Source organism: Monopterus albus, unplaced genomic scaffold, assembly GCF_001952655.1.
Source record: "Monopterus albus unplaced genomic scaffold, M_albus_1.0 scaffold67.1, whole genome shotgun sequence".
NCBI classification, from domain to species: Eukaryota; Metazoa; Chordata; class Actinopteri; order Synbranchiformes; family Synbranchidae; genus Monopterus; species Monopterus albus.
The window spans coordinates 1936806-2007878 of NW_018127947.1; the positions used below are offsets into that span (position 1 = coordinate 1936806).

At 42.9% G+C, this 71073-nt stretch overlaps 4 protein-coding genes and 1 long non-coding RNA gene across 10 annotated transcripts in view; 3 read left to right on the forward strand and 2 right to left on the reverse strand.

Annotated features, from left to right (window-relative positions):
- Nucleotides 1-2134: 2134 nt before the first annotated feature.
- Nucleotides 2135-27656, reverse strand: plekha1b (pleckstrin homology domain containing, family A (phosphoinositide binding specific) member 1b). Of its 5 annotated transcripts, none has more exons than XM_020604760.1 (13): nt 27342-27656; nt 15976-16161; nt 14447-14503; nt 14133-14178; nt 12898-12995; nt 12238-12354; nt 11318-11455; nt 11071-11139; nt 9735-9799; nt 9585-9648; nt 9357-9446; nt 7156-7229; nt 3809-4157 (listed from the first exon to the last, which is right to left on the reverse strand). In XM_020604760.1, the coding sequence occupies exons 1-13, from the start codon at nt 27348-27350 to the stop codon at nt 3902-3904; spliced, it is 1269 nt and encodes a 422-aa protein (XP_020460416.1). In that variant the 5' UTR covers nt 27351-27656; the 3' UTR covers nt 3809-3901. The 5 variants fall into 5 exon arrangements, 3 of the variants coding, with proteins under 3 accessions (XP_020460414.1, XP_020460415.1, XP_020460416.1); XR_002275311.1 differs by lacking the exon at nt 7156-7229 and adding an exon at nt 6093-6270 and having other exon boundaries at nt 4069-4157; nt 27342-27653; XR_002275312.1 differs by lacking the exon at nt 7156-7229 and adding an exon at nt 6097-6270 and having other exon boundaries at nt 4070-4157; nt 27342-27653.
- On the forward strand, nt 24076-25676 carry LOC109962798 (nuclear factor 7, ovary-like). The gene is given in 2 exon segments (XM_020604819.1): nt 24076-25080; nt 25082-25676. Coding segments are annotated over 2 exon segments (1386 nt in total). The 5' UTR covers nt 24076-24289.
- On the forward strand, nt 26699-50974 carry LOC109962762 (wings apart-like protein homolog). The gene is made up of 20 exons (XM_020604757.1): nt 26699-27044; nt 27858-28357; nt 31855-32593; nt 33613-33983; nt 35580-35704; nt 40191-40286; nt 40460-40630; nt 40754-40890; nt 41048-41159; nt 42459-42728; nt 43309-43420; nt 43526-43623; nt 43842-43918; nt 46525-46661; nt 46863-46978; nt 47106-47279; nt 48392-48608; nt 48702-48790; nt 49275-49370; nt 50056-50974. Exons 2-20 carry the CDS (start codon nt 27880-27882, stop codon nt 50119-50121), a joined length of 3681 nt encoding a protein of 1226 aa, XP_020460413.1. The 5' UTR covers nt 26699-27044; nt 27858-27879; the 3' UTR covers nt 50122-50974.
- Nucleotides 50975-53182: 2208 nt separating this feature from the next.
- Nucleotides 53183-54487, reverse strand: atoh1c (atonal bHLH transcription factor 1c). The gene has a single exon (XM_020604776.1). It carries the CDS (start codon nt 54006-54008, stop codon nt 53355-53357), a length of 654 nt encoding a protein of 217 aa, XP_020460432.1. The 5' UTR covers nt 54009-54487; the 3' UTR covers nt 53183-53354.
- Nucleotides 54488-59186: 4699 nt separating this feature from the next.
- Nucleotides 59187-71073, forward strand: part of LOC109962696 (uncharacterized) — a 14770-nt gene continuing 2883 nt past the window's right edge. For both annotated transcript variants that reach the window (XR_002275301.1, XR_002275302.1), the window contains exons 1-2: nt 59187-59487; nt 68715-68849. This is a non-coding gene — a long non-coding RNA (uncharacterized LOC109962696). The remainder of the gene's footprint in view (nt 59488-68714; nt 68850-71073) is intronic.

Consider the following 71073-nt stretch of genomic DNA (forward strand, 5'->3'; position numbering starts at 1 on the left):
CAGATGTGAAGGCAAATGAGTGATCGCAGAAATATCAGATCCACATCAGATGATGTGTTGTCACTGTGCTAACCCCTTGGATCCTCTCGGCCTCGTGTCCAGTTGCTGCTAGGTCTTTTGGAGTTTAGGTCAGTGTGATATGAATTTTCCAGGATTTCCAGGTGTCTGGAAAATGTCTGCTGAGGTTTAGGTGCATCAAGCATAAAGGAATAATCACTGTTTACTACACCCATGTTGCTGGGTTCTTTCCTCTAGAGTCTATTAGGAGGGGCCCACTTGAAATAGTGACAGCAGTCTGCTGGTCAGGGCGCCCATCTTGTATCCAAGCATAATTTTTGGAAGCTTTCAGAGCCTTTTGTACAAGCAGAACAGGTGGATCATGTGACCAGAGCAACCAATATGGAGGCTGCTCACTCCAAATGAGCCTCTGAACATCCTGTTCTTTGGTTCTGGATTAAGCTGGTCTTTGGTTGAGCCATGAGGCCGACATGGAGTGAACCTCTGTCAGAGCTCTAGACAGGAGCTTTCTGATTATACAATGAATCATGGGAAATACACCGTTCCTTTTTAAGATCAGGGTTCTCAAAACCGAGTTTACATGTTTCTTGATTTAATGTACAATCCAAATACTCTGCATTCAACAACAACATAAAAGGTGGAGAAACCTACAAATCCACTTGGAGATGAATCACAGTGAAATACTTGAGAGTCTGTAAACAACACAGACATAAATGCAGATTACATGTTTGCTGGACATACAAGTGAGGATTAGGTTCTTACAGGAGCTTCAACAAAACATTTTCACTTTTAAGAGGTTAACCTACAATCAAAATAGAAGTGTAAAATGGAAGAAATACCTCAGATGTTTTTTTGATATTACACTCTGCTGGAAACATCTGGACGAGACGCGTCTGTGTCTCCGTTTGGCCAGCTATTCTCAGGAACAAATAACTGAGGGTCATTTAAGGGAGTTCCTGTTTAAGGCAGCAGGACTCCACCTAAACTGAACCTGATGTGGAAATATTTTAAACGGACTGTAACAGCTGGAGAAGGACAGATGTTACGTAACAAAGTGAATGCAGTGTATGCATCCTGGTGAGGCTCACATTTGCATCTTAATTCAGTTTTGGCATATTAACCTAAATAACACCCATATCCATTACACTTGTACTTAACATTTATATTGTATCTGTTTTGCTTTGGGTCTTTTATCATTGTCTGTTTTTCTTGTATATTGGTTTGTTTTCATAGATTTAATTTGTCAAAGCATGGTGTTACTAACGATATCAGCTCCCAGTGAGCCATGTCATGTTGGAAGTTGTAGCAATAACTTCTCCAGGAGGCTGCACCAATTCAAACTGGACTGCTCAGTGTACCCAACAGAGATGGAGCACTATGTTTTTCATCACATTCTGCCTCGATGATGTTCATCTTGTGCAGCTATTCACTGTGTGGGACATGACTGATGCTCTTGATGCTCTGCAGCCTTCGTCCAGATATTATGACCTAATAACCAAGAACCGCCTCTGAAGAGTTTATCTGGGAGCCTCCACCCAATGAGATGATAGCATGAAGAATGGAGGCTTCCATCCACCACAAATCAGGGCAAACTGCCTGAAATGAGGGAAAAACAGTATCGGAAATTTACAGTATTTGGAAACATTGACACCTAGTGGATGCACACTCACATGGGCTGTTTTTATTCATGAGGACTGATAGTTTCAGTAATTTCTCAACACTTCTTCAAAGCAGGGCTTTTACTTATCCTTGTATTATTATAGCATTTCTAATCCTACGTGAAGATCTGAATACTTCCTCTACAACCAAATATATATTAATCCCCTGCTGAAAATAGTTGCCAACAAATTTCCTCCTGTTTAAGAAACACTGCTTGCAAAGTATAGTGTCCAGATGTTCTAGGAAATTCTCTCTGGAAAAAAATGTGAAACTCAAAGGAGTTAGGTTTCCAGGAGGTAGTGGCGAAGCCACAGACGGAGGAGGGAGGTCTGTGAGTATTAACTGTTTTTAAACTGCAAGATGTTACTTTCTTCCGTGAACCCAAACTCTGACATAAGAAGCAACATTTGCTCTTAGATCAGTGCACCTCTTCAAGCCACAAGGCACCAGAGTCCAGTTAAAATGACTTTCAAATTTCTTTTAATAAATAGAGCACATGGCCTTAGAATCAAGTTCACACTAAAAGGGTCAAAACAGGTTGTCATGTTTTTCTTATCATCTGTTCAGAAAGAACAATGCAGGCACTTTACCCAGCTTATGTTGAACAGGGAAAAGGGTTGGGGGTGGGGTGAGGGTGTGTGTGTGTGTGTGTGTGTGTGTGTGTGTGTGCATGCAGTCATGCACACGTGTTTAGAAAAGTCAGTAAACAACACATGTATGTAGATTTTCTTTTCCCTCAAAAGCATCTTGTTGCTGTCAAAAATAAAATCATCAAAACTAAAAGCACATTAGAACAAAACAAACAAAAACTACCCACAACCAGTCTCAACACAGAGCGAGCAGCACTCGCAGCTGGAAACAAACAGGAACATGGATTTTTTTTTAATCTCCATTCCAGCTTGAGCACTGAGGTCCAACATTTACAGATCTAAAAACAACAACAATGGTTAGATTTGGTGCCTCCCTACCACTAAAAACAAACACATTGCCATCTGACTGAGTTTAACAAGGAGCGGTAACAGGAGTGTGTCGTGCAGGAGGTGAGCAACGCTGGTGAGCACAATGAAAATCATCTCTTCTACACATCAGTCCACAACAGTGAATGCTTTGTATTTATACCATATAAGTTGTCTTAAACACCTAAAGCCTTTAAATGCTTACTTAAGCCCAGATTCTCTGCAGGTTTGGAGAGCACACAGTGTCATGTCCCTTCTCAAAGTCATGCTGCTGATTTTGCCTTTGTAAAATATCATGTTTTTGCTTTTTTTAAAAAAAATGTTTCTCCCTAAAAACAAATCTAATTTGTAGCCCTAATAATGATAAAATCCTATAAGGTAATGGCTTACGAGTTAGTTTTAAAATCCATTAATCAACCTCAAAAAGACAATGACATTGGGAACAAGTTGTTTCCCTCTTATTTTGTAACAGTAGTTGGCAAATACAATATTTCTTAGTCATTAAGTTAAAAACCAGACACTGTGCGGACCTCTGTTGAAATGCAGCTTCACTGAATCTGGACTTTAGAGTTCTAAAGCAATAAAACAACATCTGACTGACAGGAGGACCATTCTCTACTCAAGGCCAGGTTCTCTGGTGGAAATCCAGGATAAGACAGTCAAGTCTTGACAGACAAACCGAGTAGCTGGATTAGTCACTCTGTTAGCAGCATCTGACGGCCTCTAACGTCTGAGCTGCTGCTGCTGCTGCACAAAAACCATGTGACTGCAAACTTTGGTTAGTCTGTTCTGACATGAATCACGAAACCTGCTCATCACTCTGAGGTGAGTGGGCTTCGTAGCTCTTGTTCTGCTGAAACGTGTCAAAACGTCACTGTACAGTGCTGAAGGTTTTGCATTGCAGCAATATCTTGTAAATAATAATAATAGTAGTAATAATACATAGGAAGACAAAAGTGAAGAGAAAACAAACAGCAGAGGAAGAAAGTCCTATCCCACGTGTGCACATACAAAAAGCTGGTCCTAGGACACTTTGCAGGAGGATCATGTGGCCAATCGGCACACAGAGCAGTCTCAGCACATGGAGCTTGTGTATATGTTTGTGTGTCCTTTAGAGATTGTCAGACATCATCCTCATCAAACTAGGGTAATCTGCTGGTCAGAATTCTCAGTGGGGCAACAACTGTGCCCCTCCCCACCATCTCTGCCAACAAACCCCAGTTTGCCAGTTTTGCTGCGGCGTTTCCACAGCGACTCGTCCTTCTTTGTTACTTTGAGGACTGCACCGTCTCCTGCAGCGACAGACGGGAACGCGCCGAAGGGAGGGGCATCATCACAGACTGGACGCCGCTCAACCTCCACGGCAGCAGGCCCAGGAAGTTGTCCTGGTGCGAGTCCAGTGTGAGGCTGAGCGCCCGCTGAGGGAGAGCTGATGGAGGGTTGTGGGTGGTGTAGTTCCTGGTCAAGGGAGTAGTAGAAGATGGAGGAGGACACTGGGGAGGGAAGGGAGTGGTCACTGTGCTCCTGAAGTGATAGAGAGAAGAAGAGACTGTGAGAAGCAGAAGAGGTGGTTGTGCATGATGCATGGATGGAGTAGGGTGATGACTCAATGGATGGATAAGCAACGTGTGATGGAGAAGAGAAGAGGTAAAACAGGAAACACTGTCAGGTTTCTTCCCTTCATTCAGACAAGAGTGTGTTATCGAGCTGCATGTGAGAAGTTTAACATCACCTTGTCACCAGTAAACTCATTAAACTGACGACTTTTTGTCACAAGAGGGTTGACACAGATTTTTCTCATGTACCTTTCACTTGTCAAGTCACAAAGTCTGAAGGAAAAAGTTGTTTTACTGACAAGGCAGGATTTTAGAGCTTTTAAAAGAAGCTGCATTGGCTTATTCATTCATCTGCTGTATTTATTTAGGACTAGAGCCTGCTGTGTTGTATTTATTAATTTACATATCCCACATTTTTCTTGGGCAAATATAAAGAATATAGGTATGCACTTAACTGGACTTCACATCCCCAAATTCATACAGAGGGTACGACTCAGTCGTAGCTACAGTGTGAAAACGTCCTAAAATAAAACCCATCTTCAGATAAGAAAAGTTTTGTCAGGTACGTCCTGGACGGAAAAACTGACAAATTTTCAGACATTAATTATTCAACAATCTGTGCACTAAACCATCGGCATATGCACTGTTCAAAGCTATTTATGAGAGTATCAATTAGCTTTTGTCACTGATGACTGTCAGATTAGCTTACGTTCTGTTTGCTGATGATCAAGGAAACGTTTAACTAGCGTTTAACTTGCATTTGCAGGGAAAGTGGACACAGCAGCCAGACACACATGTACTGTATGGCCACCAGAAGCCTCTCAGTTTGTCAACAGAATTACTTCCTAACAGCACTGAGAACTCAGCACCTACACAGAATCTAACAATATTAGGCAATATAGCTGTTTGGCCAATACGCTTTCAGATAATGGGGACTTCCTAAAAAGGCAAATAAAGCAAGGTTCAGTGCTAGCATCTGTAGCAGCTTAGTGCTGCTAGCTGAATGGAGGATCCTGGTGGTCACAGAGCACATACCATTATACTTTCATCTGCATAATTTATGTTTCAGCCACAGTATGATAACAAGGAATACACCCACACATCTGTTAGGGCACAATGAGGAGGAAAAAGGTTTACACTGTTAGCCTGATAACTAAGCTAGCTAACACTAAAGCTTTTTGAAACACTTTAACCATCTTAATTAACACTTATAGCCCAGCTAAGCTAAACCGCCGATATCATCAATGAAAACGGCCGTTAACGAAGAGGAAAGCTGTGTGACACCATATCTACAGCTGCATCAATGCTTTTAATAAAAGGTTTGTTGGGAAAGAAGACATACAGTTTAAATGTTGTCTTGTAAAGATTTCCTCAGTGTTCCTCAATATTCAAACAGGATTATTTAATAATACTCTAGGTTTCGGTTACAGCCATCGGTTTTAATTATTTCTGCTTAGTTTCTGAGAAAGTAGGGGGATGGCTCTAAATACTGCAGACTGGATGTTTTGTTTTGGAGTCATACTTGAGCCATGCTTAAGTTTTAATGTACACAGCCTTGTACTGTTGACTTTTTTTTGTCAAAGAGCTTTTGCTGATGATTGGGCAAAGAGAGCTTCTGGTGCATCAAAGACTTGAAGGGCTCCAGCCTATCAGACATTTACTTCCAGATTTCAGGCCCCAATTTGCATTTTGATAGCATAAAGTAACAGTAAAGGTAAAGATCATAGATGTAATCTGGACTTTTTGACTGGTACAGTTTACTGTTTACATCACAACCTTGGTCATGATTCCAGTTATAATAACAATAAGCTAAGATATGGGGTCACACAGTACTGGTTCCAAAGAAATGCTGTGAATTGTGACCATAACAACAAGGGTTCATGCAGTTACAAGCAAGACGTACGAACAAGTGATGCTGCAGCTGCCAAGGAGCAGGACAGGATCGAGCAGCAGTTGCTAAGGAAGCGGAGAGGCAGTAGCAGGGCTTGGTGATTGGACGATGAGCAGCAGTGGGAAGGACAGGAAGTAGGCAGCAGGGCTCATTTGGGGAAGGTTAGTACATCACTGTCACACCTCACTCTCTGAAAAGCAGACACACACACAAACATGCAGAAGAAAAACAGGAAGACCACATGAAGGAGGGTTAGCGGGAAAAAACTCATGATGAATTTGGTTTTGCGAAGTTCTGCTTGGAGTCAGTAACACTGTAAATATTATTAAGGCGTGAATAATGGCAGCAGGAAAAAGCCACCTAAGACAGGAAGGAAGAGGGTGACATAAAAAGATGACTGGTCATGTTATGAGAATGAAAAAGGAAAGCACACGTTGACTCAACTGATGAGGATGGATGGCCGCATGTCGATGGACGTACATGTTTAGGTCGTTTCAGAAATTAAAAACGATGAGAAGCTGGGATGTCTTAGTCAATGGAACATCAATAAGAAATCAATGATGCCTGTGTGGGATGAGTTAAGATGGTGGACGCTGCCAACAAACGGCATTCCGGCATGAAACGTTCAGGAGTGTTGAGGAAGCACATCAGCCAACAAGTCTGGGTCATTTTTATTCTATCTACATGATAGTTCCCAAACCACTGAAGCACCTATTTCCACCTGTATACAACTGTGTCCCGGCTGATTAGATTGTGACTGGATGCATCACCATGCATCAAATCCAACCAAAACAACAACAAAAACTGTTTTGTAAGGTTGACCTGTTTTAATTTATGCAATGACACTCAAACTATCGACCTGCTGTTACTACAAACCCCTGCTTGGATTTTAAGCATCAGGTGGAACACATCATACAACCAGGAGCAGCTCTAGGATGGATGGATGCTACAGGGTTCACTCTGGTAGCTAACAATAACAGACCTCAGCTGGACAGAGAACACCTGTGGTGTGCAGGTGAGGCTGGTGGCTGGGGTGGGGGGATGGGGTTCAAAGGAAAGGGGCGAGGTCACATACGTGCTGCATTCACCACTGCAGAAGGGTGTATACCTCTGTATACAAGGGCTGGACAGCCTTCTGGCCTGACGAATCTGAAAACAACAGTTCACAGCACAGCTCAGTTATAGTCATGTGAAGAGCTCACACATCCACCATCCATCCACAGGGGCCATCATGTCCAGAAGAGAACCGAGAGAGGAAGAGCAGTTACAACACTGTGCTTTTTAACCAACTAACATTCCTATGCAACTGTTTTGCATTAGCTTCAGTTTTGCATTCAGCCCAGGCTGTGTTTTTGTTCTTTAGCACACTGAACATTCATATCGCATAGGTCTGTCACATTCTGCCTGTTTACACTGTTCAGTTTTCTTTCCACTTATATAATGGTGCCAGACAAGTCAGCTGTTACTAGTCTACACCTGACAAGAGTTGGGATGAAAATAAAATTAAATTCCCACATGTTAAGCAGCCCTTTAAAATGTCCTGGGTCCAAGTATAAAATGTTACAAGAACAAGAAACCTTCAAATAAATTTCATTTATGTACATCTGTCTATGAGGGAGGCAGTATGAGTTAACAGCTGACTGCTGTCAGATAATATCTTAAAAAGCCTTTACTGATTAACAACAAACTCAATGAGCATTTGTTAACAGGTCCATGAGATATCCTGCTAACAGGCCCAAAGATTCACCTGCCTTGGTGTAGTTCAATCTCTTCAATTTGATATCTTATATGTATTTTAACTTTGTTCACCTCTTTGCTTTTGATGAATAATTATGTGGGCATGAAAGCAAAGGGAGAAAAGAGACTGAGGAACAGAGAAGGAAGTAAGAACAGAGAAAGATAGGGTGTGTGTGAAAATCCATTTCAGTCATCATCATCACCCCTGAAAATGTGAATTACTAAACATCTATTGACTCTGTACAAAATTGAAAGTACCACAAGCATTATACTGAAATAACAACCATAGATATTCCTATTTTACTATGATTTTATTCTTAAATACGGGCAACAGATAAGGTGAGACTGAAGCTGAGTCTAAAGGTCATCCATTTTTTTTTCTGGATAAATTAAAGCAATCTAAATAAAAAGTTTGATGTTTTATCCCAGTAAGCTGTCTGTTGTGACTCTGCCACAAGGGGGCGCCATCTCACCTGATTCAACATAAACAACATGGAGCTCCTTCTGGGTGCAGAGTGAAGGGATCAGAACGTTCAGAGTGACATCTCAGACCAAAACCAAAAACCTAAATGCATTATTTATCTTAATCGTTGTGGCTGCTGGTGTGTGTACCAACTGTGTATGTGTGTTGCCGTTGGCTCTTTTTATATGTTCTTGTGCGTAGGTTCAGTTGGTAAAGTGAAAAGAATAAACCTAAATTATGTAAAGTGTTCATGTTCAACCAGGACTACTAGTACTACTACTCAGTGGCAGGCCGTCAGGGCCAGTAAGGCCTGCTCTGCTGGCCTAAAACTATTAGAAGCACTGATCTACATTTACAACCGAAGTTCTAATATTTGTTCCATGAAATTGTATTAATTTATTCCCAACAGTCTGTTCTCTTCATTTCGTAGTATTTCTCTTGGCTGCACCGCTTCCAGTACGTGTATGTAGATGTTAGATTTTTTGTCCAATCAGATTTCAGCCTCTATGTGTTGCCATGTCAATCTAATCTGCCCAGGGCCTTCAGAATCAGAAGTGCTGGCCCATGTAACTTAAACTATATTAGCAATGGGACTGTTTCTTTAACCAATCAGATTTCAAATTCGCCTCACAGGGCCAGCTAGCTGGCCCACAATGATGTCAGCATTTTTCCGTCCTCTGATTGGTTGGTCAGAGCAAAACTAGAAAAGGGCTTACGATGGAACTGAAACGCAGAGATCACAGTTGCGGTTGTAGTGTAGAGGTTTGGAGTTGTCTTAACTGGGTTTCTTTTTCGTTTAGTAAAAACGGTATTCACCCTCAATACGCGAAATACCTCTCTCTCTGTAATGCCACACTTTATTATATTGCGTCTTTGTATAGTATTGATGGTGTCTATAATTGCGACGTACGGTGGTGGTATTAAGAGGTGAATTAAGTCGGGTGAGTCTCCACTGAAGGCCCAGGTACCAAATGCACGGCCCGCCACTGCTACTACTAGTATCGATACTTACAGTTCCTTGAGAACTGTGTGTCTTTTGGCAACATTGTCTCAACAGGAGTCTGGCAGGTACCTACAGTGTTAGCTGAGCGTCCAGGGCCGCGCTGAGCCACAATTGCCCCTGAGATGGCCTTAATCCAGCTGTGCATGTCCTGTGGACTGTCAGCCTGACAGACAGAAAAAGAGAGTGAGTGAGTCCTTGGTGTTTTATGGGTGGACAAAGCGATTCAGCCAGCAATAAGGCAACAGACACCCTCATCAGTACATTCAGTTGATGTTGTTTCAATCATCTTCATGTGTGTTACCTGTACAAAGAAGGTTCTGGAGCTCGTGACCACCTCGAACAGGTTGTCCCTCATCATCAGCTCACTGCAGAACACAGGGACAGAGCAGCTGCAGATTTAAAAGCCTGGACAGCAGCAGGTTTTCATCTGCACAGAGCAAAGTTTACTCACCTGTACTTGCACTCCTGAACTTTGTGAATCTCCTTCAGCGGTATGACTTTCAGTGCCTCTCTCTCCTGTGAGGAGGAAGAGAGAAAACAATACCACATCTCACATCACAAAACATAAAACAGCCATAACCGCCAAATGACCCATCTAATATTCTTTTTTTTTGTTTTACTAAGCTTGTCCTGATTCCATTCAGGTGAACTGCATTGTGAGGGGTTAGTGTGGGTGGTTAAGGCTGAAGGAGAAAAAGTCTTGTTCAGTGTTTGGAGCACTTAGGTGGACATCAGTACAAAATGTGTTAGAAACCACCTGGTTTTTTTAAACAGGGAGTCACAGATACAAACCTGTGTAAAAACAAAACTTCCCAGGTGCAATTTTAGTGAGAAACCTCTGATCATAGACCCTAAAATTCTGCAAAAATCTAAAAAATGACCTTTATAGAACACTGATAACACATTCGGAAGTTGAAACTGGTTCATTTTTTAGATTTTCAGTCGGTTGCATTTAGCTGCTATGGTGTGGTGAATTGGCTCAGAGGTGCTGTAGTGATGGAGCCAACCCCCTACGGATCTTACAGAATAAAGATGATTTCTCAGAAGTAACACTGAATCTGGCAGAGAGAAGAGAAAGGGTTTCAAATTGGAATTTACAGTGGGGAGAAACCAGCCGTCCCTCCCACTTCACACCTTTATTCTCCATCTGTCTCCCTCAGTAAGGCATGTACGAACTTTCTCTGTGCAGTACACACACACACACACACACACACACACACACACACACACAGGGTGTGTCCATACATTTGCTTCACTAATCTGTCTCCATGTGGATCAAATGAGGAGGTATGCAGGATGCTTGTTGTTACGTGCAGAGACACACAACCCCTTGAAGGCAAAACAAGCACTGCTGCTCACACACGCAAACACACACACACAGTTCTATTACTCTGTCTCATATCTCCAACATTTGTACAGTTACACTGCTGTACTAACTTCTGTTAAACTGTGTGTGTGTGGGGGGGTGTACATCTTTCTATAATTGTGTGCACAGTTTTGGTGAGGACATTTTGGTCCATACAATTTTAGAGAGCTGTTTGAGGGGTTAAGGTTAGATTTTTGTCTTTAAGGTTAGAATTATGTTTGGGTAAAGGGCAGTCATTCAGTTGTGATGGGTAAGTGTCTTCACAACGACAGAAAGACAAACATGGGCATGCACTCATGACTAAGTCTGTGTAAAGTAAACCACAGCCAGTGTGTTTACATGCACATCTGTAACCTGGATACGCTCAGCTTTCTGCTGTAACATGTTTCAGTGTATTTCACTGAAATACCAGGTTTCTCACCAGTGCAGATTTGTAGTAGCTGAGGGCATTTTCATCCAGCATGAAGTACCTCCTCTTCCAGTTCTTCATCTGAGGAAGAGGAAGACAAGCTGTTAACATGGAGACAAAAGTTGTGGACAAACCAAATACAAAAAAATAAGCCACAGATCAATCACAAACATTTATCCCCTGTGATGAGACAGACTAACCCTGTGTGTGTGTGTGTGTGTGTGTGTGTGTGTGTGTGTGTGTCTTTGTGTGTTCTAACCACAGCTCCCTGTTTGACACAGTATCCAGCCTTGATGACAGACTGGTCCTGCACTTCTCTGGACAGGAAGTAGGGCAGCTGATTCTGAGGCTGCTTCAAGCCTCCACGCTCGGCCCCGTTCTGCCCCTCCCCCTGCTCCTAAAACACACCCACACACAAATGTATGTTCAGAAAACCAAACATTTGACATGGTGAACACCTTATTTACACGTTGGTAAATACAGCGAAACATTAGCATTCATCTGGAGTCGTCTTCCTGTCCAACAGCCGCTCTCTTCTAGCTCACTTCAATTAGGAAAGCAGTTTTACTACAGCATGGTAAACAGCTCAGTACACAGTGTCAACAGCAGATAAATAATACTCATTATATTTTTAGGCTGGCAGAGAACGGTGCCTGTAGCACAATGCAGCTGTGAATCACCCCTTCCTGTTGTTGATTTCAAACTAAAATTTATTCTCTAAAATTACAAATGTGTGCTCAGGATACTTTTGTTCCCTCAGTTCAGTAACTGTATCATCAGATTATATCCTTTGTTGCCCGTAATCCACCAGTTTAGCATCATACTCCTATAACACTGGCAGTCAGAACAGAGAGCTGCTGTAAAAACACGTCATCTTTTTCATTCCAACACAGCTGCTAATGGTTTGGTTTGGATGTTCTGTTGTGCTGTGCTAGTAGTGGCTAACAGTTTCTGTAGCCTGTAGCACAGATGAGGTGCAGCTCCACAACATTTCTGTTTTTAGGTTTCCAGTTTCCAGTAGCTGAGTGTAGGTGCTAATTTCAATGGACATTTTTCACTCATGAAATTCAAACCAGCCGTCACTCGTTGGGTCACGTGCTTGCATACCGCCACAGACAAGACTGAACCCGCTGAGCTGCTGCCGCCAACGCAACACACTCGACTTGTGTGTGTTGTTACCTGTGTAGCGGTGATGATAGGGACTCCTCCTATGATCTCGGTCTTGTAGGAGATCTGTTTCATGGCTCCATGTACTTCCTGGGGAGTCTCTGTGTGGCCCTCGCCTGGCTTTGGCACCTAAAAACACAACAGGACATGAACCACAGTCCTGTCTGTTATTATTATTACACTGCATCTTTTCACAGTATTAAAATTATTACATATTATCAGCACTAGCCTTTAAAATCACGTGACTGAAAAAACACACTAGTTTATTTTGTCACTGCCAGACACTCACTAAAGGACCAAAGGTGGAACGCACTGCGAACTAACACATTTGTGATGAGTTTCTCTTAAGATCTCTGCAGAAACCAGCAGAATCCACAACAGATGAAGCATCCACCAGATACCTGTGCTTCTCTGTTGATGTACAACAATGTCATCAGTGAAAGAAAACTTTGAATTGTGATTTACAGTTTGAAATAAAACTTCCAGGACCAGAGATTGGTGCCTGCCAGTCCTCCACTGCAGCTGCAGGTGAATATGAAAGCCTCACTTTTCAGTTTTCTTTCCCTTCACACTGTTATAAACCTGAACCTTCTCTCTCTGGCCCCATGGGTGATTGCCGCTCTGCTACCACCTGAGGCAGCAGATGGTGTGCGTTGTTGGTGTGAGCCTCACCGTAATCTTGGTGGCGTTGTTGAGGACACTGATCCATTCCACCAAATCCTGCTGGTCATTGGCTTGCAGATAAAACTTTCTCATTCCTGCATTTATAACTATGGAGAGAGAGAAATGTGTGGTTTGTTATCATCTCCTAAATGTGAAACATCAGACAAGCAGAAGAGAAATACGCCGAACTTCATGCATTTTATGATCTAAATATATCAGTTTGCTTCTGGTTTCTCAGAGGTCGAGGACGTGTGTGTTTGTGTGTATGTTACAACCCAGCCACATCTGGATACACGCACACACACACACATACAGAGATCAGGTCAAGGTCAGTGTACAGTTTCCTCCTATTGAGTGACAAAAGGCTACTGTTGGCCACCAGAGGAACAACAAGCAGTAGCAAGGAAAAACAGAGAGGAAATAAATGTAACAGGAGTGGAAAAGAGGGAGGGAGAGAGACATGGACAGAGGGGGAGAACAAAAGGAGTGGGAAGGAGGGAGACTGGGAAGGAAGCAAGGAAGAGGAAGGGGTAGAGGCACATGGTCATGAAGGTGGGGGTAAAAAAGGATGGGAAAGCATGACCAAAGCTGAGGCCGTGGGTATTAATCTGCTTGCAGACACTAACCGCTCACTACTGTCTCCCAAAGCACTGTAACCTGTAGCTTGAAGGCTACGTTCAAATCACAGGCCTTAACGCAGACAGAGTTGATGTTTCACATCCGTGTGTGTAAGTGACGTGAGCCGGGTACACGTCAAAGCTTTAGCTTTTCCTCCACTGGAACTAAAGGCCATTCGTTCTAAAACTTCATTTTACTTAACATTTTCAATGCAGGACTTTACTCGTAACACCGTAGGCTATTTTACAGTGTGACGGTAGTACTTCTACTGAAGTAAAAGATGTGAATACTTCCTCTACTACTGGTGCCAATATGCAAACTAACATGCTTTAGTTATATGTTATACTTACATGCTATATTTAAAACTCTGTTTATTCTTTAGGGTCAATCTAGTTGCAGTCCAGCTCAATCAACTGGCACAGGCAATAGTTGTGTCCATCCTGTTTTCATTCTTTTGAGGGTCATTTTAGCTGATAATAATAGTAATTGTGTATTACCATATACCAAAATACCATGAAACTTGGATATTTTCTGAGACAGTTATCACACCGTGAAAATGTTATACTGTTGCAACCCCTAGTACAAACACACCAAAAGACCGGAGAAGACAAAGAAGGTGAATTTACCAAAACAGAACTCCGCCTTTGGTCTGAGTTTGGTAGCATCACTGACCTGAAGCAGAGAAAAAAGTAAGGTTTTTAATATCCCAGAGAGGCTTACAAACTGCAGTCAATAATAATAAATACAGAAAAATTAGCACTAATTGCCAAAGATAACACAAAACACAGATTAATGTCACTGCTGTCACCAAAAACAAACTGCCACAGCTGATAACAAACCAGCACTAGTCTTGGTTTCACATTGCAACAGTGGCTAATCAGCGTTAAATGATTAACGTGAGGGGCACACTAAAGGCTTGTGAGAGAGAGAAAGGACTGACCTTGGAGATGTAGGTGAGTTTGAGAGAGCCCACCTTCTCCGCACCTTTAGGCAGATTCTAAACAAAGTACAAAATTAGAATCATTAGCTTTATTATTGTTAGGATTTGTTGTAATGGCGGTAGTCCAAGTAGAAGAATCAGCAGTGGTGGGGGTACTACTATGGAGAACAAGGAACACCAACACTGGACAGATTTTATTCAAATCTAAAAGGTGTAGTTTCCGTGGGAGATGCTGGTCCACAGGCTGCTCCAGAGAACTCTCCACTCTCACAAGGAAACACACCTGGAGAGAGATGTCAGCACTTGAGGTGTACATGCATGAACATGGTCTTCCTATCAGTAAATATAATATCAACACCAGCAGCTGACATTCATTATCACACCGTCAGATGAACGTTCGTGCACTGGCAGCGTGCTCGACATGCTGCACTGTCTGAGGAATTCCCCACTGGATGAAATAGTGCTACTCACTTTCGGTTTCTCCCCAGTTCCTGTTTGTCCACTGGGTTTGACACAGAGACTCTGTCAAACCATTCCGATGTGTCTGATAAGGGTTGACCCACCTTGTCCCACACAAGTGGAATGTGTTTTTCATTTTCCAGCTAACGACAGATTGTATTCATTACAGTTCTGTTCTATACACCCACAACTTCCTCTTAAATCCTTTTCTTCCAGATTGCTCTGGACTTTCCTCATTGTTAAGGCCTTGTATACATCCTGTTGTTAACACCTCACCGTCCTAAGATTACATATCTTCATTGGTTTATTCTTTTTATTGTGAAAGGTTCTGAAACCTATGTGACTATGCACTTTAAATAAATGTTCCATTTTTGTTAAGTACTGGTAATATCCTGCTGAGAACTTTTCAGGTTTTGGAAAATACATATCTGTAACCTGTTTGTAAAGATTTATGCCTTAAGGAAACAATAAGCTTAGAGCTGAGACAGACATTTGAGAGTTGGCAGTTAAAATTGAAGCCTTGTACCCTTTGTAATAATAATAGAGAGCATGTTTGCCCATTGTTTGTCCTAGGCATTGGCTTTTCTGATATAGTAGATCGCAAATGTAATGATGCGTTTCAGCGGCCAGCTATCATTTGTTAGTCAGGAGTGTCCATGAAAGCACCACTGAGGAGACTTTAAAGCTGTCCCTGCTTCTAACCACCTTACCAATAACAACATTTACCAAAGAAAGGTATCTACATATGACTGATTATCTCCTCGAAACAAGCTTCAAATACCTCACAACTGAACTGTTACAATGAACTGAAACTGAAGGCAGGAAACCAGTCTGTCAGTGCAACTGAGAGACAAACATCTGCTGAACTTCAACAAAGAACCAAGCTCACCTCCTCATTAAAGGCACACACACACACACACACACACACACACACACACACAGGCACCAAAATCCTTTCAAATGACACCAAACTCTACATAACACACATGTACAGACAGAGCAGTGCACTCAGATGGTTGAGAAGCTTTCAGCGATGACACACACACACACACACACACACAGAGCCTCACCTGTGGGTTGTCCATGTACCACAGCAGGCCGCCCTGCTGAGTGTCCAGGATGAAGTATCGGCGCAGGAACCTGCCACTGTTCTCATTCTCCTCGATATCCAGGAAGCCGCAGATGCGATTCTGTCGGTCCACGTAAGGCATCACAACCCCGAGCAGCTCAGCCCGCCCTGGGGCATCACAGAAACGCTGCCAGGAGAGACAGGCCGACGGTTATCAGCTGAGGCACTCAACCAGAGCAACATTCGGACGATGTTGCCTCGGTTACATGCGTTATGGGCACAGTTTTCAAGATGCAGTGAGGCTGTGTGTTGGTAAAAGAATGGAAGCACGGGAACAGCTGGTATGTCAAACGTCCCCAGACCTGACAGTGACTTTGGTGACGGTCACAGGGAAAACACAAGTTGATAAAGTGCAGTTTTCTGATAAGGGATATTTTGTGCTTTTGGGAAATGTTGGGTTGTTTAATCATCCCCGATTCTAGAACAATACTGACACTTTGAGAGGACGGTGCATGTCTGACAATTGCTGTAACAGTTTACATCATCACTACAGAGCAGTTTTATCAGGTGTCGTCATCCAGTGTGTTTCCTCTTTCACTCTGAACAGGTATGATGGTATTCAACATCTAACTCACAATCAGGTTTGTGTAACACTGCACATGGTTTTGATCAAGGCATGAATGTGCAGCCAATCAGAGCGCTGGCCGATGAGTAATGACACTTCTGTTAATGAGGCCCCTGACAGAGACAGGAACTGGAGGAGAAGAAACCAGCAGGACTCGACCCACCGGACCTGATGTGTGTCGGCTCATTACTCATGGGAAAAAAGACAACAATGGAGGAAAGGAAGATCTAGACATTTTAAAACGTCATTGTTGTGACTTCTGCATCTGTTTCCCTCGTTGGCCAGGCTCTCTCTCATTGACCGTTTACTCACACACACACACACTCTCTCTCTCTCTCTCTCTACAGGACACACAGTCATTTGATCTAACAGATCTTTTGCAGCCCAATGAAACAGCCTGAAACATATTATGAAATTCCACATCATGTTTTTTGTTTGTTTCAGTTAAACATTGTGTAACCTGTATCCCCAACATATGTATTTCTATACACTGCTGGATAATAACAACTCCTTTTAATTGGAGCTTATCTGCCACACTGCCACATCAATCAGATGTTTCCTTTTATTTAACTCAAAGCATCACGCCTCAGAAAGGTGAGAGAAAAGATGTTTCAGCTTTGTCTTCACTACACAATAATCTTTCACTTTCATGGTGGACACCTGTTTACGAGCGTCAGTCACCATATTGCAACAGATGTACCAGGTTACCTGGAATCAGAGGTGTCCTCAGATCTGGAAAGCTCACAACATTCAGTCCATAACCTTTAACCACCAAAGACTAAATCATACACACATTCACAGAACTGTACGGAAGTTACACAAACAAAGACAATTCTAATTATACAAGCAGACAATTAATGTGACTCAAAAACATCATCTCTACCTCAGTATACTACAAAAAGCTACATAATAACTGAACTTACCAGGTCAGCCTCCAAAAGTCACGGTAGCACAAACCTCAGTGTGGAGACAAGTCAGATCCCTCCTCTGAATGTCCACCAGGTTTCATGTTCTACTAACTGTCTTTCTAAATCAGCATCTCTACACACTTGCATCACTTTTCCTATAACAACACACTGACATTGGGAAACAACGTTTGCATTCTAATGGCATCTGAACTTCTTGTTCTAAACGCATGAGACGTTGTTCCTCCGTAGATTCTGTACGGCAGGTCCAGCATGACCTGATGTGAACACTGAATTTATGAAGCTCCCTGTTTTCATGATAGTGTCAAAACATTTAGACTAAAAATGACCCGAATGGCCTAAAAACCTGTGTAACTGTAAAATGTAAACTCCTTTTGATTTCATGTCAAATTCCCAAAATGAATTCCCAAGCACATGACCCCACAATATCTGCCCATCACTCCTCTGATGCTGGGGAACACAGCGCCGCCTCAGGAGGACTGGATTGCAAGGGCCTGCCGAGGACAGGACCAGTGAGTTTTGGTTTCTCACAATCCAAAACTACACGAGTCCAACAACAAGTCCAAATTGTCACACAGCCGCTGAAGAAATCCCCACAATGACAGAGAAACCACAGTGTATGAAAGCTGGGCTGCGACCATTTGTTATTCTTGTTCTCCATTATTCTGCAGGGAAACAACATTCATCCAAGGTTCTCAGAAGTCTTCAGGTGTTATGTTGCTCCCAACCAACAATCCAAAACCTACAGCTGTTTCTTTTTCTATGTTAGGTGACAGGAGAGGAGCAGTTTGCCATGTCTGAGAACCTGGATCAAACTAATCGATTAATAGTTTCAGCTCTATAAAGTCTGTAACATAACTGTCTATACTGTTATCAATCCCAGCACCCAGTCAGCTTCTATGGGGATATTAGAGCAGATCTGAAATGTCTTTAAAGATGAAACTCACAAGTGAGGGCAACAGACACCCATTAAAGAAAACATCATAGCAATAATGAAAACCAACACCGTATTAACCCTAACGTTACTGGTTTCATTTAATTGCAGTCTTTTTAATAACACGACTGACGCCATAGTTTTCATCAGACCTCACACGGTCCATACAGCCGTGGGTATGAACACATCCAGTCCTCCCTGTGGGGATCAAACTGTCGCAGGCCTACAAACACCGACCACATTTCCTCTCCCGCCACCTTCAGCCGCTTCATGTTTACGAAATGTTCTTTTCTGGGAGAATGTTTGTCTGTGTACAAACAGACTCAGGCCGTTTGGCTGCACACGGGGAGTAAAAGCGGCGGATTGCGGGTTTTACTTACACAGTTCGGCTCCGTCCGAGTCCAGTGTAGCTGCTGTGCGACTCCGGCGTCAAGTCACCCCCACAAAACACACAACTTCCGGTTTCGGCTTCACAATGCAGGCATTTGGTTTGGTATTTCCTGTGCACTTCAAAGTAAAATACCTGGCTGCACAGGACTGTTTATCCATGCTACAAACACCACCTCTTCTCTTCTCTTCTCTTCTCTTCTCTTCTCTTCTCTTCTCTTCTCTTCTCTTCTCTTCTCTTCTCCTCTCCTCTCCTCTCCTCTCCTCTCCTCTCTTCACTTCCTGCACCGGAGTGTGCAACATCATTCCTCTATGAGCGGATTACATTCTACACTTAAGGCCTCTCTCCTTTAGATATTTACATATTTCCCTCTGTACCACCAGTTGGTCATCTCTGTCTCCAGCAGGCCCTTAAAAGTCTATTCCCTACCCAAACCTCCTACACTATTCTTCATACATTCTCTTTCAAGAGCATATCTCCTACACTCAAACAATATATGTTCTACTGTTTCTTTGCAATTACAAGTACTACTATTGGAAACTGCTTTTCCCATAATGACTAGTGTTGATTTAAGGCCTGTATGTCCTAATCTCAGTCTACTTCTTTCCATCTATCCAGTAACTCAAGATTAGTTTGTGGTTCAGGAAAAAGCCACAGAGAAATGTTACTCAGAACAACAGCTGGGCTAAACTTAATATTATCCACTCTATACTGCTTTGCTTTCTTATGTACTGTCCAACTGTCCAACTTTGTACCAGAGAATGTGGCATATTCCCAGCATTTCTGTAGAACAACGGATGCTACATTTCCAGCGTCCTCTCTCTGAATCCTTAGCCAGTAGGCTAATGATAACTTGAGCCTGCTCTACCACGTCTGATCAATTTGTATCCTGTCATAACGAACTCTGACTGTGGCTTCAGCCAAGACTCTTGGATGCATAGTACATCTGGTTATCTTTCATATCTGTAATAACTTTTTAAAGTTCTCATCCATTGGCTATTAAGCTTCCAGCATTCCAGTTTAAGTTGATCATACTTCCCACTACTTTGAGTCCAACTGAAATATCTCAGTAAATACACTGGTGGAAAGTAACGAAGTAGGCTACGTTTACCTACTTAATACTGCAGTTAAATACAGTTTTGAAGTATCTGTACTTGAGTAGTTCCATTTTCTGATACTTCATACTTGGGCTTCACCACAGTTCAGAGACAAACATTGTACTTTTTACTGCACTATGTGTTTTTGATAACTTTAGTTCCTCTTCAGAATCAGATGAACAAAAGAAAATTCAGTAACTACTGACACTTTACTGATCCCCGGTGGGAAATTCATCAGCTACCCAGCAGTATGTAAAATACTTCATATCATAGGTATGGCAGTTAACTTGATGTCCACCTTTACCAGGTGCAACACTGAAGTGATGAACACGATAATGCATCAGTCACTATGATCCAACTTTCATAATGAATATTTTTACCTCAGTGACATTAATATGTTTATAATCATGTTTGGGTTTGACAGTCTCTTGATTTTTATTGTTATTTTGTATAAATGTGATGTTATAATTATAACATAATCAGCTAATTCTAGGTCTTGATTTTCACTCTTATACTGAAAATCTCTCTTCTTTTCCAGTGGTAAATTGTTGCTTTTATTTTGAAGGCACAAAAATGTCCTCACATCTTACTGCTGGCAGCTTGATGCAGAAGATTTTCAACCAGAGATGAACTCTCCCTCCCCACACATTTGCAAAGGATGATGGGTAATGCAGTCTCACAAAAAGAATGTCAGCAGCCAAGTGAAGGGCAGAGTAGAGATCCTATGTTTTGCCTAAAGGCACTCTGGTAGGATATTCATGTTCATTCAGGCCTATGTGCACAGTGAAGTGGTTCACGTCAGTCTGCATGCGTCAACACACACACACACAGTACTGTTTCCATCACTTCAGGGAACATTACAGATGATGTTTGTTGTGATTTGGTGCTGTACAAATGAAGCTGAATTGAACTGAACTACACTGACCTTCCTGCAGAAAAACTCTCACCACTGTTTCATTAACTAATAATCGTAATCTGAGTCTAACCTGATCCTAAGTGATATCAGCACACACACACACACACACACACACACACACACACACACACACTTCAGCAAATTAAACTGAAACAGCCTGAGAGAGGGAAATAACATCTGTTATAACACTTCATACAGAACTAGGAGACTTCCTGCAGGGCGTAACTGTCCTTAAGTGTGTGTGTGTGTGTGTGTGTGTGTGTGTGTGTGTGTGTGTGTGTGTGTGTCTAAATTCATTTAAGCGGAAAGGCATTTCTGTGTGTGTATAGAGGTGTTTAGTGAGGAAGATGGTGGAGAGAATAACAAACAGTGAACAAACAGGTGAACTACCACACTGGAGGTAATAAGGCCATCTGATCGTTCATTTTTGTGGGTTGTGGGTGTTTCCATTTCTGTCTAGATAAGATCATTTTCTGAAATTACCAGGTAAGAGATTCTGGGAAATATTTCAATATAAAGACAGACAGTCCCTCATGTTACACACAGTGCTCTAAAGTACAAGTTACTGGAGCCTTGGAAAAACAATCTTGTCTTCTTGTCAGTCCCCTCTTATTTTCACATTCTGGTTCAAAGCAGTACAAACTTGGCCTGAAATTATGGGAGATAAATACTTGTGGTTTGACTTACTGCTGTGCTGATGTCCTGCACCATCTTTGTGACATGGGCAAAATGCCAGTAACATCAGTTCCTTTGGAACAGAGTTTTAATTGTTTCACCAGACCAAGAATGTAAAATGTCAGTTTGTTGTCCTAAACTCTGACGTTTGCACTGTGCTTCATACCCACCTCTTCAGCACACAATTCCCCTCGCAGGTTTTTATACAAAACAAAAATCTGCACTTATGCAAAAGTTTCAGATATATTATCTATCAGCATAATTTCACCTGCAGTAGCTGTTTATACAACCTGTTCATACATGCATCCATACACAAATCAGATGACCATCTTTAATTCAAAGCCACACACACACACACACACACACACACACACACACACACACACACACTTCTGCATTGTAAAGGTGAAGTTCAGTAAATCCTCCCTCCCTCTGTGTCTTCTAATATACATACAGTATGTTCTTTCATACTGCTGTGAATCAATAATAAATAAAGAAAGAAGTTAAAGACCACTTCACTTGGAATACAGTAGGGCTGCAGAAGAAAAGAAGTGAGAGGAGAAAAGAGGAAAGACACCAGAGGACATGAAAGGAGAGAGAAACCAGGAAACAACAAACCAAGGATGAACTGAGGAGAAGAGAAAAGAGATGGGAGACGGGAGAAAATGAGAGAAAAGAGGACGAGATAAATGTGAAACTTCTGACACCTAGTGGTGACAGGCAACAATCACAGCAGGAAATACTGAAACTCTTCTCATTTGCCGAGATGCACAGTTCTATTCTAAAACCACAAAAGTTGTGATAAAATGTCATTCTCATCAAGTTCTTAATGAAGAATAGTCAGTAGTAAATCACATGTAAAAGGACAGGCAGGGTCAGATGGTGTTTAAAGGAAGAAACAGCAAAGGGAAGTGGATAACGTGTGGTTCCATCAGACACTGTGCAGCAGTTTAGGAGAGCTGACCAGATTCTGTCTGCCTCAGTGAAGCCGAGAATTTGTTCAGTGATGCATTTGGAAATGTTATAAAATCTCATCAGTAGACCACTTTGACTGATGCTGGATCTCTCACAAGACTGTGGTCGTCTATGGTACCTGACAACCTAGAATATTACAGTGGAAATTAGTGTTTGTGAAGTTGCATGGTTGTCCACCAGTTAGGAGTTTTTATAAAACTGACCGATAGCAGTGTGGCTGTTTAGCAGTAGAGTTGGATACATTAGTTTGCCATCAATCCGTTCTACCTCACTATGAAGGGAGGTGGAATGGATTGATGGCATGAGCCATCATGTCCAAAAAGACACCTGAGGCGATAGGTCATTTGGCTTCATTCCTCTTTGCCTTTGCCAGGGTCAATCCTATACGACCGCTATCTGCTGAATGTCAAAGGCCCGGTTGTTTTTCAGGGAGGCATGGCAGCACTGATGCAGCCCCGGTGCCAATCTATTCTTCAAAACTGTGTGATGCCTGAACACTCCAGGTGCCACCATGAAGATCTGCCAGATCCTGAACAGCCAACGCCTGCTCAGGGAGCTACTGGCATCCCTGTGAAAAGCTCAGAGCTGTTCTCTATTGTCAGAACTTTGGACCCCTCTCATGGTTCAGTAACATCAGTCAACTGCCTGGCAGGAAGGCCGGTGCTGGCACGGGCGCCTCAGAAAGCCATGCAGGGATTTCAGCCAGGCTTAATAGCAACTTTTGGAGAGGTTTTGTGGTTTGAAGAATCAAGGCTTGATGCCAAGATGATCTGATTGCTCTGAAGAATCAGACAGCCACAACAGGGTGTATGTCAATGAGAACTGCAGGTCTTATGTCAAATGGCAAAGACCAGCTACCCAGTTCTGGTGTCTCTCTCCTTAAAAACAAAACACAGACACAGTTTGCAGTTTGAATGCACCTCAAAGACAAAGTGACACTGCAGTTAGAGCACTGTAGCTTCTGTATTTGACTTATTTCCAAGTAAAACAAAAACATTAAGATAGGTACGGTATAATTCCAGCACTTGGCTATGGTTAAGGAATTAATAAAAAAGTCCAAAGTGAGGCAACCACCAGGCGTGACCATAATCTCCCTTTCCTCAACCAAAGTGGTTTCTGTTCAGTAAATGAATGTAGTATATTCCTGATTTGAAAAAATGTTGCCATGGAACATAACACAGGGAGCCATTAGAATTCCATTCAAACATAACTGGAAAAACAAGTAGCAGCAGTGTGGGTGTGTGTGTGTGTGTGTGTGTGTGAGAGAGACAGACAGTAGTGGTAATGTGGCCAGTAGCTGAAGAGATATTCTGGACCACACACACATGCACCCAACTGTTTCAGCAGGCTCACAACAATGTTAAGAAAGAGATTTATTTGTTACTATAGTTGCCAGTATTAATAACTCCTAAAACAGCTGACTGCTAAACAAGTAATATGTTCCGTATGTTAATAAAATGACTAAGAAGCAACCCACAGCTCCACCCATTCTAAAACAAACCAGGAAATGCAGCCTGTTGACAATTCAAAGCAGCTTTCGTCACCTTCAGGCTAATACCAAAGTTCCACTGACAAAGAAGAACTGCTACTAAGGAATACTGGGAGTACTGGTATGTCTGGAATACTGTCGCTTATATCAGCAGCTGACTCCACAAACCGAATAAGGGTTTTAGGAAACAAAATCCTAGCTTAAAGTAAAAGTATTGTTAAGGCTTTCTAGAGGAGGAGTGACACCACCTCTCATCTGCCTGTTTTTTTTTTAGCTTTGCTCAAAGGAAAATGGCTTCTTTTCCAGCAGAGGATTTTAGTTGTCCCATCTGCAGTGGATTTTTTAAAGAGCCCGTTCTCCTGTTGTGCAGCCACAGCTTCTGTAAAGTCTGTCTGCAGAGCTGGTGGAAAGGGAAGAAAATCCGAGAGTGTCCAGTTTGTAGGGTAGAATCTCAGTGGAGTGATCCACCTCTTAACCTGGCGTTAAAAAACCTGTGTGAGGCTTTTTTACAAGAGAGAGTTCAGATGGCTTCATTACGAGGTGAGACGCTCTGCCATCTGCACTCTGAGAAACTCAAACTATTCTGTCTGGACCATCAGCAGCCAGTGTGTATCATCTGTCGGGATGCAAAAATACACGTTGACCACAAGTTCAGACCCATCAACGAAGCTGTACAGGATCACAGAGAGGAGCTTGAGAAATCCCTGAAGCCGTTACAGGAGAAGTTAAATGCTTTTAATGAAGTTAAAATCAACTTTAATCAGACAGCAGAACACATTAAGGTCCAGACTCGACACACAGAGAGGCAGATTAGGGAGCAGTTTAAGAAGCTTCACCGGTTTTTACAAGAGGAAGAGAAAGCCAGGATTAATGCTCTAAGGGAGGAAGAGGAGCAGAAGAGTCAGATGATGACAGAGAAGATGGAGGCTCTGAGCAGAGAGATAGCAGCTCTATCGGACACAGTCAGAGCCACAGAGAAGCAGCTGAGTGCTGAGGCTGTGTCATTTCTGCCCAACTACAAGGCTACAATGAACAGTGTCCAACAGTGCCCCCTGCTGGATGAGCCACAGCTGGGCTCAGGGTGTAGGGAAACACCTGGGCAACCTGACCTTCAACATCTGGAACAAGATGAAGGACATGGTCTCCTACACTCCTGTGATTCTGGATCCAAACACTGCCAATTCAGAACTCATCCTGTCTGAGGATCTGACCAGTGTGAGACATGGAAAGAGACGACAACACCTTCCTGATAACCCAGAGAGGTTTGAGTACTGGGATTCTGTCCTGGGCTCAGGCTTTCAGTCAGGGACTCACAGCTGGGATGTCAAGATTGGAGACAACAAAGAGTGGGAACTGGGGGTGTTAGCAGAGTCTGTCTCTAGGCAAGAATTTGTGGGCTCTACAGCATGGAGTGTACAATGCACTGATGTAGGATACAGGGCATACTCCCCAACAAATAAATACACTGCTCTCCCAGTCACAGAGAAGCTCAGCAAGATCAGAGTCCATCTGGACTGGAAAAAACAAGTGCTGTCCTTCTCTGAGCCAGACACAAACACACACATACACACCTTCATACACGCTTTCACTGAGAAACTGTACCCATACCTCTGCACCAGGGATGCACACGCTCTGAAAATATTGCCTGTAAATGTCTTTGTAACCATGGGGAGGTAGGGATTAGTTAAAGAATATCATGTAAATTTTATATATATTTCTTTCTGTTTTCATGTCTGGAGCCTTCACAATATATCTATGTGTGTATAAAAATAGCACCATAAATAATATATTGTAACTTTGCAAACTGTATTTATAAAACACTGACTGACAATTGAAGTATGATATTAAAATGCATCATAATGTTTAGTGCCCTGTCATTTCCATGCAGACTCTAAAGATATTCCACAAAATGAAGGATCTGTTGCAAGTTACAAACAGCTGGGTGAGAATTTCTGGATTTCTCATACAATTGAAACATTAGTGTAAAGTTGAATCAGCCCCTTTTTCAATAGAAACTGAACATTATAACCTTCAGAAAGGTATGGTTAATTGCAGGGCTGGTGTTTTAGACTACAATAGTTTGAGCTTGGTGTAACTAATAAACTGGCTTCTGATTCTGTGCTTTGGACAGTTTGACACTAAACACCTTCTAAACAAAAGAACCACATCAGAAAGCAATGGCTTTACCCTCAGTGTTATTTACTTTGACATTAAACATTAATAGCATTTACTACCATGTCACATTTGGTTTATAGCACTCACACTTGTAGCATGTGGACAATCTAGTGCTGGAGTGTTTATGTACAAAGTTTTGTCTGACTCTGGGAGCTGTACAATTATCTGTGCTACCTTGTCTGGTTGTAATTTCAGATGTACTTTTTGCGCTATTTAAAAGAAGCCCATGAACGCAGCATTTTTAATGATAACATTGATAAAGCTAGCAAGGTAAAGTTGAGATTATTATATACAAGCAATTCCTGTTAGAATTTTACAAATAAAACTAAACAGATATCATACAAGAGAAACTGGCAAAATTATGTTTAATGTGTATGTTCTGCATCCTTGAAAATATGTAAGATAAAGGGCGTTTAGTTAATTTAAAAAAAATCGGTAAATATTTCTTTGGTTAGCGTTATGCTTCACTGCCTTAGCTACATGGTCTTTCCGTTTGTTCAATTGATACGTTTATTTTTAAGGATGATTAACCAGATTCCGGCCACGTTCAGCTATCTCCGGTTAGCTTGACGCAGCAGGGGAGTCCAATGGAAGCCTTCGTCGCAGCCCGGAGGAGACAATCGAGTGCGATTTAGCTTAAAAATCAAAGCCAATTTTGTTAGATAGCTTTATAAAACGTGTCTTTTCTCTACGCCCTGGTTTTGCTGCTCTCCTACCTTTGTTTCAAACTCGCTAATTTGTCGTTGCCGGCGCCTCTAAGGCCTTGTTTATACTGTGCGGGGCAGCTTGAATCGGGGAAGCAGGCCCGGTCCTGTGAGTTTAACGGCCGTTGGAGTGTGTTCTGTGCGGATCAGCCCTTTAGCTCACCAAGTAGGTGGAAATATTAGATAACAATCAATATTCGTTTGCCAGTAGGAAATGGGCTCTGTCTGGATGTTTGGTTGTGGCACGACACGATGTCAGTTTGTAGTTATTGTTAGCTGTTAGCTTCAAGCTAGCAGTTTACTGGAGTGATGGCTCCCGTCTTGTCTGTTGAGCTTTTTGCCAATGCTATCAGTGCTATCAGCTAAAACTCGTGCTAACGTTAATAGTTTGGTACGTGATATATTTTTACATAATACATATGTCGCCACAGAAAAACACAGTTATACGCTCTGGATTTCTTACCTCTACCATTGTTTTGTTGTGGTTCCATTAATTCTTCTGCTGGCATCCTAATTGCACCGATAGCAGCAAGTTAGCATATTAACTCGCTAGCAAGCTAACGTTAGCCGTGTTTTGTCAAACCAGCTGGCTGAGAAGTACGAGCTGTTAACTAGTAATTCTAGCATCCAGCTACGCATGCATATATTAATAATATTGTTAATTAAAGTACCTTAAAACAATAGTTAAATTAACCGATTTTACGCTTTACTTGCAAACAAAAATTTTAGAAGCCCGATCTTATGTGAATGTTATTTATTATTGCCATGGCTCTGTTTGTATTTAATCGTTTCATAAGTGGACATGTCAGGCACTGACTAATGCTGTTCAATTTGTAAACAAAACAAAAATAAATCTAGGGTACTTGACTAAAACTGTAAAAAAAAAAAATGGTTTGTGTGGGGCAGTCACATCCATTATCAATGAAATATGTTGTCATCCACTCCTAAATGGTTCTGCTCCTTCGTCTCCTTGTCTTAGAGAATATGACCCAGATGCAACAATGACATCCAGATTTGGTAAAACCTACAGCCGCAAGGGAGGAGAGGGCTCGTCCAAGTTTGATGAAGTTCTGTCCACCAAGAGAGGCACCCTCAGTACCAAATGGGGTGCCACTACCTACAAGGCCAAGGTTTCGAAGCGTGTTGGCGCTCCCAAGAGTGACTCTGTCCTGGAGGTGTATAAAAGGCCCCGTCTGTGTGGTGATGGCTCAGAGGATCCATTTGGCTTTGACAGTGATGAGGAATCCAAGCCGGTGTCATCTCGGAGCAGCAGCAAGTCATCCCCCGCCAAGCCGGCCTCAGCAGAGCCTCCTCAGGCAGAAAGACCGGGTGCTTCTTTGGACACGGGGAGCAGGTCAAATCTCCAGGAGTCATCCCACATCTTGGCATCCACTCAGGAGGTGTCATGGCATGACAGGAGCCAGCCCAGTGTGATGGAGGACACAGCATGGTTCTTCAACAGCAGCAGTGCTACCCTAGGTAAAACCAAGTTTCAGACCTTTAAGCCTGGGGGATTTGGATTGGGACTGCATCTGTGCTAACAGCAGTTGTTACTGATTAATCTGTTGATTAGTTTATTGTTAAGTCTGTAAAATGTCAAAATAATAATAGATGCCAATAATAGTTTACCAGACTTTAAAGTGGTGATATCAGCAGTGGTATTAATTTAATACTGCTGACAGTAAAACTCTTATATTCACTTTAAATTTTTTTTGTTCTAATAACTTTTTATTTTGTAATGACATCAGAATGAAACATGAAACAGTTCGGTTGCATTGCCTGTCCCTGAATGGACAACGGTGATGTTTTAACAATCCCTTAGGCTGATTTTGAATTTCTTTGATACAATGATGACAGTAAAATGGTTTCTGTCAGCTATAAAAGGTTTAGCTTCTGTTTTTTATCTGTTAAAATGGAAGAACATCTGACCAGGATTAGCACATCACAAGTCCTGATTTTCAGTCGAGAGTAACTGAAAACAAACAGGCTGACAGATATAACTCACCCTGGAGATATCTTCAGGAGTATGTTAACCACACACTTTAATTTTGGCACAAAACAATTGCTGCTGGTTTCCATAATTATTTTATTACAGAAGCTTCAGATTCAGATTTCAGTCATTTCATTTGTTGTCTTGTTTGTCCTCTCATAGCCGGCACTGTCAGTACGGTGCTTTCAGCTTCACTGGCCCTCAGCCTTCCGTGACTGCTGCTGGCCACCTGCTAGCACGGTGAGCCGTCCGAACTGAATCCAACAACAAGCTCTGCCTGAGTGATCACCTCGGCTCAGAGTGGTGGTTGCACAGTGTTAGGACACTGAGACATATTGAGGAGAAGCGAGTGCAACACTGAAGTTTAGCTGAAACACTGTTGTCTTATCTGCTGACGATGTTGGCTCAGTAACTATGACGGAGTCCTTGACCAAAATCTCTTTTAATGAAGCGCACCAGTAGAATTTAAGATTCAGAATTGTATTCAAGATGATTGAAAGGCAGCGTTTGCTTTACTCAGCTAAGTCACCCAGTTGTCTGCTTAGTTTATCAGATTCAACTCTGAGAGACTTTACACTCAGTCACCCAGGGACAGTGTACACATCAGCTTATGGAAAGCATGTGTCGGTGTTAAGGACGGGACTCTGGGCTCATGTCAGTTGCCATTTGTTGTTACTTTTGATATTTATTTGGCTAATCAATTTTTAAGGAAGTACTGTGGGGCTGATTATGAACAATGCTGTTAGCTGTAACCATGGGACGTTATGGTTGTCTGCTCAGCAAAGACCATGTTGATGTATGATAGTTGGCAGCCAGTGAAGTGGGCGGGTCTTCCTGAGTCATTTAACAGAGATCAGCCTTACTGGTGTTTTGTTCTTGGTAGTGTTCAGTTTGTTCACCCCTGTACTCCTTTTTTTTTATGTGCAGGTTTTTTGCAGACTCAGTCTTTTCTGACATGCTTACACACAGGAGCTGTGACAGACACTGACATCAAGCTCCATTTTGTTTTCAATGCCACACACCAAGCTATCATCTCTGCAGGTTACTGAGGTGTCACTGCTCCAGTCATTTCTTTTTATCTGCCCATTTACATTGACACAGCAGCCATACGCTGTGGAGTAATTCACAATACAGAAAGGTTTGTTTATTGAATTGTTTGAATACGGTCAGTATGGATTGGATTAACAAATGGCTTCAAATCACTTGAATCGTCTTTTAGTGAGTGGTGGCTAGTTTTCTTGTGGACAGGCTCCTTGTGTCATCCAGGATGCTGCCATCTGCTGAAAAAGTGGAAGGAAATCAGCCACAGGCACATTTTTAATAGTATCAACATGACATGGCACATTATTAAACAAACAGTCTTGGGCTTTTTGATTTCTTAAAATTTTAAGATTTTCTTAAAATAAGAGCTTATATTTCTTTCATTAGGACATGATATTTCTATGTGCAAGTGCAAATGGGACACTCCAAAAATCCATCCTGTGACCTCTTTTTACAGACAGGTCTGTAGCTGTTGAGAAATCAGTTTGGCAGAGCTAAGCCCAAATTATTCCTCCAGTGTCTGGGTGGGGTAAATTGTGTTATCTGCTCATGTCTGTCAGGGTTTCCCCCTGCTGTCTGTGGCTGATATGGAGTATATTAAGGATCAGACTGATTCTCCAAGGAAGGCCCGTTGAAGCTCGTTGCAGCCTGCGTGTCCGTGAGCAGGACTTGAAAACCTCTTTCTGCTGTCGCTAAAACCTCGACATGTAGTACAACAGTTGATCAGGATTCAGTGTCTGAGACTTTAAATTCCTACCACAGCTATTTTTGTAAAAAGCTCAGGTGGATGCAAACCTGAGACCAGATAACAAATGAGTAGAGTAGAGAAAGTTGGATGTTGAGACCAATAGGACCAATGGGTCTTATATTTACCACGTCAGTGAATTGCTGTATGCCTGTACCTAGAGTATGTTAATAAGAGAATTCGGCTAAAAGCCCATTGTTTTATGGCTGCTGATACTTGTTTGTTAAATAAGGTTTGAAGAGAGTGAAGTAGTGAAATGGCCCAGTTTCTAGCGTTGCTGCACTTATGCTCAGACAACCCAGCCTTGAATAAAAAAACCACAGCTCCTGTACGAAGCAGACACAGTTACCCTTTGATGTTGCACTGTGGAGCAATTTCCTGTGTTTGCTCCGAGTGACAAGCCAGTATTGTCAGCCGATGGGTATCTGCAGGCAAAGCTGGCCAGGGGTGCTAATAACCAGAGAGGGCCTGTTGTCCTGGCAGGTGGGGCCAGACCCTTTTGATTTTCTTGAAGACATATGCCAGCTGGCAGATGAGAGTTAGCAGTTAGATGTTTGCAGCTGTGTGTGCGTGTGACCTGTTTTCAGTGTGTAAAGGTGCTTTTTGAAATGATGCAATCAATATTTGTCTTTCTGCAGAGCAGCTCTTAAAGCCAAACTGCAGCACAGTGTTATTTCACTGACGTACTAGATACAGCTCAGCACTATTTAGCTAGTTTTTAAAAATGCCTTTTCTACTTCTTAATTATGAAATGATCAGCCCTTTAGTTCAGACCAGTTGCTATCACAGTTGGTCAAGTTCAGAGAATACAGTATTGGCCAATAAGTAATTGCTGACATTAGTGATCAATCAATCAACTAGTTGTTGTTTGATAAATCCTTTGGTTCCTGTTTCTCAAATGAGAATGTCACTTTAATGTCAGTAACTGAATACCTTTGAGTTTTCACTTTTGATTGGACAAGACAAAAAGGTAAGTTGGAGGTATCACTCTGGAATCTCTCTGACTGCTGGATGCTTTGAGATCCCATGTGACAACCTAAATTCCAATTCAGGGATCTTAGGAAGGTCAGCATGGCTGTAATGTTGCTTTTTTTTTTTTTACAAGAAATGAGATCTTAGAGAGTGTGAAGTTAAATGTACAAACATTAATGTCAGTTTATGGTATTTGTCAGTACTGATTCTGAGCCTGTCTTTCCACAGGAAAGTCCCAGCAGAGCTCCTCACTGTCATCAGAAAACCACCACAGCTACTCTTGGTACCAAAATGCTTCTGAGAGTGACAAGAAGCCCCTGGCACAGACCATCACCCTGAAGACAGGGTCTAAGGCAGAGTCCACTTATGACTCATGGGATGCTATCATGGGCTTCCGTCCGCCCTCACCCAGCCAGGAGCCCCGCAACCCTGCCCCCACGCTCTCTTGGGCTTCAACAGGTGTTACTGTAGGCAGCTGTGACCTGGGCCAGACCCGGCATGAGAAGCCCCCCTCTTCCCTACAGCTGCAAAGGCTCAGTGATAGCAAGGACCTAGGGGGCGACTCTGACTTACTTCTCGAGATGTCAGACTACTCCCACACATCTTCCTCTTCATCGCTTGTAAGGAACTCTAACTGTCGGACTTACAGGAGGCCTAACAAACTGGGCTCTGACAAAGCGTTGGACTCCAGCACTGTTTTTGGTGTGGATATTCCCAAATCCTCTACTGACAGCAGTAATAAGGCAGCAGGTGGTGGAGGGGGGCGGGGAAGGGCAAGAGACTACACAGTGCTGCATCCCTCTTCAATGTCAATGTGTAACGTCACAATCCAAGACCATGGGGTGGAGGAGTTTAGCAGTGATGTAGCACCCTCTAGTGGTGGTAGTAATACTGCAGGTTCTGGCAGTACGGCAGAACTGGGAGAGGCGGGATGGCAGCGGAAGAAGATGGAACAACAGAGCACCAGGTAGGACAACACAGGGAAGCCAGGCTGGGCCGTGTCTGACGGGCTTTGTGGGGTCACTGGGAAACTGTTTCCACATGCTTGAGATATTATACATTATATTTAGAGGTGTGTCTATAGTTTTGCCCTCAGCTAGCTACATACATGAGAGAGTCAGAATATTAGGAACACCTCTGAATGTAATGTAGTCCAGTACAACACCACCTTTAACTATGATCTCGGTAACAAACATATAATTGAATTTATACATTTTTGCAATTAATGATTTGACTAATTGACTTTCATGGAAGCCCTACAAAAGACATTTTAGGGTTCATGCTGTCTGAGGTCAGATTTTCAGAACTTCTCATCTTCTTTCTGAATTGTTGAGTTGAGAAACTAGATGGAAAGAGTAAAATTATTTAAGCAAATGGCACAAATATTATTCGTATCAGACGCAGGCTGTTATCACATGTGAAAACCCTGGTTTATCTTTTCATTTGTCACATTTTCTTTTTTGTATTTTTACCCCACAGCACGAAACCCCACGTTAAAGCAGCGTTTCATTTTGCTCCCACTTCAGTGCTCACACCTTCATGCATATTCCCTCCACTGTAATATATCTTCTTCTTACACTTGCTGGACAATAAATGCACTTTAGTTTTGTTTGGGTGCAGCTGCCAAAGCCACGGGTGGAAGTGACACATTCGTAAGAACTTCGCAATTTTTGAAATGCTGCAAGAAACAACATTTTTAATTCAGTTTGCCTTGATTAACTGAGCTGAAATTGGTAGATTAGTTTTCCCCACCAGGAAAGAGCCTTTTGAAAGTATTAATTAAAATCTGGCAGTTTACTGAAGCCTGAGGTTAGAAACCAACTCAGGTATAAACAGTCACTCTAGGAAGGCAGCTGAGAGCACATTTTTAGGAGAAAATTAAATTCTGTTAGCGGTTAAAATTCATAAAGTCTGACTTGTTTTTGTTTTTTTTCCTTCTTAATAGCAGGAAGTGAGCAGAGTTTTTCTTGGTGTTCTTGCCCTCAGGTTCAGGCAGACCCAGACTAAGTCAAAGAAGGACAGGAAGCTGGACCAGTTTGGTTTTGAAGACGCAGACGCCCACCAGGAGGAGAACAGTGGTGACAGTGCAGACGGCAGATCCAGCTACAAAATCAAATACTTTGGCTTTGACGACATGAGCGACAGTGAAGGCGCTGACGACGACAACAGCAGCAATTCTAACGAGAGGAGGAGGGCCGAGAAGGCCGCTGTTGCCAAGGCGCCCCCAGTGGTTACCGTGGAAGAAACACTGGCTGATGACCTGTTGGAGCCATTTGAGAGTGTGGAAAGTCGGGAAAGAGAGAAACCTAAGGAGAAAAAGAAGAACTCTGAGAGGCAGGAGAGCCGGATACGAGCAGGTTAAAGCACACATTAGTTTTATGGATAAGCATTCATGGCTAATGTAAGAACCAGGGAGCAGGCTCCAGGGAGGGTTTGGTTACGTCTGAGTAAATGACATTGTGTCATGCAGGTCTGCTGTAGCACTCATCTCCTGCTGTTTTGAAGACAGGAGATGACTTCCACTCTAAGGAGTTTGTGTTCAGCTGCTCATAGGGTGATTCAAATAATGATAAGAACTAGGGTTGCAGAGGTAGACCACTTTCACAGTATACCATGGTCTGAAAATTGATGGTTATCATACTATGCACATTTGCTTATTACTGGTATTGAAGTTAAAAAAAAAAGCACTGTGTGTGCACCTGTCTTCCCTGACTGCCTGTCAGACAGGCAGCATGCTCAGGGAAAAACTCGCCAAACTCCATCCAGCGAAAAAGAAATGAAAATCAGCAGCACAGGATTACATCGGATATCTCAAAAAGGAACACCTTCGAGAACACCAATTCTCCGTACAGGTCAAAGTACCATTTATAACTTTAATCCCAAGCGATAAAGCATGAGTGTATAAATGTCAGTCAGTCTCTGACTTACAAAAGGACTCACTGATCCTGATCTGAGGCCAGAAACACACACCTAGATTTTACCGGTTCACATAAGTGAGTGTGTGTGTGTGTGTGTGTGTGTGTGTGTGTGAGGGGTTAGGGTACAGGCAGGATCAGTCTGACTGTGCTGTCACACACCTACAATAAACATAAAGCCTATTTTATGATCGTTTAGAACATTGTGACAGCATTGGTTTTACAAACCAGTCAAGCTACTTTTACTTAAATAAAGGATGGAAATACTTCTTCTGCTCCTGGTGCCAACAGGCTTTAGTTATATGCTTTAGTTATATGTTTATAACAGTTTATTCGTCAGGGTCAATCTAGTGCTGCAGTCCAGCTCAATCAACTGGCACAGTTACTTGCTATAAAAAAACACCTTCTGTTTTCATTCCTTTGGGGCTCGTCGCTGATAATAATAGTAACAGTTTGATTCTGTACACCACATTACCGTGAAGCCATAACATTTTCTGAGATGGTTATCATACCGTGAAAACCTCATACTGTTGCAACCATAATAACTGAATAGGAAATGATATTAGTTCCTTAAGGAGCTTACGGTCATGTGTGGAGGATTGGCAGTCAGAAGTGGAGAGTACAATACAAACCGTAACACATGTATGGCAGTGAGCATTAGGTTTAGATAACTGTTTTTATTTTTGATATCAAGACTGCGTTTGAAACCATATCCAGACTACCTGGATTCATTGGCATCTGACCTGCAAACAGATCTCATATTCAGTTTCTTTTTTAAATTTTTTAATTAGTAGACAGGAATGTACAGAACACTGGGGTAACATGAGCAGACTCATCTTTTATAGCTGGTGCAGGCCAACACTGTCACTGGTTTAAATGACAATTATCATTGGAGACAGATTATATCAGCTGTTGTGAATGAATGTCTGTAATGGCCAGAATTAAACCTTTGAAAGAAAAATAGCAGTACAACTTGATAGAGACACAGTCTTTGCTTTGATTTTAATCTCTCTAATGGCGACTGTCTTTTGTCTGCAGAAGTCCTGGACTTCTCAGAGGAGGGCCTCAGGGTGGTCACCGGGGCTCTGAGGAGGCCGCCTCAGGGCAAACCAGCTGAGAAGAACCCAGACACCCTGCGAAGGATCTTCAGTGCACACAAGAAGGTCAGACACCCCGCTAGCTTCCATTTATTTATGGCTGTAAGAGTAACACTTGATGAAGGCGTTAATCTCTTCAGTGTTAGATGGTGTTTGTGGTGGTCACCTCTGCTCTGTCATCAACCACAGAAATATGAAACAAATTGCACCTTTACAAAACAGTATGAACAGCAGGAAATGTCCCCTATGAATGAACCAAATTCCTTGACTAAATTTGGTTAAAACTTCAAACTTAAGCTCTGGCATCATCCCATCGAAGCATGAGCCTCAAAATCAGCTGCATTTGACTTTTCAAAAATAAACTAAGTAGGAACATTCTTAGTATAGACCACGTTTGAGTTCTTGTGCATGTGAATCACTCGGGTGAAATATTTTAGTCTCAAATTGTAAAACCTTGTTACATTTGAAAAAGAACTACATGTACCTTTGAGGATGACACTGTCCACCTACACCCCGTATGACTCACTTTGTGTGTGTGGGTGTGGGGGGAGCAGAGCAGAGGAGTCTGGCTCTGGTTTATTCAGTCGGATGAGATCGAGTGAAGGCTTGAGTCATCTCTAAACTGCTTCTGTTTCATTTATCTGCATTCTAATGGCCTGTCGCTCTCGGACCGAGCTGACTGGGTATCACACTCTATTGATTTTATAAGAGCCTTGTGTTTCGTAAGAGCCCTTTTTTATAGTAGAGATGGAGCAATGTCATGAATCGGTAGCTGTTAACATTCACGCCTTAAGTGTCAGCATTTCATATTTGTGACTATATATAGGTGCTGTATGAAACTCTCCTACAGGTAAAACCTTTCATCAATTGGGAAACGGAACAGATCATTTTATTGTACTTTTGTTATGCTGGAGGAGAGTTGTTAATTAGACTCTGTAGAGTTTGTGTACCTTGCTAAATTTGCCTTTAACAAGCTCTGCAAAGCCTCTTTTCCTCACAGCTGCTTGTTCAGCATGTCCTTTTTAGTTTACAGCATTTTAACTTTGTTGGGAAAAGTGATGCATGATTATAGTTGTCAGACTAATTTCTGAATTTAAATTAGTTTGGTTGAAGGGGTTCAGGAGTAGCTGGAGTATGGTACTTTAGACACACGAGTCTGCTTCCGGTGGTTATGTTATAGTTTGTAACAGTATTTATTTATTTTTCTCCAAATGATGTTTGCCTCAGGATGAAAATTCAATTATGGGTAAATAAGTGCCTGTTTGTTTAGAGGGTTTTCATAGAATCAAACTGAGTTTCTAACCTAATATAAGACTTGTTGGTTAATTTTGTAAATAATTTTTTCTGAAAGGCTGTCATCTGTAGCCTACCTCCTTAATTCAGCCAAAAGGACCCATGTCACAGCTAAACCAGGTGTGTCCTTTTGTGTGCGACACACAAGGGAGTTGATGTGTCATAGGTGCATAAACACCAAAGAAATAACAGGTCAAGTTTCTGGTGCAGATCTTTAAGACCTGATGCAGAATAACGAAGCCTTGTCAGTCACATGGGTATTGACAGAGGGATGTGTCAGACAACAGTCTAACACGTCTAGTACGTACCTGTAGACAGGACGTCTATTTATAATGTCATAGGAGACGCGTATTTTCTCTGCTTTCCAGTTTTACCCTACAAATTATTGAAACTGCTGCTACATAATAAAGACGCCAATAGAAATATTATTGCTGTTTTTTTAGTGCAAAGAGTGAGAACTTCACTGAGGATGGAGACTCGTGCAAGGGTGTGTGTTTAAAAAGACAGTTGTTGTTGAGCTAAATGTGACAATGAATTGTGATGTCGATTTCTGGGTCTATTGCCAAGTCCTAATAATGACACAGAGAACTTTATGCCTGTTAGCCCTTCATCTGTTGCAAGCGCCATGTTCACAGATAGATCATGAATGCATTACACAGTGACAAAGCCTTTGCTCTGCCCAGTTATGATGCTTCATCTCAGACTATCTCATCTCATGTCTGTTGATTCTCAGTACTGACCAAATGCCTCCATTTCCAGCCTTTAAAGTTTGTACACCTCAATGCGTTGAAGTCATTGGAATAATTTCATTGTAAGGTGACATAAGGCCGAGGGCTGCTCTGACACTAAGACTGAATTTGCTGCCTAAAGTGAATGAATAAATGAAGCTGATAGCAGAAGCATTAATAATGACACTGACAGTTTGTTGCTTGTTCTCGGCGTCAGTTAACAGTTCATTATGCCTTGTGCAAACGCCTTTCATCAGTCAGCAACTGCACTATGTCCGGTTTATCAGCCAACCTGACAAAAAATGCTGTCGTTTTGAAAATGCAATCGCTTCTGTTTTAACCACTCAAATTGAAAAAAGCAATTAACACTTTATGTAGCATTTCTTCTTAAGTAGCCTCAAGCAAACAGCGTTTGGCCTTCTGTGGCTGTGCTGTCAGAAGCCCTTGCAGTGTCAGTATAATTCCTCTGCATGTGCCCATTACAATCAGGCAGTACGAGTATCAGCATACTCATCATCCACAGGAACACAATAATGTACTCTCCTTCTCACTTGTTCTCTAGTTTCATGTCCTGGCTCTCCCCGTTACTTTCCTATCTCTCACTTGCATAATGGGTTCTCTCTGTCTCCATCGCTTCCTCTTTAACTCGCTGAATAATGCTCTCTACCCTGTCCTCCGCTCTCCTTGTTCTGTTCTACTTTGTGTGTCTCCACACTGTGCATTCTGGCTCCATCTTCAATTAGCATAATTGCAAACAAAGCCAAGCTAAGCTCATTATAAAAACAAAATCCGCTGGAAGTGACCGGTCTCGGTTACAGTGAACTGTGCATTTGCAGAGTTGGTGGCGTTGAAGTGCTGCTAGGTTTGTGCATCCAGTATGCTCGAACAAATGAGATGTTACCGTAATGACAGCACATAGACGGACTCATCTATATTTAGTAGATGAGTTAGATTTATTTGAGGGAAGATTTTATAGGACAAGCAGTTACTACACCCTTATCAGTGGGCCTCTCCAAGTCTCCGGTGTGGTTCTTTTCACTGTTGTATTATTAATGAAAGAGAGGGAAACATGCATTTGTTTTATTCATCTGTCCTTCATGTGAAATGAAACACCTCCCTGGTTAATTTGAAAGCTCTGTTGACTTGCATATAATGATTATTGGCCAGTTCAGGCTCTCATCTTACTGACCGGACATTACTAACTGATCAGTAATGATGGATATGTGAGGTGGTGGTGTTTGACTGTGAAGTGCCACTTTTTTCTTGACTTTGTTCTGAAGAAAGTAGAAAAGCACAGTTTTCAGGGAACTTCCTCAGACTTTAGCAAACTCCCTAAGCTACGATAGACATGATAGAACTGTTTTCACTAATACTCTGCACGATATGCAAAGTGTCTGGTTTTATAGATGCAAGTGCTTCTTAACAATCTTATTTTATGGACTGACTGTAAGTGATAACCTACTTTTCAAAGATAGGCCCGACTTGTTCCTGGCTGAAAATGTCTGCTCTTTTTCACTCAGCAGTTTATGAAAAAGCAGCTGATTAATAATTAGAAAATGAAATGGTTGAAGTCATCTCACTGCTCATTTCCAAGCTCGTGCTGACGACTGCAGCTGTCAAGAAGGCAGTTTGCTTTTATTGCACATCCTGCAATGCCAAAACATTGTTGCTTTTTGTTTTTCCCGAGCCACAGCAGGAACACAGCCACGCTTGCCCTCCTTCCTCCCTCACGCTGATCTCTTCCATGTTGCTTAGCGGCGAGTGGGCGGGGCAGGTGGGGCATGTGTCTGTCTGTGGCATTCAGATTACTGTAGGAGGCTTTAATTTGGTGTTGATTTTCCAGCACAGTAAAGCTTATCCTCAAACTCTCCTTTTGTCTCAGTTTATTAAGCCTGCAGTGCAGTCCCCCAGAAGCCTCCCACAGTCCTCCCCTCTACCAGTTCTCTCTCTGTCCTTCCCTCTTTCTCTCTTTTGTTTTTCAATATGAATGCCCCAGCAGCCACCAACCACAGGTCTGGCAAAAATATATGAAGAGGACAGAAGACGAGCCAAGGATGAGGGTGGGTGGTGGTTGGATGGGGGGGGGTTTCCTGCTGTTTGATCAGTGCTGGCGGACCCTCACCAGTTTAATGTGCATCCTTTTTCTTCTTTCACCTCTACCTCTATGTGCACCCCAATTTCTGTTGCTCTTCATCTGTGCTATTCTCATTCTTGGCGCGTGTGTTTCATATTTATTCAAATACTGAGTTCTATATTAAAGACAACTCATTTCCTGAGAAACGAACCTTTTGGCTCACCAGGTTTTCCACCATCTTAGCTTCCTTATTACGCTGGTGATAAATGGTGTCACTGCAAATATACGCTCCTTTTTTGTCGGCTCAAAGCTTTGATAGCAGACAAGTATAAGGAGAAAGGTCACATTTCAGTGAATCCAGCAGGAAACATGTAAAACTCTCATTTTTTCATTACCAGTTTAAACTTTCTGTTGTACTTGTACATTTATCCATCTGCTGTGTGTGTTTATGTTACAGTCTCCCACCAAAGCAGTGTATAATGCCAGACACTGGACATTGGGGAGTGAAGAGGAGCCCCCTCCACCTTTCTACTCACGATCACAGACGGCTCCTGTAAGTACACATGCATCATTGTCAGAGTTAGAAGTCTGACCTCAAATTTGATTTAAGTAGCCATCAAAAAAGTATTGAGGCTCCCTATGCAGCCCCTTCTATACTGTATATCATGAAGTACATAATTTTGTTTTTTTTGTCCCCCCATTTAACATGAACACTCATCTTTCCAGGCGGCAGTCTCATCAGGAGGAAGCAGCAAGGAGCCCTCTGATGCTCAGAAGGACGATGGAGTTTTCAAGGCTCCTCCTCCTCCCCCCAAGGTCACCAAGTGTGTCACTGTCCCCACAGATCCTTACCAGGACACTGTCACTGCACTCAAATGCCGTAAAGAGCACAAAGAGGTACACGAAAGCTTTTCCCTTGTTCTGAAAGTGTACAACTCCGCTCCCTGGTAAAGCTGCAAATAATTTTAAGGTATTTTTGGATGTGTTCGACTCAGTTGTCCACCCCCTTGTGGTTTGCAGCTGTATACAGTTGTCCAGCATGTGAAGCATTTCAATGACGTGGTGGAGTTTGGAGAGAACCAGGAGTTTACTGATGACTTTGAGTATCTGGCTACTGGTTTGAAGAGTGGACAACCTCTTAACACACGATGCCTTAGGTGAGAACCTGCACGGGGATGAACCACACTTTCCCAGCTCTGCTGCTGTGGTCTCTTGGCTTACTTTTCTTTCCTAAAGTACTCGAAACATAAATTTCACTATATTCTTTTCACAATTTTCTGATGCAGTGTATTTCTCTGTGTGTTGTTTCTCCAGTGTCATCAGCCTGGCTACGCGCTGTTCCATGCCCAGCTTCAGGATGCACCTCAGGGCCAGAGGGAAGGTGGCCCAGGTCTTCAAAACCCTCAACGACGCTCCCCAACACCCGGTAAGCAGGCATGCAGACTGGGTGCTTTGAAAAGCAACCCCTTGCAGTGTTTTATATATATGCACACACATATATAGAGGGAGGCACAGCTGCTTTATATATTTGGTGAGGTGCCTTAATGGTGCTTCAATACCAGAAGCTAAAAGAACTGAGGACTAGTGTCCTTGAGCTTCTCAGAAGGTAACAGACATAGATAAAGAAAAGAACTACAAACTAGAAACGCTTATCAAGAGTAAACATGTAAACAGAACAAGTTGGAGAATTCCAGCACCTCTCATTATGCTGTATACGATACAGCCACCTTGTGACGAGTTGATATTGTTGTCCTCATACGTTTCTAGCCCATGTTCATGTACACGAGCACCAATTTGTACCAACAGTGTGTTGCATGGATAGACTGAAAAACACTGTTTAACTTCCAGCAACTAACAAAAACACACTGTGGTGTTACGCTGTGTTTGTAACTGGCCATATTTGAGAGTGAATATCAGGTAATGCTCATGGCATCAGAGCCGTCTCCCCGTGGGTGTGCACGTTCTGACCGTGCCTCATTATGTGATTAGTCAACACAGTGTCCTGTCGGATGATGTCACCACGCATGGTGGAACAAGCTGATCCAGATCAAACGTCTTTGCCGAACGGGGCTGTGTGCTTTTGGCCGAGCCCCCTGCAGAGCCAGTGCCAGCAGCAGTGAATGTAGTTCCCAATGAAATGAATGGGGATGTCTGCTTTTTTAACACCTATGAAACTCGGTCTGAATGCAGCCTGAGGACCAACATGAATCAAAGACGCCAGCAGTTCGCTCTGCTCCATTGCAAAAATGAATTGAGAACCAGAACATTACCAATGTGAATATTAAATATATTTTACCTAAATTAATAATCACTACTGTCATGTAGTTACTCCTTCATTTATAAGCCTGAATGCCATCCCACTTGTCAATTATTAAATAGCCTAAAAATTCCCTTTGACAGTTTTTTAATATGCTGCATGAGGTCAGGATGTTTGAGGAAATCAGTTAAGGAGTCAGATTAATTGGCCTGCAGCTGAGCTCAGTTCAGTGCAGGAGCCTCGGTGTTAATGTTGTGAATGAATGAGCTGTAATACACAGTGGGAGAAACTGCTCTGCACTAGGAGGGGAGGAAATGTTAAGTTAAATTAAGTGACAGTATTATGGAAATTCAAACCTTTTTAAATAGACACTTGTGAAAGTGAATATGCAGTATTCAGCCTGAGGGAGATTGGTTTGCTTGGGACTGATTTTATTCTGAATAATTCATTCTTTCGCCCTCTCTGCAGAACCTGGCTCTGTGTACAGCCTCTCTGATGTACATCCTGAGTAGAGACCGGTTGAACATGGATTTGGACCGGTCCTGTCTGGACCTGATGATACGGCTGCTGGAGCTGGACCAGGACCAAGGGGGCGGGGGCGGGACAGACTCCACCACAGACTCCACCACAGACTCCACCCCTCAGTTCAGTGCCAGGGAAATCGCCAAGATGAAGGAGAAGATCAGGAAGCTCTGTGACACTGTGCACAACAAGCACCTGGACCTGCAGAACATAACGGTACAGAAAACTGACAAGCGCTCCTGTGTTTATTAACACTGACTGCTGGGTTTTAGTTCTGTGTGAATATTCATCGTGCCTGCTTTGTTTAATTTATATATCATTCCATGTGATCATGTCTCCGACAGTTCTGGGTTGTTGTTGTTGAGGCAGAAAAGCCTTGAAATAGCATTAAGACTCTTACACCTCTCCACTGAAACCTCTGACTAATGATATTCTTTTAGCAGCTCTTCAGTCAGTGTGACTCACAGCCACCCACATGTCAACATATTTCTAGATGCTCCACTGGAGATTTCTTTTGTGATCTAAACATCCACAGTAAATAGCAGGTTTTAGTGTCAGTCCCTAGGAATCAAATAGAGGAGGTGTCTTTCTACAGTCACCATTTTATACTTGCAAAAGCAGAAACCCATCAGAGAAACCACAGAAACCAGCTGTGCAGCCAGAGGAAACGCTGCACTGCAGCTGTGTCATAACAACGATCACAGTACATTAGGCAGAAATGTCAGTGTATGAAACATCACAGCCTGAGATTTTTAATCACAGATTTTAAGCTTATATCCCTCCTCTCTCCCTGTAGACGGGTCATTTAGCAATGGAGACGTTACTGTCCCTGACTTCAAAGCGAGCAGGAGACTGGTTCAAAGAGGAGCTGCGGCTGCTGGGAGGACTGGACCACATAGTGGATAAAGGTTCAAGATATTATAAAGGAACTGTACCGACTCAGTAACTGAAAACACTGATGGTGCATCTGGTCACCGATTGTGACTTCCTGTTTTTTGTTTCTGCTTTCACAGTGAAGGAGTGTGTTGACAACCTAAACCAGGAGGATGAGAAGGAGAAGCTGGGTTCTTCTCTGTGGGGAGCTGAGAGGTGTTTACGGGTGCTGGAGAGTGTAAGTGCATCACAGCCTTCAGGGGAAAGCTAAGTTCATGTCAGTGAGCTCCAACTTTATATTGTCAAGTGGGTATAACTAAAAGAATCAGGTTTGATTGGGACCAACAGGATCTAAGAACAATGACTTTCCCCTTCAAATTAGTTTTAAAATGCAACCAATGTACGTTGTATCTTGTGTATGAGTTTTTTTCTGTCTGTGTGTTTGTGTATGTGCAGGTGACGGTCCACAACCCGGAGAATCAGAGTTACTTGATCGCCTACAAAGACTCGTCACTCATCGTCTCCTCTGCGAAGTGAGTCAACTTACATACACAGTCCAGACTCCTTTATCAGGTGCCATGCGTCTGCACGTCTTTCCTTCCTACTCGCCATCTTTTTTTTTTGTTTTCTTTTTTCTCTTTTTTTTGCTTTTTTCTCTTGCATCTTGCCATGTCTGGGTTTTTGTTGACCGCGATGGTTGAAACGTCTTTTTTAAGAAGATTCTGTGGGACATTAATACATTGATTTGGTTTGTATGAAAACTGACAAATGTAAAATTTGGACAGAAGCAGCTGAAGTCCAGACAAATGGATTTCTTCCTTCAGAAATCGAGATTGACCGAGATTAATAACTGTACTGTAGAGACAGTGGAGCTCTAAAAATGTGTGTACTGTGTCTGTCAGTCTTACTCGGGGTGCCTGGTGGTATTGTGTGTGTGTGTGTGTGTCATTATCATGGTTTGGCAGTTTAATTTCCTGGTTGTGACATCCTGTCAGTCATAGCAATGGCCTGTGACCCCGCCCCCCTCGCACCAACTTCCACAGACAGAGCGATCTCAGTACACAGTAGAAATGACTTGATACTGTGTTCTCCTCTCTTTTTCGTCTCTTGCCATCTGTTTCAGGCATTTTAATCAGATCTGATACAGTGAAATGTGTTCAAATGGAATTTATCTTGTATTGTTTTTTAGAATAATCATTAGTTCTTCATCTGAGTTGCTGTATACATGAGACATTTTTACGACATTCCACAAACTATGTGTTAATCAGTTTGGCTAATGTGTTTGTTGCTGGGCTGTGGATGTCTCAGACATAAACATCCCCATCCACCATAAACTTTATTACTCAACTGTAAAAGTTCTGTAATAGCCAGATTTTAAGATGTTAACAAGTAAAATATCTCAAATTCGTATCAGCCTCCAGAATCCAGTATCGGTCAAACAGCCTGGCGCTGAGTTAATTTGCCCTTCTCAGTCGTCCTCGTTCACCCTGTGTGTGACCGGACCTTTGGCCCCCTACAGAAGGTCTGCAGTGAGGGTGGGGTGGGAGTGAAGGCTGAATGGGTCAACAAAGAGCTGCTGTTTGAGTGGATGACACAGGCCTCGGTGTGAGCATTCAGCTGTCCTCGCCGGTAACTTGATTAACCCCCAGAACCACAGGGGGAGCGGGAGAGCGATCACTGCCACCTAATATCCACACAACACCCAGTTTGTGCATTCATGTAATCTTTGCTTGAACTGATTCCAGGTCTTCCTCTAGCGGTCACTCCTTTTGTCCTCCTTATTCTAATGCCTTTTCCTCCTCTTTTACTGAACTTCATTTTTTCTTTGCTATTCTTTCTTTGTTCCTGTAAACGCTGCCCTTATTGTTTCAACCCAGACTCACCCTCTGTCTCCCGGAGTGTTTCAGCTGTCTGCAGGGCTAATTCAATAAACCTCCCTATTAGGCAGCGCGCACATAGACACAGAAGTCTCATTGCGTATTGACTGCCCTCATCTGTATCTAAGCAGGAACTAATAATAACTTGAAGGATTCTTCTGGTTTGTTGCTGCTTGGGACAAACTTTTATGGGTTTGTCCATGATTCCTTGAACAGTGAGTTTAGCCCATGAAGTTTAACACTGAAAGAATAAAATTCTGTTGCTTCATTGGAGATTTTGTGCACGGTTGTGTCCCTAAAAAGGAAATCCCATGCCAAATTAAAACAAGATATGTGTAATTTGTCTGAACTCTCGCTGCAGACTTGTTGTTGTGCTCCATAGGCCACATTTAATTTTCTACTGACACTCCTTTTCTTTTTTCCCTTCCTCTCACTCTGGCCTGGTGTTCAGCCTCCGGTTTCTGTTCTGTGTCCAGTCCTACTGTCGTTAGATTTAATCAAGTTATTGACATCAGGCTGCTGACCTGCTTCACCCCCTCAGCTGCTGCAGCTGGGCGGGCGTGTGTCCTCGTGGGCACATCTTTCCTTTGACTGCTGCTCTGTTTTGTGATGAGTAGAGAAGAGTAGAGGAGAACCACATCAAGATCCAGATAAATTGTTCTGAGTTTAGATTGTGTTGGTGATCACATGACTATACACTTATTACTTCACCTATGATAAGACAAAGTAAGTGAATCCACAGGAAAACTGTTGAATGAAGACAAAAACCTCCTGCACTCTGTGGCTGAATACATAAATAAATAGCAGTGAGGTTCTTTCTTTTTCCCCACTGCTGTTTGTTCTGAAAGCTCCATTTTGTTTTTCACCTTGTCAACAAGCATCTCTGATCTAAACACAATAGAGACATGTTGGCTTTTAATACAGAATGTTGGGGCGACTGTGGTTCAGTGGGTAGAGCAGTCGTTTCCCAATCAGAGGGTCGAATCTCGGTGCCTGCATCCCATGTGTCAAAGTGTCCTTGGGCAAGACACTGAACCCCCCAGTTGCCCCCGATGTTTAGAGCCACTGGTTGAGTTGGTGCCGCAGATGGCTGCCTCGGTTCTGTACCGGAAACAAATTCCTTGTGTGTAACATACTTGGCCAATAAAGGTGATTATCCTTATACTTGTTTTTAACTGTCTTCCTTTCTCCAATTTTCTTGCCCCCTCCCCATCTGCTCCCTTTCCTATCTCCTTTCTCCTCGTCTCGTTGTTTCCTCTCAGGGCACTGAGGAGGTGTGAGGAGATGATCCAGCGTTACAGCACGGAGGAGAGCTCAGACAGAGCTGTGGTTGGGAAAGCAGTAGAGAACTGCATGAGGGCCATTATAGGAGTCCTGCTCAACCTGACACACGACAACGGTTAGCAGACACAAACACTGTGCTGCAGCTGATTGTTGGCACATAAACAAGTTTAGACACTGGACACGAAGACTGGAGACTGAAAAGTTGATTCATCTGAGTGGATTGTTGAATTGTTGCATGCATTGTATTTGATAATGGCATGTACTTGTGTTTACGTGTGTGTGTGTGTGTGTGTGGTGTGTGTGCGCACGCACGCAGAGTGGGGCAGCACGAAGACAGGAGAACAGGAGGATTTAATAGTGACGGCTCTAAACTGTGTTCTCAAAGTTCCTCAGTATCTTCCCCAGGAGCAGAGGTTCGACATACGTGTGCTGGTGAGGAACTCACAAACTGTCGACAGTTGTCAAAGGACAGACACTTCATAACGTATGAATTTGAAATGACTGCCTGATCAGTGACAGGCTTGACATTTAATTACTCACTGTGACTGTGTGTGTTCAGGGTCTGGGTCTGTTGATCAACCTGGTGGAGTACAGTGCCAGGAACAGGTACTGTCTGATGGAGATGGAGATGGAGGGAGGTCAGGGCCCCTGCGACTCCACCGTCCTGCTCAACCCTCAGCACCAGGACATCACCAGTACTGGCCCACTCAGTGCCATCGCCGCACTCGTACAGGTACACAACCACTGGGAGTGTTTTCAAGCTGCAAAACACAGACCAACATGAGTATTAGTGAATTAACAGGTAACCTTTATAAAGCACAACCATATGTTGTACTTGTCCAGTTATCTGAGAGCAAGAAGATACTGTAAGATCAACCCTATGTCACTTTGTCAGCGGTAACAGTCTAGATGATCACAGAGGGTTGAATCAGTTGACACAGCTGCGCTCTGGCTTGTCTGTGCCACTGCCAAGCACACGGGTTGTGATTGGCTCAGTTTGGTTTTTTGCCGACTGAAAACAGGATGAAGACAATAAAAAAAACAAGCCAAAATCGCTCATGCGCATATCCACCATTTTCTGAAGTTAATGGAGAGTAGGAAGTTCCTATTATAGATGGTAACATTGCCTCTGTACCTGATTGCAGATAGTTTTGATTTTACATGTCAAGTTCAGAGGTTACGCTACATTATAAGACTGTAAATTAATAGTCTTATTATCCTCTGTGCATATAATTCATCTCATCTGTGTTTTAGTCTTTTTGTTGCTGTGGAAACTGAGTTTCCCATGAGCACTGTTGAAGCTTCATAAGAATCAAATCAGATTTGGCTGACTTACAGTAGAATCTGCAAACAGCAAAGTGATGACATACAGAGTAACAGAATCACCTCAGCATGAACTTATGAACGAGAGCGGGCATGTTTACTGAGGTGAGTTTTAAGATCACAACAGAAAATGATGCTGTGTTTTAATAAAACAAAGCACCGTTCAAACACAAGCAATTCATGGTGTAGCAACATAACATAGAAAATTAAATTAAGTCGATTACAGTACATTAAACACAATGGAAATAGATAAAAACACAGAAATGCTTTTGGAGTCCAGTAATAAGTCGGCCCAAATTTAATGATGAAGGCCATTAAAGTATAGTTGGAACAACAAAATTTAAAGGGATTGTAATTAATTAGCTGTGATCTTGTGAGAACTCACTTGTTTGCTAGAGAGCAGCTCACAGACAGCTTTGACTGAAGTACAGGACGCGTGTGCTGGACTAGAATTTACCAGTGAACGTATATGTGACTGCAGTAACTTTGTTAACCAGGGTTTCTGTTGCTCGTCCTCCTTAGCTTTTCCTACAGCGAGAGCAGGCTGCTGTCCTGGCCGAGGCGCAGACTGATGACCTCATCAAGGAGGCACCCAAGCCTGCGCTGGACCAGAGCGGGGAGTGGCAGGAGACAGGTGGGGAGATCCAGTGGGTTGCTAACGACAACGACACCAACTCTGACACACAGGATGACAGTAAGAAGAAGGATGAGGAAGAAGAGGAGCTCGACCTCAACAAAGGTACATCCAGATACAGTTTTTTTGTTGTTGTTGTTGTTGTTGTTTGTTTTGGAGAAAACCAACCTGTGAATGATGAATGTTTCCTCCTCTCAGCTCTGCAGCATGCAGGGAAGCACATGGAGGACAGCATCGTGGCCTCCTACACAGCACTGCTGCTGGGCTGCCTCTGTCAGGGGAGCCCGGTGAGGGAACACACACACACACACTCACACACACACTTCCTGAAAATTACTCAGCTGTTTGTAGATTCTGTGTAAACTAGTAATGCTTTTCTTTTGAAGTTCATTGTCCTTATCTTTGTGGTTTCCCTGTTGATAAGTGACTTGGTATTTTTTGTGCAGGCTTGTTTGAGAGGTTGAAACATGTCGGCCGCATTTTTAAATATAGACTCTATATCAAGTTCATAATGTCTTAAAACGACCTAAAAATTGTTGACTTTCATAAAACCGTCTGCATAAACGGCACTATAAACATACATTTACAGTAACATTCACTATGCATATATTCATCAGATCATACTCTGACGTGTTTAAGGCCATAAATTCGATGCACATCATGACAGTATGCTCCCACACAGTATCAGGGTTTAGCTGTGAACACAGACTGATGATTTATTTTGTTGTGATGTCGTTATATTTTAATGCCGTCTCTCTCTCTCTCCACCAGTTGAATGTGACTACTGTGAGAGAGAACCTGCCTAAAGGAGATTTCTCCATCATGACAGAAATGCTGAAAAAGTTCCTCAACTTCATGAACCTCACTGTGAGTCGCAGCTCTAAGAATACTTTAGAAATCCTCACCTTTGTTTGTAAATGACTGGGTGACAAAATATAACTTTAGTTTTCTACTGTTTTAAGTGCTTGGATAAAGAAACAGAGATTTAAGAAGCTGCTAAATGCCTCCCCCGGTCTTGGAGCTTCTCATTCGCTTTTCAAAGGGAATTCTGAAAAGATGTTTTTTAAATGCATATTTTTTTCTGTGCAGCTGGCTGACTCTTCAACAAAATTATTTCTCAGTTTAAATTACTGTTAACAAGTGAACACGCTGTCAAGACTGAGATTGGTGGAAACACAAAACACCTGAGACAGTTACCACATCCATCAGCAGAAATGTCATTTAAAAAAATTGGTGCAAAATAAGTGTTTTTATCAACAAGAAGGGGGGATGGGGGAGTAGGGCAGTCGAAACTTGTCAGCCTTGTAAGACAAACAAATCAAACATCAATTTATGACCTTAAGTCAATTACTGTTAAGAAAATATCAAGTAATGTTCCACAAAATATCAAGTCAGTGCTTCAAGCCAAAACCTGAGTCAGTGTTTTACTGTTACACAACACATCATCAATAATACAGGCAACATGTAACAGTGTTGAGAGCAGCAGGCTTGTTGTTTGCAGAGTGTTTTGTGTGTGTGCTTGTGGTAACTGACCTGTCCTCTCTCTGTGCAGTGTGATGTCGGCACCACAGGACAGAAGTCCATCTCCAGGATCATCGACTATCTGGAGCACTGCTAGAGAGAAGCCTGTCTCACACACAGACACACACACACACACACACACAGACCATGACCATCTCCTTCATCCCCATCTGACCTTTTCTCTGTTCAAACACACCAGACAAACACACAGCGTCACCTTTAAGTTCACGCTGTGACCAGACATCCACGTCATCCTCCAGTTAAAGGAACTTCCCCGTTTTTATGGCTTCAGCTTAGAGACTCCAACAACATGACTGTACCTGACCTTACATTTTTGACTTCATGAGACACGATGGCCCCCACTCCCATCAGCTATGATCACTTTTTTTATTTTACTTTTATTAAAGATACAATCCAAGTCAGTGTTTTATTTTATTTGTAAGATGACCAGACTATTTCACCCTTCTGTTCATAAACTTTCAGTTTTCAGCGTTTGAAAAATTCTTTTTAAAGTCCCAGTTCGACTCTCCTCTCACCTGCTGACCCGCTCTCTTGTGAAAAGTTCCCGCACTGAGTCTCGATCGATGACATTGGAGTGAAGCTGCCATTTTCAACAGTCTGCCCCGATAGCAGACTCCATCCTCTGCTCTGCCTCTGAAGCCGATAACTGCCAGAACAGCTCGAGTTGTTGAAAAAGAAAAAACAAACTGGCCATCACACTTCCCTCCAGCTGCAGCCTCTTCCTTCTCTTTCTGCTGCTTTGACCTCTTGTCTGTTGGAAGGAGGCAGTTTGAGGCAGAGAAATCAGCAGTATTGATCTCTTCTGGCCAAAAAGCACAGAAATGACAAGAGTTTAGACCCTGAATTGCAGGTGCTTGTACGTTAAGGTGGGATTGCTGGTAAATGTTTCCACAAGATTTGTTTTTAGGCCGCTGTCACCTGGAAACTTTGAAAAAGCCCCCACCCTCACAGAAGTAGAAACCTTTTCCGTTCAAACAATCAGTGGCCCTATCGTTTGACATCAGAGCTGTGTGTCTCGGTGGGGCCCCCAGCCCTCCAGACCAGGACCTGCCCTCCTTCAGCTCCTTTCATTTAGTGCCTGTGTGTGCACGTTAGTCAGACAAGAGCCTTCAATTACAGCACAGAGGCAGCTGAGAGGTCAAGACGAGCTCCTCCTCTCTGGTGTTGAACAGAGCCACCAGCAGCGGAGGCTCTCAGAGATCAGGTCGATGCTTATTTCTAGTCAGAACGACTTCAGATGTAGTTGTTCACAGTTTGTAGTTAAACCTTGTGGAAAATCCTCCTCTGATCCTTCTGACACCTTCAGATCTAATCTGTCCAGCACTTGCAGGAAGGAGAGTTTCTGTGAAGTGCAGTATTTCTCATTTCCCTCGCCTACCTTGTTGCTCCCAGAATGCATTTCAGTCACCTCAAGAGGTGAGAGTAGCTGTTAGAAATGTGTAAATTGTACAATTCTGCCTGGCGTTTTCCCTTCTCTGGTGGATGTCTCCCTGTTTGATTGTTGAACATCAGTCCAGAACTCCAGAGCCCATCAGTCAGTGTTTCAGATGTTCCAAACATTTTGCAGAAGAGACAAATGAAAGAAAATAGAGATTGAAGTGCAAACTCGATCTGCAGCAGCAACTTGTCAAAGGGTTTGCTGGGGATTTCTGTTTCATGCTTTTGACTTATTGGTGCCACTTTCTGGTTCCTTCTTTATAATTTGAAACTTTATATGTCGGTTATCAGCCCATACAAGAACAATTTCTGTGGCTGTTTTTCCTCCACCAGTATTATAGTTGTACATGGCTTTTAGCTGTTAAATTGTTAATATAGCCTTCTTCAATAATGTGGCAGTTGCCAGTTAAAGAGCCAGTTAATTTGTTTTAACAAGCCTTTAAAGTGGGACTTTTTTCTAATGTGTTCTTATATGGATAAAATGCCAAAGCACTGATCCTACATTTCCCATAATGCAGTTGGATGGAGTCTTTCATTAGACCGTCCTTGAGCCCAGTCTGAGACAACCCTGATGACAGAGCCATAGAAGTGACCTGTCTACACTGAACTCCATGTAAAAGTGGTGGAGTGCCCCTTTAATGGCTTAAAACTCATTTAAACATTATTACTGAACAGCAGTTTAACCACCAAGGTCATTAGTTACAACTGAAACCGAGTAAGCTAATACAGTGACACTGTCGTGTGGAAAATAAGTGTAGGATGTTGAATGTGAAAAATGTCACTTCCTATTTGAAAATCTTTTTTTTTTTTAACAAGCCTTAACCTTAAGGCACTTCACTTTAGGTTTGATGGGCTACTTTCTAAGAAGAGAATAAAACAATGTGACTTCTTTTTTTAGTGGTAGTTAATTTATTCCTTTCTCTGCTCCAAAGTGTGTTTGTATCTCTGGGAATCTGTATGTTGTTCTTATCTTTTGAAGATGGACAAGTTCTTTTGAATGTCATCAGCTGTTAAAGTTGGAAGCAGGTACCATCAAGCAGGATCTTGCTGTTATTTTCTATTTGTCTTAACAGTTTCATGCACACTGTGTCATTCACGTACAGTTTAACCCTCGCGCTCCTTTTTGGTTTAAAGTTTACAAGAGCTTTATTCACAGACGTCTGTAAGAATGAACGGAAGAGCTTTTGTACATAGTCTGTACATAGATTGTTTCCTCATGTAGGAGAGGCTGGCGGGTAAGGGGCAGGGTGGGGTTTGGGGGAATTAAATTTAAATTTAGGCCGGTAGACTCTACTTTTTCTGAATCTGACTCTATTTTTAATTTTCTAAAGCCTTTTCTCCCAGTGGTGGTGTTGTTTTGGAGACAGACCGAGGTTCTTTACAAGCCAACTGCAGGAAAACTTTGTACCCATTTGCAGACTGATGTCTTTGGTTACCTGTACATAATTTTAAAATAAAAGTTGATACTTTCCTTAGTTCTTGCTCCTTTCTTTTCTTTCATTTCTATTTGTTGTTCCTTTTTCATTGCGATCTGCCCAGAGATTAAAAACCAACTTTTTAAAAAATACTTTTTACTTTTTTTCATCTGCAGTATTTTTTGTCAGATGATTGGAAAAACTTGCCCTTTTCAAAAAGAAACTGCTGCTACCTGTGAGGTGGTGTTGGGGGGGGGGAGGAAAAACTGTACAACACATCCATGGTCTTTATGTTACTGGCAGAAAACGTTTTAAGGTATGTAGCGTTTTAGTGAAGGCAATAAAAACGTTAAAACAGGAGCTTTTGTACTAAAGGACAGGGAACAATTACATCACAGTAGTGTATAAAAGTAGGAAGTCACATTTTTAAACATTCATTCTGTTATGTCTGTACATGTCACTTGGTCTCCGTCGTTCTCTCCCATATGTCCTCATCACTGCTCTGCTCCTCCTCTGTGCGCACACGCCCTCCGCTCCTCTTCCCGGTGTGAAAGTCCCTGGCGGGCCCCGATGGCTCCCCTGCCGGCACTTGGGCCCCAGGTGAGGATTGAGCGGACTCCGAGAATCGCGGTGTGCGGATCGGTGCCGAGGCTCCGCAGGCGCCTTCCTGGAGCAGCTCGCTGAGCGTGGCGATGTAAATCTGCGCCATTTGGAGAGTCTCAGATTTGGAGAGCTTCTTGTCACTCTCCAGGTTGGGGATGACGCTCCGGAGCCGGTCAAAGGCGACGTTGAGCCCCAACATCCTCCTCCTCTCCCGTGCGTTGGCAGCAAGGCGTCGCCGCCTTTGCGCACGCTCCAGTGCGCACTTGTCTGGATGGAGGTAATGCAGCGCGCCACCGGCGGGGCCTAGCCGGAGCTCCACGATGGCGCACGGAGGGTCACGGTGGTCGCAGCAGACTCTCGTGCGCTCTGCCCCCGGCCGCTCCTGCACTGGGCTCCGCTGCAGCAGAGCATGTATATCGGCGTGGAAAGGCGTCGGGCCCTCGGGGCCGACCCCTCCCTCCCGGTCAACTGATAGGAAAGACGCAAAGAGGTTTTTACGCGGCGGCATCGCTCTTCTGAACAAACTTGTGCCAATAAGCGCAAACAGTCAGTTCACTGACAACAGATTAACAACACACAGTCAACTTTCCTCACTTTTATTGGTGAATTTATGGACAGGGGAGGCGCGGAGACGCGCAGTGCCTGTTCCGGGGGCGTGGAGAGGGTCGTGTGCTGCCTAATGAACAGAGCCAAAGTCCGCCGCAGGGGCTCTATTAACCAAGTTCATCAAAAGAGGATTAGAAGCGTCTCACTGCGCCGCTGTGGGCCGATACATGGAGGCGGCCAAGCAAGGAGGGGAGGAAAGAAGGAAGGAAGGATGGATGAGAGCTGGTGTCATGGTAAATTTAAAGTAGAGTAAATTATAACCAGCAGCCAGTTTTACAGGGGAGCCACACGTATGAAAGCAGTAGTCTATTCATGTACGATACAATATAAACCTTCACCTTTTAACAAGAATCGAGGTACAGAACAGTTTGAGATTTGATTGGGGCCACACAGTGATTTTAGTCGAAGTTATCTTTATGTAATGTTCCTACTGAAGTGATTGTAATGTGCACAGTAGTTCTATATAAGTTAAGTTGATTTGATTTAACCTTCCTATTGTGTAACTTTTTGTATAGTTTAAAACCATTGCTATCATTCTGGGCAGTGAAGTCATGTCCTCCATTATGTTTCCGTTTCCTTATTTGTGCTGAGCTTATTCTAAAGTTAAAAACGCATGGGAAACGTGATGGGTCGTTCATGAGCTAATTCCAGTCTAGTTTTAGACTCTGATTTATTTTATTAAATCAATAAAGAAACCAAACTAACATCAACAAGAGCTTCAACATGCCCTGAATTTTATACCTGGAGGCTTTGGGGCCTTTGTAATGAGGAAGAAAACATTTACAGGAAGACTCATTAGCAACTGAGTGAATCTAAAATGTTTTGGGGAAGACGTGTAGGAAGACTTTGGACTTTAATATTTCTGTAGTTATGCCTTTTTTTATTATTTTTTTTAATTGGTGTCTTACTTGTAACTCTGCTCTCTTGGATCTCAGTTTTTCCTTATGAGGGATATTTACACTTCGTTTAAAACGGTACCTAATCACATTTTAACCTTCAGTAGACAGGTTTTTAACAATGCTTTGGTTCGTATTCTGTGTCCTCCACAGGTTGTAGTTGTGTTGTGATGTCTCATATTAAAGCTCATTATGTTTTTAAGGTTAATTAAAAGCGCTGCAGCTACCTGAGGTTCAGGCCTGATGATGACTGACAGTAACTGGCAGCTTTGTCTCCATAGGATGGGATTTAGCAGCATGTCCTGAGCGCCGTGTGCCAGCACTCTGCCGGGCCAGGCCTTTACAATTGCCACAGCATGGCACCAAAGATGGCTACAGGAGCATAATGGACTCCTTCTGGCCTGGAGGACCCTTGCTGTCTGAGGCTGTGGGGTTGTTTCTGGTTTTTTCTCCAATCTGGAGCACGTGGGGAGGTTTGGCTTCAGGCTCAGATGACAGTTGCTGGCACGCTCCGCTTTATTAAACCCAATGAAACGGCTCATTGCAGCCAGTGGAGGGACACAGGCCGCAGATCAAACCCTCACACCGCCGTGACAGGCCTTCAGATGACGCCTGCAGAACTGCCCACATGGGATCTTCTGTTCCTTTGCAAAGTTTGGCTGGAGGCTTTGCACAGACTCCATCAAGTTGCAGGCATTTTCATGTTTTTTTTTTTTTTTTTTTTTAGAAAAACAGCCCAATGTACGTAGATGCATCATGTTTCAGAGTAAATCATTGTTTTACATCTTTGTGTTTATTCTTCTTTCCAGGCAATGATTGATCTTCACTCATTTCTGTACAGCATCAACTCACAAGTATGTAGGAAATATATTTCATTTCAATTAAAAAAAAATTCTCAGTAACTTCCTACAGCAGCCAGTCACTAGTTTTTAACAAATGGTAGGAAATTGTTCATTTGTTGGGGACTATTCCCAGCGGCAGAATAATCCACATTTGCATCATAATTAAAGAAAATGTGCAAACAGTGTATTTTAATAGTTTCAGGACAACAGTGGAGCCTTATGAAGTGTTGAATCTAAATTGTTTTCTGATGTTGTGAAGGGATGTTTACATCTGTACTATCTCAGCAGACAGGCTGGTATTGATCTATTACTGACTGAAGAACAAGCAAAATACAGATTTTAATTCTCTTCGGGCAAGAGAAATGAAATTAGAAGCGGTTAGTGGTTGGAGTTGCTTCAGTTGCTAACACGCTTCGCTTTATTAAACCCAATGAAATGGCTCGTTGCAGCCAGAGGACGGACACGGGCTGCAGATCAAACCCTTCACTGATTCAGAGAGGTAGCGTCCATGGTGGTGCAGCACTTTCTACCCAGTTTCATACAAATCACATACACTTTGCTTTCAAGGTGTCCAATTTCCAAATCACACAGAACAATTTTCCTGCCATTGATCAGTTCGCTATAGAAAGCCAAAGACTTGAAGCTTGCTTGAGATCAAGATGAACATTTCACTCTGTTTATTTTATGGCAGTCGCGTTACTTCCCATCGGCACTGCAGTATCTACTAGTCACAGATGGAGAAGAGAACCGGAGCTGTCCAATAATCACAGCTGTAAACAGCTGGCACAGAATTCCTGGGGTCGTGTCTAATGTTTGATTTGTTTCAGTTTCATCATCACCAAGCTGATAAATGTTTACAAAAATATAGAAAATAATCAGTTTTGTGCTTGAAAGTCCATCAGCTACAACATCAGTCCTAAGTTTTGTTTTTAATTTTCACTTTTATGTTTGCAGTCAGTATAAAACATAATTAATATAAAATATACAATTACTGAAAGACACCAAACCAAGTAGAAGTAGTAAACAACCGCACCATATGCTCGGAATACAAACATAACAAAGGAGCTGCAGCTGTGATGTTCTGTCCTGTTGTGTCACTGGTGTTTTGCTCGTGAAAAAAGAAACATGACTTATTCTAGGCTCTGCACAGCCAATTAGAGGGGTCTTTCTCTGTGATTTGACACGGTGAGTCACCCACACGGATGCAGCGGAAAAACTGCAGGTGACAGTCGTCTACACATGGCCCGACGCCGGCCGACTGTCGGCTCGATGTCTCCGGACTCCAGAGTGACAAAATCTCTTTGAAGTCGTGATAAAGCACAGAGATAGGGTATGCGGATCGATGGCCATACACTGGCATACATGGAAGAACGGCCACACACAAGGATGAACACAAAAACACACACACATAAAGCCCTGGACACACTCATTAGTCTCATTTCACACCAGTGATCCTTCCTTCCTCCCTCATTGTGTCCCCCTTTAGACACACACTCGTTTGTTTCACTATATATCACAGGACCCACTTTCCAATTACTGCTCACTGATTAGGTCAGCTGTGTGTGTGCGTGTGTCCGGCCATGAAAAGCTTCATCAGATATGTTGCTCCACAAATTAAAGGCTGCCCCCCTCAGGACTAAATGTGTGCTCCATATCTTTGGTATGTTTTCCCTGTGAGTGTTGAAGCGTTCACTGTCCCTCCTTCACACATATACGTTTGTTCTCCTGTACACGAGGACCCCGACTTGTCACTGCTCTCACTTTTGAAAATGGTCCTGAACTTCTGAATGTCCTCTCTCTCTGTAAGATGTGATCACTTTCTGAAAATGCTCCCCAGTTGTGTTTCTTGCCTTCTGTGCATGTAGTTTCTTCTGAAGCTTAGAAGGAGCAGACAAAGAGTATCCTGTTCACATTTAGAAGTAAAGCAAAGCTTTGTGAACGAAATGTGATTCGTGTGTTTGACTCCACCCACTGAGCTGCTCCACCTGCTCATAGCAGCACAGAGAGAATTTCTGTCATGGAGAAATGAATCTTTTCTCCAGTGTGGAGTTTGTGTGTTTACAGCGAGACAGGTCAGTGTATGTATCATACACAGTCAATGCAGTATCCCAGTAACTGTTGTTTTTATACTTGTAAAACAGTAACATCACTTGTGCTTTTAATTGCAATTTGCCAGTTTCCCATTAGGTCCCTTAATGCTTTTCTTCTTCTTGTTCCTCTTCAGTTTTCTTTCCCTTTTCAGTTTTACCCATTGTCTGACTCTCTCTCTGTTTTGTGTGATCAAAAGACATATTGATTCTTTTTCTTCTGACTTGAGTTTATACCACGGCAGTGAAAGTGTTGCCATGCTGTCTAGTCCTCCCCCCTTCAAAGGGCTGTTTGAGGGTTCAGACCTGGCTTTAGGGTTCCGCCATCTGCGGTGTCAACTCAACTGATGGCTCTAGCCATCGGGGGGTTTAGTGTCTTGCCCAAGGACACTTCGACTGCAGGCACCGAGATTCAAATCTCCAACGTTCTGGTTGGGAGACGACTGCTCTACCCACCGCACCACTGTCGCCTCCCCTGCACTGTTTAGTTGTAATGTTACGGTTAAGGTAAGGGGCTAGGGAGGCATTTTGTCAGTGAGTGTCCTCACAAAGATAGAAGTACAAATATGTGTGTGTGTGTGCGTGTGCCTGTTTCACTCCAGCAGGCTGATCACGTGTCAGTGCACAAGCACACAGCGATCAATAACATTATTAAACAATGGCTGCCTGCAGGTGAAGAAACTGCAGAGCTCTGTGTGTGTGTGTGTGTGTGTGTGTTTGTGTGCAGAATCTCCATGACAACTGAACAACTGCAAAGGAAGACTGTGATGCGGTAAAAGTACATTAGTGGACCCTGGGTTAAGATTACAATGGTCAAACGCCTGTCAGCCAATCAGAAACAAGCACTGTTGTCCTCACGTTCTAGCTCCTGTCACATCTTTTCATCTATTATATCATCAGTTTGTATCATACCAGACTCTGGTTCATGTCCCAGGTGTCTGAGCTGATGTACCTGAACTCTGTGTCTCCCCTGGTTTCCTCAGCTGTCTGTGGCTTTGACAGACGCTTCGTTCAGGCATGTTTTTCTCACTATGATAATTTGACCTTCTGACCTTTACCTGTTTCCTCCTCCTGGCTGATGCTACTCTTGTAACCCCCACTGATTAGTTATAAATGCAAGAATTGGGAGGGAGAGATGATGTCAGAAACGTCAGGTTGGATTATGAGCACTGTGGGGTGGGCAGCAACCATATGGCTGCTCTGTAGAAATTACTGTGCCTCTTTATTATTTACCACGTCAATGTCAACTGTTTTGTCCCTGTCAGAACGAGCCCAGGGTTTTCCCAGCCATCTGATTGGTCGGTGCTCGGCCTGGTGACAGTTTGATAATGACCCTCTGAAGTTCACCTGCTCCAGAGCAGACGCACTGTGCGTCCAGAAGTTACCGTGGTGATGTAGCCCGATTAAAAGTGAGCCAGAAAACTTGGGTTAAGCCCAAAGTTAGCGGGATAAGCCACTAATGGTGCAGGCCCCGGGATGTTTTACTCCAGCTGGTGGCGGAGGAAGGAGCCGTGCACGCTGCCGGATTTCACACGATGAATATCTCAAAGACTAAGGTAAGACTTTGTCTAATTTGTTATTAAAGGTAACCTGTTGAGTTTCTGAGCTCGTGCTACGGGGAATTTGATATGAATGGGCCTCCGTTTGTGTACACGCACACAAATGGTTTCCACTTCCACCTATCACCAGGTGGGCGTAATTTACCAGTTTGCACCACGTTGAGGAGGCTGCGGGGAAGAAGACCAGTAAACATAGATGGAAATCATTCTGGATTTAAAAAATCAAAACCACGGGCATCGCAAATATTGGTTCCAGTGAGCAGCATCGCGAGAGTTTAATCAGATGCTCGATATTCAGTCTCTCATTTTGAGTTGGAGGTTAGAGAAACTAGCATCTGTGCACGTATGGCCGGCGTGCGCGCGTGTGTGTATGTGAATCTGCAACGCAGGAGACTGATGCGCGCGCACACACGCAGTGATGGCCGCTAAATGATACAACAGCAGCTCGTTAAAGTGTGCGGTGGCTGTGCCAGCAGGTGATTGGGTGTGTGTGTCCTGTTGTTTATGACTCGTATCATCTGGACAATCAGAAGACGCTGCTTAGAGAGACTTTAATGAGCAAATCAAACTGCTGTGTTTCCCCAGGTCAGCTAAATGTAACCTGAAACTAAATGGGACAGAGAAAGGTTCAGTCAGGTGCCTATATGTGTTCTTACCCTCTCAACCACACGGTCTTTGCAAATCATGCTTTACCTATAACATTATGTCTTTACTGCAACCCCAGCTGAAGAAAATGCAACCGTCTGATTGGACTTGGGCTCTAATCCTCTAAGAGCTGTTTTCATCTGCACCTTTAATCTTAAGGAAAACGCATGAATACAAATTTAGCTATACCAACCTTTCACTGAAGATCACAATGTGCCAGGAAGTAGCTCTGCAGGGACTTCAGCTTGTCCTCACATCATATTTATTTGCAGCGCTTTTACTGCTTTCGACAGTGTGTGTTGTTGTTGTTGTTTGTTTTTTTTCCTACGCTAAGTTTGTCCCCCTCAGTCCAGCTTTGCTGTGTTTTGTCAGATTTTCAGGTAAAACGGCTACATGAAGAGTCTGAGCTGAATCTTAATGAACCTGAGCGGAGCTTCCTGCAGGAGACAGTCTGACCTGACGTTACAGTTCTGCTGGTTCAACATGGCTCTGATTAGAAAAGATGAGCTAGCTGAGAGAAATTTTGCGTTTTGTTTTCTCCTGCTGTTGATGACTAAACGTTGTGCAGCACTGAGGTCGTGCTTCCTGCAGCTTCACACAGCAGCGTCGGCTTCGTCTCAGCCTCTGTCGTCTTGACTGACAGGCGCCTGTACAGATGCTGTGACTGACGGCTGCTCCTCTGCCTCAGTTGGTTACACGTCTGTCAGGACGGTGATGAAGGAAAGTGAGCCGGTGTTCCTTCAGCCGTCTAAACTAAACTTTTGGCGAATTCAAAATGACATGTTTTGACACCCTGTCAAAGCATTCTCCAAAGCCTACATTATTCATGGACGAAAGAATTCCTGCTCCCTCTGCTGCTCTGCCTCTATCATTTACATGTTAGATGTTACAGGCGGAACAAAGAGATGATGCAGTATCACCGTCCTGTTTCAGGACAGTCTGGCGCCACGTGAGGCTGCTAACGTGACCTTGAAAGTGTGTGGCCTTATGGTCACCTGACGGCTCCAGTGAGTGAGCTGCACTGATAAGTGACGAGGTTGGAGTTGTCCTGTGAGCTTTCGTTCAGCAGTGGTTTGTGATGAGGAAGCATCTCTGCTGCTCAGTCAGTGAAGCTGAAAGAACTGGCTGTACTTTAAAGACCTTTTAGTCGTTTAGAACTGAAACTATTACTAAATAGTCAATCAGCTGAAAATCAATTGGCAACTAATTTGAAAATCAGTTCATTTCAGACTAACCTTCCAAACATGTCAAATACAGCGTCATTTTTAAACTAAATATCTTTGGCATTGAAACAGTTGGATGAAAAAAGTCTGAGGTTTTTTTTCCCCCAATTCATAGACAAAACAATGAATGATCAGCAGATTGTTATTTGAGTCCTCAGAGTTGCCGTTTTACATTAGGGTTAGACCAGAATGACTGCCATGTCGAGCCGGGATCCAGGAGTGAGGAACGGTCGTCTAAAAGATTTAGGATTCAGCCTGTGTCTGCTGGATGTGCAGCTGTTTTCATCCCTGACCTCAGAAGCCAGATGATCATGGCTGTGAGTTTGTGTGTCTGCACCCTGGTGGTCAGAAACCACAGACCTTTAATCGTGCTCTGATTCCTTTAGTTTAAATGTTGACATTTAGCTACAATATGTGTTTATATGCCAAAAGTGTGAAACTGTACTGAGACACAAACCAAAACACTTCTGTCTCCACATTTACTTCAGTTGTGTTTTTCAGCACATCAGCCAGACAGGGTGCAGCTCTTCCTCTTCCTCTCAGATTAGCATGCAGCCCCCTGCCGAGATCACGCATCCCATCTTAACACCACACAGCCTCACCGTTATCACAGAGAGCATTTTAATGGAGCTGCAGAACAGGATAGCAATTAAGCTGTGGTTCTAACATGTGAGAGAAAGTCTCTACTTGTTGTGAGAACTGACAGGAAGAGAGTCAGGACACAGCAGCCGCTCGGCTGTCACGAAGGAAAAAGAAATGGCACCATAACACTGAAGTGGACTTACTACCATCTGCAGTAGTGGGAGTATTGACTCTAATGGGAAATGAATCATTGAACAACCAACACTTGGTAGATTCCTATGTCATAATGCATGGTCAAACTAACTTGGGGTTTCCAGTTTTGCTCTTGATGCTTTATCTGACCAATAAAATGCTATTTTTACAGTTTTGACTTTGCCTCCTGAGTGTATAGCAGCAATGGTTTGTTTTTCTACACAAATGTGTTTTTAAAAAGTGTGTGAAGTTAGCATGTTGGTTTGCTGCAGAGGAGGGAGCTTATTCAGGTCTGTGTGTGTGTCCTTCATATTCCCCTGTGGCAGTAAACAGCACAGCAGAATCTTAGTCAGGCAATGTTGTCTAGTAACTATGCTGCCAGACTGAGACAACAGCTCAAACCAGCTGCTGTTCCACTTTAATACTCAGCAGGGAGACACACACACACACAGAAAGACACAGGCCTAAAAGTTTCCATGTCCGACAGTTTGCTGACACCTGTGTCTGTACAGTGAGTGCAGCATCCGTTGTTTACACCTCCCGGCACCACAAACTTTCTAATGAGGGACTAGTTGGAGAGGTTCAGAGCAGCCGTGTGTTCACTTGCTTGTTGAACACCGTCTTCCACTAAGTTGAGAGGGGAAGCCCCAAAATGTCCAGATGAGATAAAGATGCCAGTCCGAGTAAAAGTTTCTCTAAATCTTTATGAAGAATAGGCAGTGGTGCGTTACTGATCAGCATATCAGGAGGTCAGCGACATGTGTACAGCCAATGACACTCAACCCACAAGGTTGGTACACCATATATATTCAGTTCCCCAGTGAAAGTGAACTTTAACATGCACTTATTACTAATGGGTGCAACTTGTGGGTGATCCCAAGGTGCTCAGGAGAAAAAGGAAGTTTTAAACAGTGAAGCCTGCAGCACCAGCTGTAAACCATCACTGACATGTTGAAGTTGATGAGGCAGGATTGTCAGCGAGCAGTTGATTATTTACACACGGATCAGCTTCTGTCTGGAGTCTTGTTTCCATTCACTTAACTAATATGAAATCCATTAATCAATATTCATTCAGGTTTGGTTTAAGTTCTCTGGCTCTTGAGCTGCTAGGTCTTCGACTTTGTTTCCAGCTACTTTCTGTCTGCGCCTGTCTGCTGTTTGCTGCTCAGTCAGTAGCGTGCAGTGGGTTTGAAATGACGCTGATGAGAGGACTGAGGCTGAAACATCAAGGAAATGTGCTTTAAATCAAATCATGAGGCTAAAACCTTGTTGTAGTTGGGAGTTTGTCACTTGGTCATGAAGTAAAATAATTGTTCCTTACCTTGATCCACTCTCTCTCCTCCAAACAGATGGTTAGCAAAGATTTCTTTATTTATTCAGACAACAGTGTAATCAGTAGACTTCCCTTAGTTCCTTTAAAAAAAAAAAGTCTAGTGAAGCAAATGGACCAATGAGATTGGCAGTTAGTCTGTGTCCAATCAGATCGTTGCAGACTGGCGTTGTGATGAGTGGGTGTGGACTCTGTTGTTGGTGTAGCTGCCTAAGTTTAGACTGTTGCCTTCTGGTATGATATCATTCAGATCTGTGAGGCCTTTATGTGTCTATGCTCATAGCTGATAGGCTTTAGATAAATAAACTAGCAGTTTTCAGTGTAATCACTTCAGAACTAACATGTACACTGTGCTGCTTTAACTTCCAATATAAAATTATCTGTGGTATTTGTAGAGGATTTAAAATGAGCCCTGGCACATTTGAAACCTTTCTTTAAAATGTGTTTAGTGACTAGAAAGAGGGGAACAGGAAGAAAAGTAAAACTAAGGTAAGAACACCAGAAGATCTCTGGGCAGAGAAACAAAGACAACATCCCACTTTAACACCCACCACAAAACAAATGCAGCTTCATGAAGACGAGTGAATATGAAGACGAGAGATCTATCTGCTGATCAGCTTTTGTTGTGAAATCCTTTGTAGAGCCCAGACACTGCCCTGCTGCTCTGATTGTATGATAATTAAAGCTTTCAGTACCTCTTCCGTTCAGACGTATGTGGAAGTCTGCTAATCACATGCACTGGCCTCCTGTGTGTTTCTCCTGTCTCTTGAAAGAGCAATCACACGAGACACCTGATCGATACCTGGTCTAACGGGCCTTTTCAGGAAGCTTCAGAGACCAAGCACTGGAATTGGAATGTGCACAGACCTGCAATTATCATATGTTTAAGCCTGAGTGCAGCAGAATCCCCAGTCAGCTGGTGAGTTGTCTCCACCCCTGGTTTCCAAAAAGCAGCAAACTAAAAGTGAACATTTTGCAGATTTTCAAGTCTGCAGGTGGCGCACATGAGAGATCCTGGGGAGATAATCTTTTTAGGTTTGACATCCAGCAGCAAGATTGACCTGTACAAACACTTCATTACACCTTTCACAGAAACACAAACTGCTTCAAGCATGAACTGAACCTGCATTTTATCACTGTTGTTGACCGAAGCTGACTTTGTCTTGTGTTACCTAAAATGTGACTCAGTCGAATCGCATGATGTTTTCTGCATGGATACAGATGTCTTCTTTTTCCTTAAAAACAACAATAAGGAAACAAACATTGAACCCCTTGTCGATCAGACATTCACTCATGAGCATAATTATTGTGCAGGTAGAGAACTACGGGTAATCTCTGTTGTCAGAGAAGCTGCTGTGAGCGAGACTGATGCTCCAGTAGTCCTGACACAAGGCTGAACAGCTTCATATTTCCAATAAATAAGTCACTATGAACACGAGTAAATAAATAAGTGACAAATAGAAACAAGTTCATGCTCTGTATCAATAGTGCAACATTTTATTACTTCATGGTAAACTATATAAATAATGTTTGCATTTTTATTTGCTAATAGATTAGAAAATAATTTCATGTGTCCACAGCCTAACTACCATGTCTAGGACTGAGGAAGACCAGTGTCATGGCTGATAGCGCCAGACAAAGCTGAGGACCAGGAGTTGGGATTGTTTTGTCAGACTGCTTGTTTTCATTATCAAGAATGATCATATAGGCCAGCAGAGACAGGAAGTCCTAAAAGAGCTATGGATGAGTGGAGTCACATGTCAGCTGATGAGAAGGATGAAAGCTTTAAGAAAGGCCAGTAAGTGGCCCCCGAGTTGTGAAACTTCAGCTTTGGTTGTCATTTACTTTGTAATGAACTCTGCAGCCTGCGGGGGGCACTGTTGGAGCTTTAGACTCCAACTCATCCTGTCTAACAAGTCACTGTGTGTGTGTGTGTGTGTTGTGGGAGGGGGTCAGAGAGATGTGAATTGTTTCTGATGTGTAAAGGTTATTTTCTGTTATGAACTATAGACAGACTGTAGAGGGATGTTTGTGTGTTCCAATAGTGCAACATTTTATTACTTCATGGTAAACTATATAAATAATGTTTGCATTTTTATTTGCTAATAGATTAGAAAATAATTTCATGTGTCCACAGCCTAACTACCATGTCTAGGACTGAGGAACACCAGTGTCATGGCTGATAGCGCCAGACAAAGCTGAGGACCAGGAGTTGGGATTGTTTTGTCAGACTGCTTGTTTTCATTATCAAGAATGATCATATAGGCCAGCAGAGACAGGAAGTCCTAAAAGAGCTATGGATGAGTGGAGTCACATGTCAGCTGATGAGAAGGATGAAAGCTCTAAGAAAGGCCAGTAAGTGGCCCCCGAGTTGTGAAACTTCAGCTTTGGTTGTCATTTTCTTTGTAATGAACTCTGCAGCCTGCGGGGGGCACTGTTGGAGCTTTAGACTCCAACTCATCCTGTCTAACAAGTCACTGTGTGTGTGTGTGTGTGTTGTGGGAGGGGGTCAGAGAGATGTGAATTGTTTCTGATGTGTAAAGGTTATTTTCTGTTATGAACTATAGACAGACTGTAGAGGGATGTTTGTGTGTTCACTGGCTTGTGTTGTGAGTGTATGTCATCATGTAAGAACCAGATAAGGCTGTGTGTACCTGTGGTTGGCTGTGTGTCTGCAGCTTCACCACAGTGTGTTGAAATGCAGACAGAGTCCTCGGAGATTTTGGTTTTCTCTCAGCATCCCTCAGCACGAAGCCTCAGGGGAAAGACGAGAGAGGCGGGGGACGCTTCATCAATAATTTAACATGTGGCGCTGAATTGTGTCCCCCATGAGGTTTTGTGAGGGGGAAAAAGTAGGTTCCTGTCTGTCCATGGTGTAGAAGAGGGAGAGCACGGTCAGACGGTGTGACAGACAGATAAAGGAGGCAGAAGCCGATGAGTCGAGTCTTCAGCTCGCTGTACAAGACTGGGTAGCTGCATCTTTACAGAGAGGGAAGTCTGTAGATGGGGATACACAGAGGGGTCAGGCAAAAGGGAGAGAACACACTGGCTCAGTGAGGCTGGAATGGAAAGACAGAGCCTTACTGCAGCTATATGTCAAACTATCCGGACACCCTTACCATACATTTGTGATTGTTGAATGTATGTTTCTGAAACCAGAGACATTACTGTGCTGCTGTAACAGGCTTCCCACCGGGGGACACGTCTGAGCCTCATCCGTACCAGATAGAATCTGACTGGAGATGAAACATTAGAAAGGTTTATCCCGATTGAAAATAACCTTTTCCTCTCTAGTCACTGCCTTCCATTGAGGGAGAGGCTAAACACTGATCCTGAATCCAAATCTGCACCCTGCTGTTTAATAATTATCAGATTACCTACAGCTATTTAACTGGTATGAGACTTTTGTAAAAGAGAGCAGGAGGTGGTCAAGACGGGTGAGCAGTTACCCCAGTTTGTAACTCTAAATTGTCCATAAGTGTGAATGGTTGTCTGCCTCTGACCTGTCCAGGCGTGGGCAGCTTCGCAGCGTCAGCTTGGACAGACTCCACCCCCTGGGAATACACGAATAGAATGGAAAACAGCCAGGATTGTGTTACATGATGTCCTCAGTCAGGAGGGGCTGAGTTTGTCTGAGGCTCAGCAGCAAAGTGAATGAATCCATCACATTGATCTGCCCCAACTCTGGGTTTATTAAACCAATGTTCGAAAGCATAAATATCAAGAATTCACACAATCAAACTGTTTGAAAAACCTTCATTACCAAGTAAATAATGAAATAATATTCAAGATGGAAAATGAATCTTTCACTGTATATTTTAAGAAGAACACTTAAGATTCACTAGAAGACCTTTTGAACCATGTTAGTGAGACTCATTATTTTGCTCTGTAATTGATTCCGACTCTGCCCCACATCCCACATCCTGCTGGGCACCAAATGTGGATTCATCCACCACTGAAAATAGTCCCCAACAGATGTTTCCTCCTGGTTGGCCTGGTTCTCAGCACACTGTCAGTTTCTAATTGTTACAAAACAAAACTTTATCTTTGAGCCATTTTAAATTCCTGCATCTTCAGTGGAAATCGGTGGACCTGGGGTGTACAGCTACAGACAGAGGCAGACTAACAGATTGTTGGTTTGGGTCTTTTTGTTGATTTGTTGACAAGAAAAATGTGGAATATTGCCAACTTTACCCTTAAATCAGTACAAGATACCTGCTGTATATCAAGCATGCAGGTGTACAGTCTCTGTGTCTGACACACACACACACACACACACACACACACACACACACACACACACAGTCCATATGTAATTGTATGGACATACCCATAAGCACTTTGTGTTGTTTCACTGTAGCCAGGCTGCTCTCGGCTACAGCGATCCTGCAGGGAGACGTGATGGAGGCAGGAGCACACAAACAGACACACACCCTCCTCCTGTGGGATTTGTGTAAAGATAAATTAATCATTGAAAGCCAAACTTGCTTTAGGCGTGCCCTGCTGCCTTGAGATGAATTTTTCAGGATCGAGCAGATCTCTGTCTTCATTTTTCCTGCTGTATTTCTGCCACACTCCTCCTTGACTGTCTTTCAATAAATACATTTATTTTTTAGCTCCCTTGCCTCCTGCTTCTCCCAGGTAATCACAGCCTGCAAGTTCACAAAAGCCACAAACATACTCTCACACTCTCCTCTACTGCACATTGTAAACCTGGCTATAGGGGACAGTCCACATCTTGTTGAGTTTTTCTCAGCATGTGGTGTCGCTGTGATACCACCTGAAGCTCCTGTATTCTCAGTAGCACAGCCACGCTGACTGGGTGCAGCAGGTTGCAGGATCAGATCCAGGGATAGATCTCTGGAGCTTGAGGTGAAGGACTGTGCCTCTGAGAACACTCACATGTGTAGGAGCACTATTTGTGTGTCTGATGGAGCGGAAAAGAGCAGCCAGCTTGATCTCCTCCATTCTGTACCATCGATGAGCCTGTGGCGCTCTGCTCAGCCAGTCTGAGGCGTTCACTGTCTGTTGAACGACCGTGTGAAGTTCAGTTTCGACCTGCGTTTCTCCTCATCACACCTGACTTCACCATACAACACATCCAGTTCTGCCTCTCCTTATCACAAGCTTTAAAACTCCTTTATTTTAAACAATATTTTAGTATTAACAGTGGATTAAATGCAATGTAATGTGAGAGGTGTTGCTCATAGTCGTGGCTCCTGGTTCAGTGCTAACATAAATCTCATTTCCAGCAGAAGCAGGCAGCTGTTTTCAGCCACTGTGAACTTTCCTCAGGAGGTGGTGGAGGCCAAACTGGAGCTCAAAGAGAGGGAACGCTGGACTAGATGTGTTCAGTGAACTCTCCAGAGGAATGATCCTGTTGCTGTGTAACTAGCTGTTTGCTAACATGTTTGCAACTTAACAAGGGGATAATATGTCAGTGTTGTTGCCCCCAGTTTATCAAAAACATCCATTTAGCACAGGTTAACTGTTTGTTTTTGGCTCCTAAACAAGATACTGACTATTTATGTTCCCCGGGGGATGAACCCGGTGACCACCTGACCTTTTCTCAAGCATCACAATCAGGGCCAATAATTACACCTGTACATGGAAAATTTCAAAATCTAATAGTTTGATTGCTATGAAATTTACTGCTGAAGTTCCTGCTCCTGTGAGGGTGAACCCTATTGCTTTTAACGACCCCATAGCCTTAATTCTAGCACCGCCCTGAGGACAAACAGTTTTACTTAACTGCTCATAAGGATCTAAGAATAGCTAAATCACCAATATATTGATTGATCTGTCCCAAACCTTCACATTGTGTGATGCAGTGACAGGGGCCACTGTGACTTTGTCACTTCTATTCAGCTGTTCGAACTCGATGACCCATAGTTCACAAAAACTAATCATTTACATATTTATCTACGTCCACGTGCTCCTGTATCTGCAGCTCTCCCTGTGTTCTCTTTTTGTTTTCAGATTTCTTATCACACACAGAAGCACACACTCGCACAGCAGGGGTCCTTTTGAATAGACTTGATTATTGTAATTGAAGCAGTCAAAACAAATTATTTGTCTTGTCAGACTAGAAAGAGAAGCCTGCTGCATGGACTGCTTTCACAGGAAGCACTCACATGCTCACATGACGCATCCAACACTGTTCAGGCTGCTCACTCGTTTAGTCTGTGTTCGTGTAAATGTTTGCATGTCTCAGGCATGTGCACGTGTATAATTAAGGAGCGCAGGAACACTGTAGACACTGGGTTTTGTTCCTTCCAGTGTCAATAAAAGAACTGCATGAAAAGATTTAGGCTTTTGAGCGGCTGAACAGATTGTAGGTTTTGCTTGGTTTGTGTTTGTGGTCATTAATCTGGTCTGTCAGACAATTTCATCTAGGTCTAAATTAAAGTATCTGAACCTGGATTCATCAGACTACATCTTGAACCAGCCCTGTTCAAGCATCTTAAACTGCATGATTGCAGTGTGTCATTTTTTTTCTGACTTTTCTTGTACTAGCTTCACTTCAAAATAGTAACTAACCCTGAGCTTGTCTTAAATCACCCACTTTTCACTTGAACTTTCTCCTGACGTCTTGCACTCTGACATCATTATCTGACTGTGATTGAACCAGAAATCCTGTTTCTGGCTCACGTTTCCTGGGCTGTGCTTATAGACAGTATATATATATATATATATATCTCTGCTGCTGTTTACCTCCTGAACTTCACCCCAGTAATTGATCAACAGTGTGCACAGTGTTCTGGTTCTTACAGTTTAGATGTGGTAAAATGTTAAAGTCTCCTCCTTGATTCTAGTTGGTACATTCAGTACAAAGATTCACACTCACTTGCTAACTTGAGTTGATTCATTTTTGCCCCCAGTAGCAGGCTCACTGTTAGGAAAGTAAAGATCCAGTTGTCCATAAAACCTGGCTTACCGTGTTTCCAGGCGGCCACACTCAAAGCCCTGCAGGCGGAGGAGCGGCTGAGAAATGCTGCTTAAATGAACACTTTCAGTATTTCCTCTAAGTCATTTATGGTTTGGGTTATGTTTGCACAGACACCAAGTGGCAGAAGCAGCTGTGTGAAAACAGAATGGAGTTCAAACCCTGTCTACTCTCCTGTCACTGTTTAACAAGTTGTTTTGGGAGGGTACAGGCATTCTCAGATGTAACAAACATCAGAACGTGTGCTTGAGTTTTCAGGTTTTGTTTAATCTCAGTTTGAAACATATCACTCGTTTTATATTTTGTTAGATAAAGGACACATTAGTACACCACCACTGGACATGAATCTGCATGTGTGAATGCAGCGCTGTGCTGTTATAAGAGAACACCAGCTGCAGCTACTCGGTAGGTCTGAGCCTGGATATTACTGCAGTATCTAACATATAGATCTCTGGACATTAAGCTGAGAGCTTGTGTTTGTTTAAATTACAGTGTGGTAGTTTTATTCTTTTGTTTGCTAAGAGTCCAGTGTGGTTCCAGTTTTACAGTTAATGCAGGCAGACCTGATTAAACCTGACTGTTTAAGATGTTTTGTTTCTTCTAGCTTAAACTGCAAATAGAGTAGTTATTGCTCACACATTCATGGATATATGTTATGTCAAAGT

Excerpts from the sequence above, each read along its gene's own strand:
- plekha1b (XM_020604758.1), bottom strand. Across the intron at positions 14,504-15,975 it reads GGTACATGGACAACCCACAG|AATCTGCCTAAAGGTGCGGA; the intron begins GTGAGGCTCTGT and ends TACTTTGTTTAG. Across the intron at positions 12,996-14,132 it reads AAAGGCGGAGTTCTGTTTTG|TTATAAATGCAGGAATGAGA; the intron begins GTAAATTCACCT and ends CTCTCTCCATAG.
- LOC109962762 (XM_020604757.1), top strand. The coding sequence starts at position 27,880 with ATGACATCCAGATTTGGTAAAACCTACAGCCGCAAGGGAGGAGAGGGC. Across the intron at positions 41,160-42,458 it reads ACGACGCTCCCCAACACCCG|AACCTGGCTCTGTGTACAGC; the intron begins GTAAGCAGGCAT and ends CCCTCTCTGCAG. Across the intron at positions 46,662-46,862 it reads CAACCTGACACACGACAACG|AGTGGGGCAGCACGAAGACA; the intron begins GTTAGCAGACAC and ends GCACGCACGCAG.
- atoh1c (XM_020604776.1), bottom strand. The coding sequence starts at position 54,008 with ATGCCGCCGCGTAAAAACCTCTTTGCGTCTTTCCTATCAGTTGACCGG.